Source organism: Lathamus discolor, chromosome 3 (genome assembly GCF_037157495.1).
Source record: "Lathamus discolor isolate bLatDis1 chromosome 3, bLatDis1.hap1, whole genome shotgun sequence".
Classification (NCBI taxonomy): Eukaryota; Metazoa; Chordata; class Aves; order Psittaciformes; family Psittacidae; genus Lathamus; species Lathamus discolor.
In genome coordinates this window covers 145,453,977-145,526,065 of record NC_088886.1, presented here as the reverse complement: position 1 = coordinate 145,526,065, position 72,089 = coordinate 145,453,977, and the positions used below count along the sequence as shown (strand labels likewise).

Genomic DNA, 72,089 nt, shown 5'->3' with positions numbered 1-72,089 from the left:
AATCTGAACCACCCCTACATCAATCTGCTGCTGCTTTGTCCACTTATTAAACTGCTTTCTTTTTTTTAATATAAAAGAAAGCAGAAAACCAAAGTGCCAAAAACTTGAATAAACCAGATTAAAACTCATAAGCCCGATGTGCAACAGGTGTTAAATCTAGCTGCAATGTGCATTATGTTACCACCTGTGCTCATCTTATTCTGGCCAAAACAATATCCTCTGCAGGTGTGCAGAAGTAGGAACATAACAGTGCTTGAGAGTAAGGGGAGAAAGTGGCAGCTTTGGCTAAGGCTTTCGCATCAAGTCTGCAGTCAAAGAACATTTAGCTGCATGCCAGAGGATGACCAGGTCTGTCTGCAGAGATTTCTGGGAACCACCTGCAGGCACGGAGATTGAGAAATACCTTTTGCTAGCAAGATTCCTCTGATCCATCTGGAAGTGATGGCACATGCCAGTTATATTATTTCCTGGGATTAATAAAAGGATCAGTCAGACAAACAGTCTTTCATATTCGTCACATTTATGAGCTGATTCGGACGTTTCTTTTTCTTTCCACTTTTTGTCTCTCTGCTTCAGCAGTTGCTGAAGAATGCTGATGAGATACTAATTACAGTAATTCAACCCTTAGCTGCTCCCACGGGTAAAGCTCAAACCCAAATGAGAGGGGTTTGGATAGAGAAGCAATAAATTTCACTGGTGAGCCTGGTTTCTCAGCTTCTGTGGCGCACCAGCTCCATCAGAAAAAAGATCCTTCCTCCAAGAACACATAATATTCCTTCCTCAACAGTCCAGTGTTTATTAAGACTATGAGTGAGATCCTGGAAGACTTAAACTTGCTGCATTATTTCCTGCATAGGGAACATGCCATTTACATGCCTCTCATTCAGCTGAGATCGGTTCTAAACAACACTTCTCCACAGTGACCTGCATCAGCTACTTGGAAGGTAGGGCATCCAAGTCAGAGGGGAGAGATACACTTTGAGCATTTGCAAGACTTTGTTATTCAAAACACAGTTTGAAAATGGCTGTAGGAATTTAATTAGAAACTTCCATTAGGAGATTAGATGACTAGAACAAAGAAAACCAGTGAAAAGGCTTCTTATTAAAACCAGTAGCACTGCAGAATATTGATAATATAACAAAGGAATGAATGGATATGCATAGCAAATTATTAAAGGTTACAGATAAATGTCCGAAAGTTGCTTAGTTTCTGGTTTTCCCAGTATATACAGAAGCCAATGAGAGAAGATGACACAGAGTCCCTGCCCCTGCAGAATACAGTGGCTGAGGACTGTCAGAGGTGTTAGAGTGCAAAGCTCAGCAGTGCTGCACCTTTGCAGCCCTACTGCACAAATAAAACATGAACAAACGCATAGAAGTCCACAGGCTGCAGCACAGATTCTAGCCACAAAGATCAGCAAACATAAATTCCTCTGATAAATAATCATGCTTGGCAAAAGGGGAGATTATGCCTGTAAAAGGACCAGAGCAAGAAGAGTCTCAGGGTGCTGTGACACTGCAGAATCCCTAAATACCCTCCCTGGGCAATGTCAGCTCAGGTGAGCCCAAGTCCTAGAAAATTCTGCCCAGAAAACTGTCTTGATGGAGTCAGAAACTTTCACAGGGAATCAGTCAGTAAATGAGTTAAGAATAAACTTCGATGCCTTCCTGGAACTCACAGGAGCCGTTGCCAGTCATGATCAGATCTTAGCATCTACTTACTCAAAACAGTCCTACTGTTTCTATCCAAGACTGGTCCATATTCACAGCAGCCATCACAACCCAACTTCTTGTGGTTCTGCCCTCTACAACCCTCTGATTGGTGTCTAGTTTTATAGTTTATACAACCAGGAGCCCATTCATATTTAAATCATTCTTTCAGATACAGTCTGGTCAGATACAGTCTGGCCCACTCAACTTGGCCAAGAGGAGCCAATGGGTTAGTAGTATGTGTGGAACAAACAGCTGAGGCAAAGCATCTTCCTTTTCAAAACAGAAGTGCTAGATTTTACCAACCACCAAGATAAGACTGTTGGTTATGTCTACATGAGGTTGCCGTATTGAGCTAGCCCAGAGGTAACTAGGAAGCAAAGCAATTTATTGATGTAGGTATGTTGCTGTCGGTATTCGAGTTAGGTCGCGCAGACTTTGCTCACATATCTTTGCATGATACTTCATAAAATACAGAATGATGAATTTGAATTTTAAGAAATTCCTTGCTTACAAGGGATATACAGAGTCCATTTCTATGAATACAGATGAATATGCACTCTATTATTGCTCAAGACTTCTTAAGTAACCAAGACAAAACCAGTACATGATGAGGCATGGACTGCCTACCTCAGCCCTTAGCCTTCGCACAACCGAAGATCCTCCCATCCAAGGCCAGGTTAGATGGGGCTTTGAGAAACCTGGTCCAGGGGAAGGTGTCCCTGTCCATGGCAGGGGGGTTGGAACAAGACTTTAAGACCCCTTCCAACTCAAAACGTTCGAGGACTCTGTGATCTTTTTTACCATTCTAGTGGAGCTCAGTGAGGCATCACCAACGGCCTTGTGTCTCCTTGCACTGCTATAACAGGCTTGGGCAGCTAAACAATCTCACATTTGAATTCCAGACCCTTCTGAATGAGACTAATTTGATTTCAAACAAAGAGGCAATTTTGCTGCAGATTAATAGATCTACTGTTACCTCAATATTAACTATACTGTAAATCAGGTAATACCTACCATCCTGCCAATGTTGAAGCTAAGGCATCACAGCTAGAAACTGGCAGGGGTAATGGGTTAAAACTTAAACAGGGGAAGTTTAGATTGGATCTAAGGAGGAAATTCTTTCCTGTTAGGGTGGTGAGGCACTGGAATGGGTTGCCCAGGGAGGTTGTGAGTGCTCCATCCCTGGCGGTGTTCAAGGCCAGGTTGGACAGAGCCTTGGGTGGGATGGTTTAGCGTGAGGTGTCCTTGCCCATGGCAGGGGGGTTGGAACTGGATGATCTTAAGTTCTTTCCAACCCTAACTATTCTATGATTCTATAATGGTTACCAGTTACTAAAAGGTTAATAAATTTGAATATTTCCAAGAAAAAGTAAGGGTATTACAAGATGAATAGATAGCTAGATGGATGACTGTAAAATACTAGAAAATTGCTGATTGCTTTGCTAAAGGGCAGAGGCAAATTACAATCATTGTCTTTTGTTCTTGTGAACCCAAGGCGTTCTTTTTTTAGTCAAGTTATTTTAAAATGAACCATACAAGAAACTGTGATGTCCTAGGAAAAACTGAATATAACCCCGGACATTTAAATGGGTCATGAAGCCCCCCTGAAGCAATACTGAAATACCCCAATATATTTGTCCATTTCACAGGCTTTACAGAGTCTGAAAAGGGATAGAAGACATGCATCTTTTTAACACCATTACAATATCTTAAGGTCACTGTTATGGTAACATAAGCTTCCCCCCCTTTCATCACAGAAACAAAATTGTATGGCTCCTGCAAGATAAAATCCCATCCAGTTCAGCAGTACAAGAATTAAAAGATCTATTCTTCTCTACTCCTTGCTGATGAAACTAGATGGGGTTACCTACTCAGAAAAGCAAGTAATAGGGAGGAGAAGCATGTAATAGTGGCAGAACAGCTCCAAAACAGACCTTGATAATAAGTTCCTGCAATAATTTTTACTTTCCTGCTAAAACAAACGAATCCCCTCAAATCCAAACGACACAACTCCACCTCTGCAAAACCTGTGATGGTTCCTGAAAAAGACTTTTGATATTACTGTGACCACAGCCCTCAGAAACTTAGAAGAAGAAACAGATTTTCCCTCTGAAGAAAAATTAAGCCACCTCCAGTCTGTGAGCCTGTTACACAGAGTACAGCTGCCATAGCTGGATTCCTGCAGTAGCTATAAACTTCTCGTCCTAGTGGCAATCTGGACTAGAATGCCTTTTTATTTTATTACGCCCTCATTTTGTCATGAAGAAGTACAACAGTTTCATGGAAGAGTATAATAATTCCTGGGATCACTACCCCATTGTGACCATGGTTGAGAGCTCCCTCGATTTGAAGCTCAGCAAAGGAAGGCTTGTGTTGTTGTGTGGTCTCCTTAAATCCCCACTCTCAGCAGCCTAGTGACACTGAGGACAGCAAGGGAAGGCTCTCCTGGCACCATTCCTGATGGTGACAGTGAGGCTGAGAAGGAGCCTGGCAGCCTGGTCCAGAAGCAAGGAATCACTGTGGGGACAACCGAGATCTTTGGGAGCCAGCAGCTTTGGGGGTTCCTTGGTTCCCTTTCTTCTTTAGGGAAGTGTTCCTGGAAATTCCACTCAAAATAACTCTATATTCCCCCAACCACACAGTATCTGCTTTAAACCTATGTTTATATGGTAATATTTAAATAACAAAGCACCAGCCTTTCACCTTAGGTTCTTGACTGTATTCAGACCTTCCTCCTATGGGAAATAAGTTTGGTGGCCTAAGCTGAGTCCCGAGTAGACAAAAGTCCTTATCTCTAAACTCCAAACATAGTTCAGCCCAACACGGCATGATTGGAAGTCCCTGCTCAGGAAAAGACAAGGAATGAGCTTGTGTCAAAAGTAAATTACCTAAGTAATCAAATCAATACTGAATTCAAAGTGGAAATATCTAAATTATCAGGCAGTGCTGCGGAGGCTACAAAATTGCTGTTTAGTACAATGTTTTCCAGCTATATTCAAAATGAGAAATGTCATTTAGAGGAGATAAACTACAAAAAATGAGGTCAAAGCTGCAGAGAAGCATAAGCTGAGAACCTTAATAAGTTTAAAAATTTCCTTGAATAGCACCTTATCTCCCTTGGAAGAATGCATACAGTCTGGAACTGTGTATCTGCCCTCCTCCCAGGTACAAGGCAAAGAACGACCATGATCTGCATCTCAGATATATTTGAAGATGGCCAAGCATGTGGTAGAAATATCATTTAGAGATGGGTCCTGACACAAATTTGATGAGTTTAAAACTGGACATCGTACACTGTGGCAAAATACCTACAGAGGAATTAACATATCTTTAAGAGATTCAAGGAAATACAGAAAAGAACAGTTCTCCTTTAGGGTTGGAGGTGATAAAAAGACGTCACGGGCTGTGAACCTCTTTATCTAATGATGAAAAAGGCAAAAGAATGTGGCTTGCACCACAAAAATAGAATTGTTGTGTTGTGATCCTTAAACCATCTCCTGGTGAAGTTAATGTGACATTAGATACTCGCTTCTTCCCTGTCTGCTTGCTTTATAGTCTCTACCCTTTACTCACAACAAAATGGATGACAGTTTCATTACAGATTGGCATCACTTGTCAAACTTTGAATTACTGATCATAAAAAAATCAGTTATTCTTTGAAGGATCATTTGAGCACTCTGTTTTTTTATCAGCATTAGTGTTTAGTGCAACGTACACAAGGGGTTGAGGGGGGAAGTGATGGTGGAAAGAAATCAAACCTGGCTGAAGAGCTATGAGTTTGCAATACCCTACCCATACAAACAAGCCTCTATCGCAGTTATAGACAGCAGAAATAAAAGGGAGCTTTTTGGCTCACAGCTATAAAAAAAAAATTATCATAGTGATGAAGTTCCTCAGCCATCAACAGAGCTGTGATAACGCTGTTTGATGATGATTTTCCCATGAATGTTAAACAGCCGCCACTGCGGAGGAAAAGGAGCTTATCTGCACCTAATACTGATCTCTAATTCCTGCCCTTCTTGAACCATCCATTTTCTAACAGCATTAACTGGGAAATTTACATCCCATCTTAATGCTGCTAAAGAGGACAGGAGATGAAGAGTAAATGACAGCAGTGTAATGAGGATGGCTTTTTTCTCCTTTCTCTTTAATGGCTGAAGATTTACACAATTGTCTGTAAGCTTATATAGAGAGCTTACCTGAACCTTTTGCCAGCATGGATTCAACTTACAGGAGCTTTTGTTAACTAAATACACATAAATATTTTTAAGGAGGTTTAATATTGTGACTTCAAAGAAAGCTAAAAGACAGGATGAGAAAAAAATATTTTTTAGCATTTTGATTATGGATAAAATTTGCTAAGATTCCTTTCTTAAGCAGATGCAGTTGCATTTCCAAAATACACAAATCAGATTTTAATAAAGATTCTTTTTCTGCTACAAAATACTTTTTATCAGGTAGCAGAAGAATCTTTATTTCAAGTTACAGAATTTAGTGAAGAATTATCTCCAAAACTCAGAAATCAATGGTTATCCAAATACATTACGTAGAGCTGTATTTCACATGCCACCCACAATATGGATTGCTTTCTGATCATGTAGCTTCCATCCGAATACAAGGCGCTACACTGCATGGCCGAAAGGAGAGTAAGAATGGAATGTTGTAATATAGGAAACCACAGCATCAGTACGTGGCCAGATTCAGTCAAAGTATTTCTATACCTCCAGATGATAATTTCAATGGAAATTAGAACCATTTCAAGATGTGCTGTTGATATGTGCTTTTGGGCTGGTGCGGGCTTTGGCTCAGACTAAATTTAATTAGGAAGAATTTTTTTAAAGATGGCTTGCCTCAGTTGACATCATATATATATATTGTTTCTTCAGGCTGTGTAAGAAAGGCTGAAAGAGAAAATACAAAATACTGTTTAGAAATGCTAGGGTGGAGGCTTCAACTCCCATTCCGTAACTATAACCCAGGGCAGCATAGGTGCCTGAAAGAAATGCAAGACAGGGGATTTGCTGTTTTTCAGAGACTTCTGTTATAATCTATAAGTTTACTCTTCAGAAATGTCAGTGTTTGTTTAATACACATTGCCATTATTTCCATATCAGACAAGTCACAAGTAATTAATATATACAAGATAAATATGTATCTGTTCATGCACGCACACCTATACACATATGTAAGTATAATATTGTATTGTTTATGACAAACATAAACATCTAGCATAATAAAATATTTAAAATTCATTTTTATTCTTCTTCCAGCACCACTGCTGTACTCTTCCCCCCACTTTCTCAATGGGAAAACTGTACCTTGGGAAGAGCTTCTCAGCAGTGTACTGCATATCTGCTCATACACCTATCATTGCTCAGCTAATGAAGGTTCAAGAGCCCTGAATCCTTGTTGGTTTAGAAATGAGAGATGACATCAATCCCAGACCAACTACTATTGCTATGCCGACCATGGTGACATATATTCCTGGAAGCACATGTATCTCAGAATACAAACTTTCTTTATGATTAATATTTGGAATTTACATTTATAAACCATACTTGTTTAAGACTTCAGGACCTAGATTTTCAAAGATGTGTAGGTTTTTAAACTGCTTTACTACCTTTGATTATTCAGATTTATATCTGAGGACATTAGGACATGCCGTAGGTAGAACTCAAGACATCCAACACACAACGTACAGGATTGATTACTGATTGATATACTTTGCCACTGGGTAAAAATGAAAATTTGGGTGTCTGTCTTCTGTTCCTCTACGCCAATCTCTTGGTTCAAAGAGGCTGATAAAATAACCTACTTTGTAATCTGTCATTAGTGTCCATAAAACCATAAACAATTTGTGCTTCAATTCAACCTAGCCAGCCCTCAAGCCCAGCACATTGGCCATAACTTTCTTATAACCTTTTAAATACACCTCAATCACCTGCTACAATTAGATCTCAGAGAATAAAATACAAGTAATACCTATGTAGAATAACAAGAAGTTCATCTGACTGCTTTTGTTTATTGAGCGATTCTGACCATAAAACAGATCTTCTTCAAAAGTTAACCAGTTTTAAGTAGTATGTTGCCATGACCCAACACTGCTTAGATTCCAGAATCACTAGTGAAGTTGTCACATAGAAGTCTGCACAGAAGAAACAAGAGAAACATACACGTGATGCATAGATCAAACCAATTTCAGAGGCTGGGAAGGTCTGTGTAATCCTGCTTTGGGTTTGATTTTCCTTTGAGCATCATTCAAGCCTTCACTACCGCTGGCTTTTCGGCAGACAGACGGAAGTGTCCTGTCACAGACTGGTTTGCCTCTTCCAAACAGGTCCGAAATTGAATCACTTTGCCCACATGTACACAAATCCAGATATCTGCATGACATATTAGTACTCTCTAATCTAACTTTCATGGCAGTCTGTCCTTCTACATGGCATTCAACTTCCTGAAAGAACAAGGAAGCAATGGAGGTTGTGGAGTCTCCTACACTGGAGATATTCAAGGCCCGCCTGGACAAGTTCCTGTGTGATGTACTGTAGGTTACCCTGCTCTTGCAGGGGGGTTGGACTAGATGATCTTTTTAGGTCCCTTCCAACCCTTGGGATTCTGTGATTCTGTGAAGAGCTCAGAAGAATATGTGCAGCTCAATACACAGCAGGATATAGATGCAGACAACACTGGAAAAGAATCTAGGAAAAACAACTGGCATTCATGTCTCACTCTTTCTCCCAGGCTGTAATCCTGGAAGTATTGCAGTACAGCTACACAAGAATGTTTTACAAAATGCTATTTCCAGAGGGAAAAAAAGTCCCTTTTTCCTGAGAATCAAAACATTGCCATTTTCTTATAAAACCAGAATGAAACGTATCTATCAGGTGGAAAATCCCTTTGAAATAACTGGAAAAGGTTTGGGATTGTTGGGGTTTTTGTATTAATTTGAAACTGAATTACACTTATGAATCACTGCAGTATATTATGAAGTAAAGACCAGTCCAAACTACACCACAGAAAACACCTGTTTGGTCTAAAAAATGATTTTCTAATTGCTTCTGTAACACAATCAGTGTGATAAAATCAATCTAGAAGCATCAAAATTTCAGCACAGTAGATAGTTCTGGTTTTAGCCAATTCTTCCGCGCATGCACACAATCTTAGATCTAGTTTTAATATTGGCTTACAGTTGGCCGTACGGTGAGAAGGCAAAACCCAAGGTCAGCCTGGCAGTGCTCTCAATAGCCCTGCAATGAATACCTAGTTTTTGTTTTGCTGTTCACCATAAATAGAACAGTATGAACGAAAGAAAACTAGTGAAGCAACAGTAGAGGTCTGCCTGCATCGCACACTTGAAATGGAATTAATAGATGAAATACAATTAAAATGCCATCACAAAATTTCACTGTCTCCTATGCTGCAGCATATTGCTGTTTGCAATACAGAATGCCAAGTGCACCAGAACCATATCTTACTATAAGCTGCAGATTTTTTGTGTTCATCTAAAAAACGTTTTAGCATAACGGGATGTAGTAAAGATGCACCTTCAGCTACACTGCATAAACACCCTTAGAACAAACAAACAAACAAATGCCTTAAATGCCATCCAAATCGCTTGAATACATCATGATGCCCCAGATTCTGTTAACACTAAGCCTTACAAAGAGAGATGGGAAATATGATGTGGCATAACTCTGCATTTAATCAAGGTGAATCCCTCTTTGCTGATTATCAAGTGAGGATAGATTTCCTGCTCCACTCTCTATCCTTATACATGAAGATACTGCGATCGATAACATCTAAAACTGTAATAAGAAAAAGAGATTATGTTAACTGTTGCTTAAGAAGTTTCTTTGTACCAAAGAAACAAACAAATCGAAGGCTTTAAAAATCAAAGGGCAATTTAATGTTGCAGTTCTACATGAACACAGATGGACTAATAAAGAGCTGCCTCCTCTTGCTGCAGGTAGATCACAGAACTCTCACTGTTTCGAGCATGTCAGCAGTGGTTTCTTACCACCACCACCTTATACCAGCCCTGGGAATACTTGGCTGGTTAGCTTTATCTTCCAAACTGGATTATAGGCTGCCTGTGCTACCTTTATTATTGTACCTGAGACAAGTGAAATGCAAGGCAGCTATGCTTCTGGGAAGAAAGCATTCAACACACCTGAATATGCAAGGTCTGTTTTTCATATGTGATGTGACTCTTTGTGCCCCACCACCTATCTGGAATACCGAGCCAGAGCTCCCTCCCAGACTACAATGGTCCTAGATTGTATAATGGAAATGGATTTTATTTGGCAGAAAAATTTAGCTAAATACAGAATGAACAGTCTGCATCAGAGCCCCCTGAATCAGGACCCAGAACAATAAAACCCTAATACACTTGGCCAAACTGAAAATCACTTCTCACACAGAGGCTGCTTGGGGAAATGTCTGAAGCTGCAACACTGCATATGCCTGAGGAAGCCAATGATCAACCGGATCACACTGTGGCAAGAAATATTTCTGACTACAATGAAGCCAGAAAGTGATTTGCAGGTGAGAGGTAACAGTGACTGCCTTGCAGTCCCACAAGACACTGCAGGGGCATTGCAAGACTTCCCTGAGCAAAGTGTGCGGTTCACTTCAGGTGATCTCTCTGACCTTGTCCCTCTTTCCCTCCCCTCCCACACTGGCTCACAAACGAGGATGTGGATGTCCAGGAAGTTCAGTACCACCAACTTTACTGTTTGGCATTTGATACAGCCCTAGCTTGCCCTAGAATTCTTTATGATCCTTGTGTGGCCACCCTTATTTCTAGTGTGTTAAGATACATGCCTGGCCTTATTTATTTCAGTCAATGTGATTAGGAAATAAAAAAGGAGAAAGAGGGAGTCATGCCATGATTTTCTATCTAACCACTCAATACTGGGGATCCACACTTGATCAAATAGATGGAAGCTATACACAGTAAGCACAGCAAAAGATAGGAGCAAATATTAACAAGCCCCAGTTAACTTTTGACACAAAAACCAACAGTGTTTTGCTTGAGGTTGCAGACTTAATTCATTTTTGTGAATGTGTCAAATTAAGATGCTTATATGTAGCATTGTGAATGCAGCCTGTGCGAAACATCACCAATGGCATTTTTTAAGTGGTCCAGTTTGAAAACGTGACCCTTAGAGACTTGATGAATAAAATTAGTCAACTCTGTAACTTTAAAATAGCTCTTTTCTAATTAAAGTGTGATGAAGCCTATCTAGCTTGGGATGCAGAGTGCACAAGCAAACCAATTAGAGATAGTGGCAAAAACAAAATGGTGTCACAAAAAGATTTACCACATCAGTCCCTCCAGCAGCTGTACCATTTCTGCTGATAAAGGTGAAAACAACAGCTACTGCTGCAGCTAAGGATGAAGCTAATGTTAAGCTGACAAATCAACTTTTAGAGTCTTGGGAGATTCAGCAGAGCTATCAAGAGGCACAAAGGCTACTAATGCTTATGTCATACTTCTCAACTCTCACATTTTACCCAGGAGACGCCAGATTTTTTTGGCTTAAAAAATTCTTGATTTTTGTATTCTCCTGGGCAAAAAATCAAAGAGGCCCATTAATTCAATGAGAATTTCACATATCTTGCTGCTTGAGATTTTTTTTTTCCACAAGACTCACACTGTTTGAGGTTGGGAAGTATGCTCTACTTTGATAATGACACCCTGAAGGATAGCACTGGTAGAAAGATGAACATACAACAAAATCCCAACTGCTGTTACTCAGTTGAGACATTCACTACATGTCAATGCTTGAATTCAGGTGGAGAGACCACCATTTACCATTACAATGCCATTCAGGGAAGACTACATAATAAGATACAAAGCACAATTCAGCTGCTATTTGAACCTACATAGGACAGAGAAGAAAACAGATTGGTCTGACTCTTATAAGCAAGCATACAGCTAGTAATAATCTGTCAAACATTTGCACTCCTTGTGGTAATCTGGTTCGCCACTTCTTAGAGGACATGAATACATGCTTACTTGAACAAATCTCCCTGTCTGCCTAGTGGTGAGCATCAGTAGCAATGGGAAGAGACAAACAGATAATGATGCTACAATGAGAAAAAGCAACGATTTTTATGCCAGATTCTCCTCGCATTGTTCCAGTCTTTCATACCTCAAAAGGCTGTGAGGAAAAAAGAAAGAATTTTTTGCAAAACTTGAAGTTCTAGACAAAAGGTGAAAGTTAAGCAAATGCTAGAGGGTGGACCAAGGTCTTGTAAGTAAAGTATTTCTTATGCTACGTTCAAATTACCCCCAAAGAATACAGCTCCTTTGTGGTCAAAAGCACATGTGTTTGGGCACCTGAAGGCAGAATTACTAGATCTTGTGCATATTATATATTATCAAACCAACCAGTGTACTCTGTATATTCAATCATATTCCAAGTGACAGAATCTTAGAAGCATAAGATGAGTAGTAAAGACCCAGACTTTAAAAATCTACATCTAGCTTTAAACAAATCTATTCTCCTTTGCCTCAGTTGCAAATAATTCTCTAGAGAAACAATATGTGCCTAAATGCAGATATTGGTCAGAAATTCAGACGAGCTACAATATAGAAATACAGATGCAAAGTTTCAAGACCCAGTATCCTATTGTAGTTCATCTGCAAAGTTCAGATCTGAAACTTAATTCAAATTGTGTGTGGTTCTTCAAAGCCACAGATTTAATTCAAGCTTAGCTGCAACATTATTATTATGAAGAAATAATAATTAAAAGACTAAGTTAGCCAGAGAAATTGGGAAAAATGTAAGGCAAAGCATAATTTTAAGATTTAGGTAAACATGGAAGAATTATGTTTAGTTAATTACATGCAGGAGGATAGAAATAATACAAGTTAGGAGCATGACATTATTGAAGGTACTAACACCCAGTAATATATCATAGATTGTATGAGATAAGTTGAAGAAGAGTAGAATCTTTACAGGTACAATCAGAAAAGTCTACAGTTAAGTGACCACCATATAGTCTACCATCAATGGATGTGATATGAAAACTGGCTGTGCTTTAGAAAACAGTATTGGGATGGTAGTTGAAATCCTGTCTAATGGCCACTCAGTTTTTCAGGAAAGGCAGGACAAAAGCTGACAGAAGGTTTTCTGAATCACTGAAACAGCAATACTTGCGAAACATAGTGAAAACATTTGCATTTGATGTAAGATGATGCAATCATGGTGGAGGAAACTTTTGGAAACAGGGAACCATACTATGGACTTGGCGCTGGAAAGAGGAACTATAGGGGGAAGAGTTCCTAAACTCTTCAAAACTCAGAAAAAATTATAAATTCCCCAAGTTAAGATTTGATTTTCAGTCTGCAAATAACAAGAGGGAAGACATCAGAAGAACTATTATGAAACATCCAACAGAAACGCATTTCTAATTGACTGAGGCCATTCTGCCTTTATAATGCCGATACCTGCATTTCTGACTTCGTCTTACCAAAGACATTTTCTAAACCTCTCAGTTGAAGCAGCATACACAAAATACAATCTGGTTTTTCCTGGGGCCAGCGTTTTATTTTTTTTCTGGGCTCTGAAAGCATAGCTGTGATACAAATCTACATCTATGTGTGCCTGCTGCATTAGTGATCATACGCAATGGCCTGTCTGCTGTGTGAGATTATGGGGATACTGCAGGCAGGGGGCAAGAGATCAGCCAGGATGTGTACAAACTTCAAATTACTGGCTACACCCCTGACTGAAGTCTACATAAATTATGTCTACCACGTTCCCATCATTTATTTCTTTTGTCATTCCTTCAAAGAACTCGGTCGTATTCTGTCTGACAGGATTTATTCTTGGTAAAACCATTGCTGATCTTCTTTTAATAACCCTTTCTCCTATAAATACCCAGCGCTTTCATCCCTAATGATTGATTCTCATATCTTAACTTTCAGCAATATATCTGAGGATAGCTATTGAAAAGCAAGTTTCATCTGCCAAGGCAAGTATAAAGATGAACTCAGGTGGCTCTGTGCTTAAATGTCTATGTATCTATTTATCATCTGCTAAGGTACAAACAGCTCATCATTACAACAACAGCCACTGAAGACGAAAATGGTATCCTTCGCTCCGTCAGTTCTAAGGCAGGAATCCAGTGTCTGGAAATACCAGTTAAACTTATTTGAACATGAAAAGGAAAAAAAAAAAAAATGAAACCTTTATCACAGACATTTTTCTGTCAGAAAACCATTTTCCATCCTCTCCATCAATACGTGTCTACTACAGCTAACACGCATACTAAAAAATGCCACTAGCTTGTTCTAATACAGACTCCCAACCTTTACAGTTTCAAGAGCCAAAATATACTGGTTTCCCATACTTGATTGGTGAGATTTCATGATAAAATTGCAGGTAATAATTGAGGCTGCCATATACTCTAGTATTCAGTTAGTTACTGAGTGATTTCTTCCTGTTTTAAAACACAGAGAAAAAACACGGTTCTTGCTGATGCAAGTTTGCGTGCCTGTGTCCACTCCAGAACTAGCTAATGCAGTTCCATGTCAGTATTCTGTAGGTCTTACTATTGCACTGATGAAGAAACTTCAGTTAGTCTGGAACTCAGCTGCTGAAATTTTGACTGACACCATGCATGAAAATCACATTACCCTGGTTGTAAAAAACCTTCTCTGGCTACCTGTAAAGTACAGGATTATGTGTAAAGTCCTAGTTATTAACTTACAAGTCCTTAAATTGACTTGGGTTTGAATACCTCAGAGACATTCTGGAACCATACATCCCCAGTCGTTTTCTTTGGTCTCAGTCAATTGGATTAGTTCTTTTTGGCTGAAGACATTGAGCTACAGGGCATTTTTAGTGTTTGCTCGCTCCTCATGGAATTCATTAACCACGGAGGTCAGACTAGCTGACTCTCTAACACGCTCTAAATCTGAACTTAAGGTATGCATTTTCAGATTGCTCACTAGGATGTACAGAAGTTATATAATTGTCTCTATTGGGTGTATATAGTCTTTTCACATGCATGCATACCCATGAGTGCCAGTACGCCAGAGCTAGAATTAGTCTTGTCTCAGGGTAATTTTTTCTCTATGCACTTCAGGAAAAAAAGCACTCTGTATTATAGCAACTTTTCCCAATAACTTTGCAGGGATCCCCAGAGACTTGGCAGATGGAATCCAACGCTTAGACAAGACATTCCTATTTTTAAAGCACGTCTGACAACATGATCTAGATCAATATTTCCAGGAAGAACAGCAGGCAAAATGGAGAGCAATGCTCTTTTTAAGTTTTTTGAAGTCTTTCATTCAAATATGATGAGTATTTGCTTTTAAGATATTTATAACTGTCTTCCTTTTTCTCACCAGTACACACTCAAAGAAGCTCCCTTGGTTCCAGCTGGTCTGCACCACAGTAAACAAGCACTGAATTCAGACATTAGATCAAATTAAGCTCTGATCTAAATAATTAATGAGACTAGAAGAGACCATATTTTTTCTGTACTAAGGCATTCTTATGAACCCTTATGTGGTGTGACGATACTTACATTCCACAGTGGTGCTGGAGGTGGACATAGTCTGAATTATAAAGGCATAACAAAAGGTAGACTAATGAGATGCTCAGTCTAGCTGTAGTTGATTTGACCTCTCCCTGTGTCCTAGGGATATCTTAACTACCTATAGAGAGGATGGTGCAATCAAAGGAAGGAGGCATGGATGCACCTAATCCACAAACGTGCTCCTTATACTGGTATATCACATAAAGAACAATCCTCTATCAGCAGCGTATGAGTAACTGTGTCTTGAGCTTGCATGCCAACAGTTACGGGTAGATGTCATCACTTTGAAAAATAAAAGCTGTTTCTACAGACATGCAAGACAGATTGGTGAATTTGCCTGCTTTAAATTAGGCTGAGTGGTTCATGATGGTGGAAGGAGGGGAAAGATATTTTAATAAAACCAGCCAAATCAAACCTTCCCTGACCAATTGACTTCTCACAGAACAGGTTGACAGGGTATTAAAAGCTGTTCCATTGCATTCTGCATGTGAAAAGGGTGCCTAGCATCTAGATTTAATAGAGCCCTAAATAGCTATAGATAATTTATTCTAGTTATAGCTTTAAGTTCTGTTTCTCAGAGAATATGAGTCCTACAGAAACGGTTTCCATGCAAATCAAAACCAGCTGAAAGCTTGCCAAGGCCAAGATGTAATTTAAGATGGCATTTAAGCTGCTCTGTCTTTTCTGTCTCTGGAGATACCATCATAAAATAAAAGAATTCATCAGGTAATGTTTTCTTCATTATTCAACTGCACAATTCTGAAGTGAAAAAGATAATTAGACATACAGTGCTGTCGACACATAGTTTATGAAGAGATTCTGATTAATTAGCTATGGTAAAAGGTTTTTATATAGTCATAATTAATTTATATTTCAAGAAAAAAGGCAAACAGACAGTACACAGATTTTAATATTTCTTTCCTCTGATAGATTTATCAAAGTAATTCTGAACTTCTGTTGAACCTACTGCACTTCATTGGTACTTTATAAAGTGGGAAGCAGACATCTAACAACACAACTAATATTGACTTTCCTTGGAGTCAGACAGCTTAACACTCTCACACCATTTTGAAAACTGCTCACCAAGACACACCTTGGTCTGGAATACACTGAATCAGCAAGGCAAAATATAGATCTAACACACAAGTTGCCTTCTAAGTTCTGTCATATTTCCTTCTACCAAATTGACCTGATTTATAGTAGGACTTAGGTCAAAAGGTGAGTATTCCATATTTCCTTTACTTTTGCACATTGAGCATTAGCTAAAAGAGTTAGACATATTGTCTTCATATATTGTCATGTTAGCTCTAGACTCCTGCTCACACTCAAATCCAAACTCCCCTAAGTGACCTCACAGGCTACACGTTGATTTATGCTTTGGTGAGCCAACCAGTGCAGCACACAGAGAGAAGGATGATGCAAACTCAAGAAAATTCAAGTGCATAGAAGAAATGCAAATTGTTCAAACCATCTGCTACAGAAAAAGTGAGCCTATCCTCAGGCACAGGTAACAAAGAGAAAGCCACAGAGACTAACTGGTGCATCTTTAGGAAATTACTAGCAGGGATTAATTTAACCCAAGCAAGAGAGATGAAAACCTCACTGTGTTTTCAGGTGTATTAGCCATGGCACCAATGCACTATGATACAAAGTTTCATTTTTTTCTGAAACAAACAGATTATGAATTCATGTTTGGATATGAGGCTAAAAGTATAAATATACAGATACCGATCACAGTTTGCTCATTTTAGTTTGTCTGAGAGAGACTCAGTCTCTTTGAAGTAAAGTTTCTTCTTGGGACCTTCATCAACAGCCATTGGAAAGAGTAGTTTATCCAACATAATTTGGCTGAGCCATTTGAAAATGCTCAGGTGGCACCTCAGCTATGGCCAGAATTAGGAAGACTGCCAAAAAAACCCTGTTTCTTCTCTTTTTTTTATCAAGAAACTTAGTGATAAAAAGTAGCTTAAAAATCTTAAACTGCAAGATCCCAAGTAATGTCCATTCAATTTCTGGCTAAGCTTATTTGATGCTCTATACTACTCAGAATGATTTAGAGCTATAAAAAAGGTTACAATAGTGAAGATTCCTGAATAAATAATTCTCAATTAAGTGTTAGCACCTAATTATATTAACTTATAGTAATTACTGATTCAATTACGAAATTGAAGATTAACCTGAAAATGTAGACTGGCTCATTTATTTTTATGATAGCTATACACTAATAGCACATGCAGTTGGGATTCTCTAGGCACAAGCAAGGTAAGGGTTATTTTAACACTTGTTTTGGTTATCTTGCAGCACTTGAAGAATATCTGACTAGAATACCTACTGAACTGTGTCTGACACAGTGTTGTATTTATTATTCTATAGTCTCATGTATCTTGCACAGAAATAGGCGAAGAAAGAGATCTCAGTATTTATCATCTCTGCTTATGGTTTGTATTTTTTCCAGCCAAGATTTGCATGGGGTGTTTCATGTCAGAATCTGACTTTTATAGTAAGTAAAAAAGCAAACATATTTCCCAATACACTCGTGTTTGGATTTTGTCTCAGTAACAAGAACGTTGGAGAATGCTTTCTGGTGCCAGTTTGGGTAGAAGGGAGAATAGGCTCAACTGTCAGTCCAAGTGATTTCAGTTTAGCATTTAGGGAAATCTTTTGACTATTAATGACAGTAAGAAGATACAGTAAAGTGAAGACATAGGTAAAGCGTCCTTTGCATCAAAGATGGACTAGATGAACTCCCGAAGTTCCTTCCACACTTCAGATTTTATAAAGGTGTGTAAAATAAGGCTTTTGGTGATTTGATCTCACATGTAATCTCATGATTCAAATTTTTCAAAAATGCAGTGAAATAAAAGAAATGGAAAGAAAATTATTATTTTCGTATGTTTAGCATAGCAGAGTAACTACTAATCTTCCATATTTTATGTGACTAAGGAAAGAGCTTCGCCACAGATTTGTACTTCAAAATCACATGACTAAAAATATAACAGCACGCCTTGGTATCTTAAACAGGTAGTTTTTTCCAAGTCAGGTTTTCAGTGATGATTTACTTACTGTGCTACTTACAGTAAACATCATGATTCTTAACTACAAGGATAACAAGCTGTATTTGCGCATGGTGCACGTCGCATATGTAAGAAGTAACAAAGCAGTAAAGATTACTTCACGTGTACAGATTATGTATTATTTGTCAGTGTGTCACTTCCAGTACTCTTTCTTTTCCAAGCAAAAGTATAAAAAACATGTGATTAGCTATGACACTTTCTGTGTTAGCTTTTACCCAGATAAATGTCAGATTTAGATAATCCTGTGGGATCTCTGCTTCAAATGCCTAGAAACATGACTCTGGAAGTTTAAGAAAATATATACATATGCATTATTGAGATTAGTATACCAAATAGTATGGTCCTGCAATAATAATGTACAGGGCAGGATTGAGTTTAACAACCATCTCCAAATATTTCCTATGTGAATTAGTGGAAACCAAGTATATGGTAAAGGGGAGTGGATTATTCAGTAAAGAGGACTGTTAAAGATATCATTTCTCCCTAATCCATCTTGGTTCTAGCATGTTTTTAAATATTTCAATCTCAAGTACATTTGTATCTTTCAGGAAGATAAAATATAGTATAGATGGCTTCCAAAAGTAACTACTGTGAATAAATCTTTTTATTCCAATGCATGGGCTTTTGCACAGGTAATTGTTTCTTCCTCTACCATTCCTTTTTGTTTATATTTTGCCCATTTTAAATATGAAATATCTATAGAGTGCTCAGATGAATAAATATCAGTACGAATACCACTGCTCTAAAAGCAAACCATTTTTCTGTTCTATGAGCTCCTACAACTGATCAACATTTATGGTTAATCATGGGTTAATAGTCTGCAAGCCCTATGAAGTATCCTATCTATTAGACACACCATTCTTGGGAACTGAACCTTGCAGGAAAATTTTGTCCTTATTCCTCAGGCATTCAAATCCCTTTCCAAAATTACTTCTGCTTTTGAATTTTGTCTTTTAAGACACAGGCAAAGTGACACTACCTTAAAGGGAGAATTTATGTCTTGCAGAGCATCTCAGACATACAAATAGTTTTAAGTGCATACTTACCAGGAGGGCTGCTGTATATCTAGATCTTACTTCTTCATCACATAGTATGTTGCTATACAACAAAGAGGAAAATTCTAGGCGCTGGCAATTTGTGCTTTTGATTTGCTTTACTCATCAGAGTCTCAAACTGGAAAAATAAAAGGAATTTAAAGCTCATAAAAAAAAAAAATCCCTAAAATTCTCTGTACAATCTCATTTGAGTTTTGGAGAAAGTCAGATTGAGTTATGTTTAAACAGAAACCTGTCACGACCCAACACAATTTAAACAAATTACATAGGAGTTCACTGTCTCAGCACCACTGTCATCTCACTATTTCCACTTTTGACTCATCTACTGCATGTTTCAGTTATAAAGACATACTGTATCCCTCTGCATTCTCATAAACATTGTTTCAAGAATTATTATGAAGAAGCTGGCAATTTGAGTGTATGGCAGGACCATAGGAGAGGCAATCCAGCTTTCCAACACGAAACAGAATTTGACACTGGATGTGTAGAAAAAGAAGTGTGAACCATACGGTTAACTTTATACTTGAATCCTCCCTATCCCATTGCTGCTAAAATCTATTTCTTGCTGATGGTTAACTCACAAATGCAAAAATTACACATTCACATATGCCAGCTACATACAGCTGCATAGATCTTGCTGCTTATCCAACCATCTGCAAAATGCAGCAGCCAGGTAATGAAGAAATCCATAGGACTCTCAGGAAATAATACTTCGTTTGCCAAGTACTGCCTGCAACTTAAAAGAGGCATCCATTCCTTGGGATTCTTATCTACAGCACTGGATTCAATTTGGGACCCCAAACGGACAGGCCAGCCAGTTTTAGTATTTCTGAGTTTCATCAAGAGCCTGATACAAACCAGACTGGTTTTGATTCATATACCAAAACAGTCAGGCTAGAAGAAACAATTTCACTGACAGTTATCCATAATAAAACAGTGGGCAGCAAGAAAGGTGCAAACCTTAAAAAAACCCCAAAACAAAACAGAAATCCACATCAAATAGACTTCTGCTGTGTACACACAGTCCAATATATAGAAAATATGTGACTGGGGTTTTCTGACACTTTGAAATATATGTAACTAGATATACTAAGAATGTAGAGAACACTAAATTTAGAATTCAGAGTACTCAGCACTGATTTACTGGGCCCTTATCAAAACATTCATTTCCTAGGCAAAAAAAAAAGAAGCAGACCAAAGCTGTGCAGTTTTGAAGAGGAAAGAAAAAAAGAAAAGATGAAGAAAATATATTGGGTACTTACAAATAATGAGCTGTTAAGAGATAAGGGATGATACAGATGATGTCTTCATCTCTTAAACTACACCCATCTATTTCAAACCAGCCCTCTGTAAACTAAAAATAGGCAACACAACACTTAATGAGAAAAGAATAGGATTCTGTGTACTGTAAATATCACACCTAATTTTTTTCAAACCGTCCCAAACCCAAAGCCTTTGGAAAATCAGTCTTGAAAAATAATGAGACACAATAAAACTATGGTTTAAATGAGCTAGATTATTATGATCTGCCTGACACTATCTATGCAGAATTAGGAAGACACATTGTCCAAAATGCTTGTTGATTTACAACCATTAATTCATCTTTTATTTAAACAAATAATTCCCCCTGAAGTGTTTATTTCGAATCAAAGGCTATTTGAGATATTTAAAAATAAAATAAATAGCACCCACTTAACAATGTGTGCTCAGTAGGCTCTCATCCTCCAAAATATACACACCAATTACCTTACCTTCTTTACAGATTATGCTATCGCAACATGGATCTATAGTTAACAACATGGCATGTCAACTTCCAGTGCTGATACGCAACCTCCGCTTCTGAAACCATCAGCACATGACAGTACTATGTAAGTGTTTAAAACAGAAGGGAAGAAAGGGTCATCTGTCTAGGGGGCAAGCAGAATCATTTAACTTGGAATTTGATTGGGATTAAGTACTGGGGTTTACAACCCAGCTTTTATTGCAGACCCTGGTATCTTGATGGTTAGCATCTTTCAGCTGTGCGATGGACGATAATGCTTGATTGGGTAGCAGCATGAGAATGGTGCTACAGAATGAGTAAGCCTGGTTTTTGGTTTGTTTTTTCTTAAGAAGAAAGATCAAGCCTTCTTCTCCAAAATACACATTTGGTATAGTTAACAGGACAGCAGTTTTGGGGTAGAGGTTGCTAAGCTGGTTGCAGCAACTATAGCATTTAGAAGCTGCTCACACTACATCCATTCAGGATGTCCCCCCTTTCAAGGCAGTATCAAGCAGCTAGCTGCAGGCAGTCCTCTGGGTGTCTGACATACTGCCTACAGTAAAACGAATTGATTATTGTAACTTACAGAGAAGTTGGAAGGATCTCAAGCTGGTCACTTAGGCTATCCATACAGCCTGACACCATGGTAGTCTAACAAAGACTATGACAGGATGCACTAATGCTCTTAAACACAGCACAAGGCATTGCTGCTAGAATACATAATGATTTTATGGTTCACAAACTTTGTTTTATGACAGAATAAATTGTGTTTATTTCCTTGGTTATAAAAGAGGATGTGAGAATTCCTGGGTTGCTCCAAAAATGTAAAGCAGGATCAGCAGTAAAAGATGTTGAAGCAGCAGCGTTTCCCTGAGAAGCAGCCAACTTAGAAGTGGAATATGGATTAGTGTCATCAGGAGCAGCAGCAAGAGCTGCACAGGCACTCTGATGGGGCACTTCCCTCGCACATCATTCTGCAGCTGTACAGCTGAGCCACTCTGAAAATCACAGCTGAAAAATTTTGTCCAGAACTATCAAGCAGATTTGCACCTTCTCTACACTCTGCATTTTACAGCTTACTGAATAAAGATGAATGAATATCTTATGCAGCAGGTGTAATTTTGATCTCTGGCAAAGGATAAAGTAGCTCCACTACTGCAAACAGTAATGGTAGGAGCTAGAGTTTGATGTGCCACACAGTATCTTTGCAGAAGTCTGTAATCTCTGGTTGGATGAAAAAGTAAAAAGCTCTTTTTAAACAATTCAGTCAAGCTCTTCCTCAATTCTGCTTTATCTGTGAAAACTGTAGCTGGAAACACGTTCTGATACGTCCAGCTGCAGATCAGTGATGAGTGGTGTCCCTCAGGGATCAGTGTTGGGACCGGTCTTGTTCAACATCTTTGTCGCTGACATGGACAGTGGGATTGAGTGTGCCCTCAGCAAGTTTGCCGATGACACCAAGCTGTGTGGTCCGGTTGATATGCTGGAGGGAAGGGATGCCATCCAGAGGGACCTCGACATGCTTGTGAGGTGGGCTGATGCCAACCTCATGAAGTTCAACCATGACAAGTGCAAGGTCCTACACCTGGGTCGGAGCAATCCCAGGCACAGCTACAGGCCGGGCAGAGAAGAGATTCAGAGCAGCCCAAGGAGAAGCACTTGGGGGTGTTGGTCGATGAGAAAATGAACATGAGCCGGCTGCAGTGTGCGCTCGCAGCCCAGAAACCAACCGTATCCTGGGCTGCATCAAAAGGAGCGTGACCAGCAGGTCGAAGGAGGTGATCCTGCCCCTCTACTCTGCTCTTGTGAGACCTCACCTGGAGCATTGTGCGCAGTTCTGGTGTCCTCAACATAAAAAGGACATGGAACTGTTGGAACAAGTCCAGAGGAGGGCCACGAGGATGATCAGGGGACTGGAGCACCTCCCGTATGAAGACAGGCTGAGGAAGTTGGGGCTGTTCAGCCTGAAGAAGAGAAGGCTGCGTGGAGACCTCAGAGCAGCCTTCCAGTATCTGAAGGGGGCCTATAGGGATGCTGGGGAGGGACTCTTCATTAGGGACTGTAATGATAGGACAAGGGGTAATGGGTTAAAACTGAAACAGGGGAGGTTCAGGTTGGACATAAGGAGGAAGTTCTTTACTGTAAAGGTGGTGAGGCACTGGAATGTGTTGCCCAGGGAGGTTGTGAGTGCTCCATCCCTGGCGGTGTTCAAGGCCAGGCTGGATGAAGCCTTGGGTGGGATGGTTTAGTGTGAGGTGTCCCTGCCCATGGCAGGGGGGGTGGATCTGGATGATCATAAGGTCCTTTCCAACCCTAACTATTCTATGATTCTATGATATTAGAGGGAGCAAGGTGAAGATGATAACACCCTACTCTTACCTACTTAGAGCAGCCTCCCCTTGTTATTCTATATAATAAGGAAACACTCAATGAATTTCCTTCTTTAACATGTCATTTTGAGATTACCTAAATACTCTCACTAATTGTAAACTAAAACAAAATAGTCTGGAAATCAGTCTTCCACATTGATTCAGTGGCAGTAGTAATTCAGTTTCAATCTTTAAGTGGCTATAGCAAACAAACCTACAGGGAGCCTGTCTATCTACTTTCCTTAGTTGAAACTGGCTGTCAAGCTCACAAATTATGAAGGCATTCCTTACTGAATCAAACACTATTTTTTTTTCAAGAAATACAGAAGACCAATCCATACTTATACTGTAAAGTTTTTCAAGTGGCAAAAGGTATTTAAATTTAAGCTGCACAATCTCAATAATGTGCTTTGTCAATCTTAAAACATTCTGAGTTACGGTTGGGCAAATTTATATCACTTTACTAGCTTCAGTTAAAAACAAATATTCTGCAAGTCTGGGTTTACCTTCTCAGAGGTCTCCAGGCAGGCACCTGAAATTGCAAGTACCAGAAGTGATAGCACAGGTTGGAAAACATAAGCTTCTATTTCCAAAGCACAGAATGCTACTATTCTTACTGACTTTCAGACACAAAAAAAGCTTTATTTATTCACCTCACATACTCAGAACCACATCTAGTATCTTTGCTCTTGTCTGGATTGAGTTAGTGCTCACAGCCTCTTTATTTCTGTCATTTGAGTTCGCTTTTATATGTTATTAATATTCTAAAAAAGTTGAAGAATTCAAAATAATGAGTTTTCCAATATGACTATCTATAGTATTTACCATTATAACATTAGCTTCAAAAGACTTTCATGCTATGTAAGGACTCAGTAATTCTTTGTTTTATAGACTTCTGAATATTGAAGATTTCCTTGTGTTCTCCTCCTGCTTAAAGTGAAATGGCTCTGACCACGAAGAACAACACAGCTTTGCAAGATTTTAAGGTAAAGGTACAATATGAAATACCTCCTTATCCACAGACTCTTCTTTCAATGGCATAACGCAATCCTGTATCTATTACTTCCCAGCACATCCTGAGAGTAGGAGCTCATAACTTCCAAAGCACTTCTTAGACTACTGGCCAGTAGCCTCAAACTGCGACCATTGGCCCTTGCAAATAGTCAAACTGACCATACAGGCATAATAACTATGAATTTAAATTAGCCAATTTGTTATTATAATTACAAGTGTAATCTGAATTCTGTCTGTAATAAAATTTAGAACTACCCCAAATATGTTTCTCATAGTAGATTGCAATTTTTAATTTCCTGACACTCAGCAGATGTCATAGAAGGGTTACTGTGATCCCTATGTCTTTTAATATGCCCTAAAGATAAGTGAATCAAGATGAAAAAAATCCATGAACCACAGGCAACCTCATTATCCATACTTTCTGTGCGGTTCATTTCCTAAGGACTGTTCTAGATGAGTGAAATTATCAATATTCTATGTATACTATAGCAGGACAGATCTATCTTCCATCTCCTGTGTTTCCCCCTCTCTAAACTGTACTCCCTCAAGAGTACAAGATGGCCAGTTGTCCTCAAAAAGTATAATAAACATCTAAATTCATACATTTTATCCCAACCCTTTAGAAAAACATACAAAAAAATCAACATAATTGTGATATACTCTTAAAAATGAATGAAGCCTTAACAGTTCAAAATTTCAACAAATTCATAGAAAATCTCTTTTTATACCATCTTTTGGATATGTCATTTGCCATTTATATTTGATGGCCTTAAGGAAAAAAAAAGTTACAAAAAGGTATTAATGCAAGTAGATAATAAAGCTGCATTCTATAAATCTATAGCAGCTTACAGTAATCATTAAAGCATGCAAAACTCTTTCATCTATTCAAAAATATGCAGTGCACAGAATGCCTGCTAAGGTGCATGACAAGTCAGAGTTAAATATATATTAATAAATGAATTAGCTTCATAAATAATAGCCATAATGACATTTTAGGAGACAATAAGTCTGAGGATTGTCAGAAAATGGTTGATGTATGAGCTTCACGTCTCAGTGATTCTTCAAAATGAATAGGCTTTGCGAGATAGTTCAGACCCACGACCAGCCTATTTCCTTGAATAATTTACTTGTTGTCAATTTGTACAGCCACATTACACATGCAAATTGTGCTGCCTGTGCAAACACCACTTGGAGATGATAAAAACAAATTTACGAAGGCTATAGAGGAAGGATTTATTTCACTTTCTCGCCCAGGTCAAGCAATACATGTATCTGACGATTGTGTGTACCCAATTTTGTTGTAATTATATCAGCAAATTATTCTTTATAATCTTATTATTTTTAGCAGTCTCCTTGTGCTTGGGATAATTAGCTTTCTTCACTCAGTGTAAAAACAATTCAACTTGCCAGCTAGGCAGGGCACAGCTCCATTATCTGTTTTGGGTTTAAATTTATTCCCTATATTCTTGGACACTTTGTGTAAATTAAAAATTTCATAGTCCCTAATACTGTACACGCTGTTCATTCAGTGATGAATTAAGGTCCCTAAACCTCTACGTTTGCTATTAGATATCTCACCCACTTTATATGTTAATCTGTGCTAATGAATTCCACAACCCCTAGCCACAGCGAGATGACTAAAATTATTACCACTTACAGAGATATGCCTTTTTCATTTAAAGTTCAATTCAAATTGCTCCCATAAACAGTCTGCCACACAAAGATACCTCCTTTAAAGAAGAGTTACTTACCTGTAAGTAGAGTTCTCTGAAGGTAGCACTATCTTTGGATACACATTCCTCAGCCACATGACCTCTGGTTTGTGGCAGGGGGGAGCGGATTCATCCCTTGATAGTTCAGACTGTTTTCTCAAGGCACTTCATTACCTCTGCGGCTCCTGTGCCTCAAGGGTTATTTATGCCACAGCCTGTCAATACAACTGCCCCTTGCCTTCTAAGGTAGGGCCTGGACCAAGCTGAAGAGCAGAGAGGCTCCTTAGAGAGATGGATTGTGTTGGGTGAACATCTACACAGCAGCTTTGTACTGAACGAGTCCCAGGTAAGAGTATTCTTCCCTCTCAAAATAGCTACCTATGAGCCTGTCATTCACGGCAAGAATAGCAAACCCGGAGAAACAAAAACACGCAGAAGGCAACAAAAAAGCTGGCATGGTACTGTAGATGCAGCACAACACCACTCCCCCGGATGTCAGCTTGCCCTTAGTGCAGCTATTTGCACTTCACGGACAGCCTGGACACCAACCAAAATCCCACCACTCTCAAAGGAAAAAATATTTAAACATTAGTTTCCTCCATACAGGAAAACAGCAGTACCCACTGTTGAGCAATTGTGTTTCAAACCAGTAGAGGGCATTGGTACACACAGAGACTAAATAGGTTCATTACAGTATCTTGAAACATCAGCTGTTCTTTATATATAAATGAAACAATAGCACATATCAAATACAGTATGCAATATCAAAACTTCAAAGTTAAATCAACACAAAATAAAGCTAAAAAGATCGAGATTCTTATAAGACTTTCCAATTACCTAAACCTGTATTGCAGCACAAACACTAATTAATTTTACCTAATAACCTTGAAAAGTAGTTGAAACAGTGTTATTTCTTTCACAAACTAAACGGAGGAGAGGTTAAATGACTTGCCCTAGCTCCATATCCAAGTGCCAAAGAAGAAACTCCTAGCTGCAAGGCTCACTATTGCGCTTCTAAATAGCACCGATTAGTACAAAAGCCTGAGAGGTTGAGAAAACGGCTTTCTGACTCTTGTGAAAAACAGGCAGATGGTATTTCATTGAGTGATATGGCAGAAAGGTCTATTGCTAGAGCAGAGGAAATGTATCCAAGAGCCCAATCTAGTATATGGACTTTGTGTTCAACACGACGAAATTGAGATTGATACGTTTGAATTACTGAAATTTGTCCTATACTAGGTGAAGAAGCTCAGATAGGGGTGATGTCTACATTGCAATGAACTATATGGCTGCAGGTTCCCTAAAATATATGTCATACTTAAAGTAACAAATGTAGTTGTAGCAACACGGGGCAGGCTGGCAAGCACAAGTAGCTGAGTAAGTTCTATGGCACTTAATGAGAAGTGAACTTCACTCCCTTGTTGCCCTACCATTGCTGGAATCCAAGAAAGTTAGGTTAAGGTTGGTATGGGTATGCACAGAATTAATTAGTGCATTTGTTATTTGCTGCTTGGATAGAAATAATATCTAAGATATGTCACAGTCCTTCAGTGGCAATTTAAAAGTAGTTAGCTGAAACTTCTCTGTGTTCATTCCCCTCTTCCCTATCCATACCTGCAGTCTCACCACTCCCGAAGCAAAATCTGATCTGATTTTGAATCAGGTCCTAAACTGCTAAACTATTCAATGGTCATATTGAGAATTAACCCACACAATTTACACAACTGAAAGCTGTGGTGGTGTAATCATTAGACTGGACATCCCCAGATGGGTAACGTGTATGAAGGCTGACCCTTTGAAAGCTGGCTGGAGAGTTTCAGCCTTCTAATGCAGCACCTGCCAGTGTCTGTCAATACCCTGAACAGTCTAAGCAGGATCAAAACCTGAAGAGTTTATGCTTGCAGTAGACAAGGGCGATGAAAACTCTTTCTACCTGTGAGGTACTAAAGCTGTACTAAAGTATCTTGCTCATTCCTCACAGGAAGCCTGTGGTAAGGATGACAACTGAGTGCGGACCTCCCAAGTTTCAACCAGGAATCTTGAACAAAAGGTCTTACTTCTTCCCTGAATATTAACTGTGCGCTAATACTTCAGAGGTGCCTGTTTTGAAACAGTAGACAAAGCAACTTGCTCATGTGCTGATGATGCTTACAACCACAGACAGATGTTTTCTGTATCTATGGACAGAAGTTTCATCAAATGCAAACCTCAGAGGAACAACTACATGATGCTATAACAATACTTTCTGTAAAAGCTCAGGGCTTGATCCTACATTGCTCAGTTATGCAGTGATCCCAAACAAGCAAATTTAGAAGCATCTGAGCACACCTGCTTAGATCTTACCTGGAGGAAAAAACCCTCTGTAATCCTTTTAACTGACTTTAAATGCTCACCTGATTATAATTATTTTAAAGGATTAATAAAAAGTATTTAAGTTAGCAACAAATGGGAAGTTTAGGGAAAAAAATAGATGATATTTTATTGTCTTTACATCTCTCTTAAAATCATATTCATTTTCCTTTCCAACAGTATTTTATTGTATTAAAATATAATCATGCTGGAAAAATTTCTCATTGTGTTAGCAAAAACGAATACAAGGTAGATACCATACTAACACAATGACTGTAATCTGCTAATACAATACAGCCTCCCCATTATGTTTAAACAAGAATTCAGTTCTTGATGATTTCGACATATTTCCAAAATACTGTCTCAAAAGGATAAAATGTAGCATATTTCCATCCGTAAGAAGTACCTCATATCCTCATTTACTCCTAAACAAAAAGAAACAATAAATAATACATAATTTATGTTGCAGTAGACTCCATTTCTGTAGTAGGAAACTGTGTATATTGTTTGGAAATAAGCATGCACATGATTATTTAAGATTAGCTAAATGGCTTCAAGCACACCGCTGAATGTGTTGGTGGTACAGAGTCTATCCTAAACAGTACCAGAAGTAAAAACTGCATCAGAAGCACAGCCTGGTTACTCAAATGAATACAGGACATACCCTTCTAAAGAAAACTTGCATAAGACTACCTCAGGATAGCATGAACTAGAAGTACCACAGTGCTATACACTAATACTGTTACTCTACAGTAACATAGAAAGACCAAACGACCAAAGCTGCTCTTTTCAATTCCTGAGACCATATGCTTTGCTCTACAGGGATTCCCAAGTCAGGAGACTCATATTCCTATTGCTACCATATATCTGAATAGGCAAACTAACCGCTGGGCCTCATAGTGTCTGTAAATATCCAACACCAGATAGTATAGATAGGCAATAGAGATATAATCAACTAGAACCTGAAAACTCAGAGAGATCCTGAAATCCAAATTAAACTTGATTTTACATATAACTGCAATAGGCTTTCCTTCTAAAGTTCAAGTAGTTTTTAATAACAGCATCACAAATACCTAACCTGCAACTACAATGTTGCACTAGTTTGATGTTCCGTGGGAATCTCAGAGGTATGACTCAATTCATTCACAAGAGTCAGTGTTTGGCAGGCCTCCAGGAGAGGAGTTCAAGCGAGAAAGGAAGTTAGATCAGTTGACCAAAAGGAAATAAATCAGACTATTTGAATACGAGCTCAATGGGGAACAGAAAATTGGCATGAGAAGAATTTGACACTGAATCAAGTTTTGGAACAAAACTTTAGATGGACCACTCGGTGGATAAAGAATTGGCTGGACGGCCGCATGCAAAGGGTTGTGTTCAGTGGCTCAATGTCCAGGTGGAAAACAGTAATGAATGGTGTCCCTCAGGGATTGGTGTTGGGACCGGTCTTGTTCAACATCTGTTGCTGACATGGACAGTGGGATTGAGTGCGCCCTCAGCAAGTCTGCCGATGACACCAAGCTGTGTGGTTCGGTTGATACGCTGGAGGGAAGGGATGCCATCCAGAGGGACCTTGACACGCTTGTGAGGTGGGCTGATGCCACCCTCATGAAGTTCAACCATGACAAGTGCAAGGTCCTACACCTGGGTTGGAACAATTCCAGGCACAGCAACAGGCCAGGCAGAGAAGAGATTCAGAGCAGCATTAAGGAGAAGGACTTGGGGGTGTTGGTCAATGAGAAAATGAACATGAGCTGGCTGCATTGTGCGCTCGCAGCCCAGAAAGCCAACCGTATCCTGGGCTGCATCAAAAGGAGCGTGACCAGCAGGTCGAAGGAGGTGATCCTGCCCCTCTACTCTGCTCTCGTGAGACCTCACCTGGAGTATTGTGTGCAGTTCTGGTGTCCTCAACATAAAAAGGACATGGAACTGCTGGAACAAGTCCAGAGGAGGCCACGAGGATGATCAGGGGACTGGAGCACCTCCCGTATGAAGACAGGCTGAGAAAGTTGGGGCTGTTCAGCCTGGAGAAGAGAAGGCTGCGTGGAGACCTCATAGCAGCCTCCCACTATCTGAAGGAGGCCTATAAGGATGCTGGGGAGGGACTCTTCATTAGGGACTGTAATGATAGGACAAGGGGTAATGGGTTAAAACTTAAACAGGGGAAGTTTAGATTGGATATAAGGAGGAAGTTCTTTACTATGAGGGTGGTGAGGCACTGGAATGGTTTGCCCAAGGAAGTGGTGAATGCTCCATCCCTGGCAGTGTTCAAGGCCAGGTTGGATGAAGTCTTGGGTGACATGGTTTACTGTGAGGTGTCCCTGCTCATGGCAGGGGGACTGGAACTTGATGATCGTAAGGTCCTTTCCAACCCTAACTATTCTATGATTCTATGATTCTAACAATAGTAGCCCTTGCAAATTCGATGTAGGAGCATCAGTGTTGGTCACAAGGGTGTGCTGCCTTCTCTTTTTTTCTTCCCCAGATAAAAAGACTCTACAAATCATTTCAACAAAAAGCAGTAAGTAGCCAACAACCTCTTTTGTAGCTTCAGCAATCACTGATCTTTTGAATCCAAAATGCTTCTGGATTGTTTAAGCCAGGGAGAAGCTGTTTCCACCTTTTTTCTCACGGAAGACCCTGTGAGAAGTCAGAATTTGTTGCAGGAGAACCTGAGATTACCTTGAAATTTGGCTTTTTATATTACAAATGCAAGGAATTTGTAATTGTAAAATGAAATGCAGGTGAACATCTGAGTACTTCATTTGTGTGTGCTACCAGTGCTCGTGTGTGCCACAAATCATCTTGTAGATACTAAATAAGAAGCACAACGTTTGGATACACATTTTGTCATGAAATTAAACTTGCCTTCTGAAAATGTATCCCTACCAATCATATACTTTTACAGGCCACAAAGATGTCATGTATCTTTCAATATTCAGAGCATTCTCAGATTTGTTCACACTAAGAAAATATGCAGCCTAATGGTCTAACATCTTCCTAGAAGAAATGGCAATGAACATCTAATATCAATACATTTATCAATTGCCGCCTATCTGTATATCAAATGCAATCAATTATTAAATGTAAACAAAAACAGATCTCTTAAAAATCGATTTACCAGATGAGAGGAGACTGTAGTTAGCAAGCTGAGTGTGAAATTTATGTGTAGCTCATGAAGAAGTGATTACTTATGGAATTAATTGATTTTAGAAATGAATCTGAGGATGTTACATTATGGCATTAAAAGGAAATTAATCTGAAGATCTATGTTATGTCCACAAGAAACATGCTTGTTTTTCCCTTCCATGCCTGGCCAACCCCAGAAGCTGTGACCCAGCAAGAAGTCCGTACTCACAGCCGTAATATTCCACATATCCATCTCTGAAACGCTTAAACTCTTGCCCCTTGCTCATTCCCCTCACGGCTGCACTGTTTGTCCACACCTGGGTTGTGTCCTGATTTGGTGTCAGCAATTCCTTTGTCAGAAGTCTTGACACTGAGATTCAGTTTTCAACCTGCTCAATCATCACTCAAAAATGCATCTTCTCCCAAATTATTTCCACCACGAGACCTCCCACGTTTCAGACATGTTTCAGTGCTCATCTATTGTCAGCCTTATCCCTTCACCATCTTCTCGCAGTTTCTCTGTGCCTCCCTTCCTGTTGATGCTTATATGCAAGATGTTCTTGCTGAATCATATTCAGGCTGCTCCACAGTGCTTGTTTTGTCTGCCTCATCTGTGAAAGCTGAAAGGAAAATGTGTAAGAGAATCCCCAAATAAGCAAGTCCTTTACTACATACTCTGTGTTACTGTTGACCTTTGAAGCACCTTAGCACAGTGCTATCTGGCTCAGAATTCCCCATGAGTTTCTAAGAGCTTTCCCACATTCTTGGAGAACTTTAAGGAAAATGAGAGCTCTTATGCTGGAAGACAACCCACAGCAAACAGCTCCACAAGATGTGGGACCAGTGTTTTTGAAGTTTTCTCTTTACCACATTAATCCAAGGCACTAGTGGGTACTCTGATTTTTCCACCCTTGCAGAGTAAGGCTGCTGACCCTAGCCATTCTGTTCCTGCATAAACACTTAGGCATGGTACAGATTACAAGGTTTACTTTTGGAATAGACACCATGCTCCTTTATGGCAGACTGCAGTAAACCTGTCACCTGTCCTGCCAGAGCACTGCTTTTAATTCTGACAGAACCACCTCACTCACGCAAGTCAGAACCTTCTGCAGCACTCCTGGGAGCGAGTAAGCTGCTGTTTCCCCAGAGCGGCCTCACTGCGAGGGGTGGTGGTGTGTCTGTGCCCCCAGCGGAGACCCCGGTGCCCCAAGGGAGACCCCTTCCACCCTCCCGGGAAAGCAGCACCCCTTGCCCCCAGGGAAGACCCCCCCTTATCCAGGACAACCCCACCAAAGCCACGCTCCGCCATCCCGGCCGAGCCAACCCTTCCGCCTCGCAGCCGTCTGCCCTCCCTGGTTGCCATGACGCCCTGAGAGGCCCGGCCCACGGCAGCAACGCGCCCGTTGATTGGCTGCGGGGCAGAGTCCAACCGGCGGGTGTGGTGCTCGGCTGTGTCAAGATGGCGGCCAGGTAAACACGGTCGGGGGATGTTGGTGGTGCTGGGTGGCGGGGTCTGGAGGTGCTGTTTGTGCTCTGCTCTTGCTGTTCGCGTTGGTGTTTGTCTGTGTTTGCCGCTCTCGCCTCCTCCGCCCGCTGCCTTCCACAGCGGACTCTGCTCTTCGTCCTGCCCTCGGGGCCGGCGGAGCGCACCCGTGCCCGGCCAGCGAGGGGAGGCGGTGGGTATGTCCGGGGAAGGGTGGGACGTGCTCTCAGCCGGCCGTGGAGAGAGGCGGGAGGCGTTTGCTGCCGTAGCGCCCTGGAGCAGAAAGCAGCCGTGAGCAAGTGCGAGGTGGTAGAACTAAAGAGCAAGAGATCGCCCGCTTCTGTCTGAAATAGTAAGTATAGAAGCTTTATAGGCGTCTGTCTCAAGCGTCTGATGTGGGTTCTCTCAAGAGACGCTAAAATGTTTGATTATATGTTTTGCCGTTTCGTTATTCTACAGGCTGATGATGTTTCTGTCTAGGAATGGGTAACCTGATGTAACTCTAATGTCTTTGCAGTGACCTGAAGTGGCTTGGGCTTTTTTAAGCTGGGAGATGTGGAGTGGGCTGTTGCCTCCAGGACTGAATGAAAGCGATGTTGACTTAAGTTCTGATGATGGAGACGGTTCCTTCTCAAAGGAAGATGTGAAAGATGTTGAAGGAGTTCAGGTTCCTGAATTGCAGGAGGATGGACCTGAAAGTAATGCCACCAGGGAGCCCATTGTGATATCTGCAGTACCTGAAGAAAATGAATCTCAGCCATGCCCTTCGGGAATTTCTTTACATACATGGAACGTGGGTATTGTTACAGGTCACCAGTTATCCAGAGTGTGAATGCACCATGCTCAAAGATGAATGGCTAATTTTTAAATCCAAATAACTCCATGTTGAATATTCAATATCCAAGCCTGAGATGAAATAGAGGGTGATCAAAGTGCAGTTGCCATAATATATCTTAGATTGTTTCAAGCAAGGTGAGCAGGAATTTACATAGGAAGTGACTGTAACTTCTTTTTTTTCCCTCTCCTCGTGCAGTGGTGACTGGTGGCACAGCAGGAAGATGTTTGGATAACTGTGTAAAGACTTATGTTTTGGTAGCATATGGGCTCAGAGCTTCTTTGCAGCTGCTTTCTACATCAGTAGGAAGGATTTGGAGCTCAGTATGTCAGCCACTGCACCAGTGATATGTATCTGAAGTACAGATGTGTCCCCCTGCTTTCTGTAGGGGTTAGTTGCAGGCATTCAGACTCATAGTTGCTTATAATCCCTCGATTTTCCTGTTGCATGTAAAGACTGAAAAAAATAAGTATAAACAAAGTGATCTGTGTTTTAGGCTTTTTGAGTCAAAATGAGAATTGGGAAAAACTAGTTACGTTCCTCTGTCCTCCATGTAGGAGGAAATATGTACGTGGAATTTCAGTCCATGTAGATAGCTAGCTGTGCAAGGACTAGGCTGTCAGTAATTCTTGGAATCCAACTACCAGGTAGGCAATAACAGTGTATGGAATAGCTCAAGAGCATGCAACCAGCATAACTGTATTCAGTGTCATGTCCCAGGAGAAAGCTGTCGAGTTTGAATAGTCCTGGGATGTAGAAAGAGGTGAGGAAAGAGACAATTCTTGTTTAATGCCGTCAGAGTTGGATGTTCTCATTGATAAATTCATGCAATGGTATGATGTTATATACATGTATAGTGTGTATATATATAAATAGGTATGTAATATATATACATAGGCGTAACAGGGTCCTGTGGGTAAATAAGATACTAGGACAACATTTCTCAGCATATCATGTAATATTTTATTTTTTAAAAAAAGGAAAATAAATTAAAAAAATAGTTATTTGCCTTTCTTAATCTTGTAGAAATTTCTGGAGCTCCAGAAGAAAAGCCATGAAATGAAAACCCAATCGAAACAGGAAAGCAAAGGCCGGAAAAGAAAGCGCCACAGAAAAGGTGTTTTATATAATTGCAGAATATATTTCCTCACAGTGGAATTAGTAATAAATACTTCAGAAGTGGGATTCGCTGGCTTGAGGGGGGATGTTGCTTTTGTTTGGGTGCTCTGTTGTTGGGTTTTTGATGTGTTTGGCTTTTTCTTTGGTGGTGGGGGAGGGAAGAGATTTGGGGTTTTGGGTTTTTCTTGTATGGGGGTTTTTTTTTGAGTCTTAGCAAGATTTGAATGCTTGAATACATGTTTTATAGTTATTATCTGGGATTTTATTTTTCAGTTGTATAAATCACTTGTAGGACTAGGTTGTGAGTTGCTGCTTAAAGTTCAAGTCATGTACTTGTTCCCCTTCTTAACAAGGACATAAAACTTGCTCAGTTAATACTGATTTATAACGGTTAAGTGTATTTCAGTAATTCTATAGAACATACGTTGTGTATTCTGGTTAAAATGTCTTCACAGATACTGTAGGAATTTCTTTGTATGAAACGTCTTGCAGAAAGTGGTTTAAAACAATATGATCATTGGGTAAAAATCCTCATGTGTCAGTCTTTCAAATAAAATGTGACCGAGTTCTGTAAGTTGATTGGATGCTGTAGTATATTACTGTGTAATGCTGGATTTTATTCTTTCCCCTCCTAGGAAAACAGAAACAGAGTGATGAAGCAACTAAGAGGTAAAACTGGTCAGTGTGATTATTTGAGGTCTGGTTTTAATATTGGGCAAAGCTTGTTAAAAAAGCTTGTCCACATGCACAACCATAGCTTTGAACATGGTGTGAAATGCCAGCTGCAGTTGTTCACTGTCTTTGTTGGGCAGGCTGAATGTGATACCAGTGATTGCTTGGTTTGAAAAATCAACACAAATGTGCTGAATGTAACTTAAAATAGACTTAATGTTATTCCTAAATATGTTTTGCATGTAATAACATACAAGCTCCTCTTCAACCAGTTCCATCTCCTCTTTTTCCTCCTTGGCATGGTTAGGCTTATGGTTGGACTCAATTATCTTAAAGGTCTTTCCCAACCTAAATGATTCTTGAGTCTATAAGCTTGCTTTTAAGATTCTGGAGTTAAGAAGGGAAGGAATAATTAATTTCACTTCTGTTAGAAACTGTGAGCGGGTGAAAAGAGTGTGTCTGCCAAGTGGAAGAGTTTCTTTTAGCATTTAAAGGAATATTACAAATTGTGGCAAGGGACCTGATTATATTAATGACTTCTTGTGTCTTTGTTTTTAGTAGCCAACAGTTGGCAAATGAAGAGAAATGGAAAGAACTTACACAATACTTTGGAATCAATGATAGATTTGAATCACCTGTGGATAGCAGGGCTCCCCAAAAGGTGACTGTTGATACAAAAGCAATGTCAGCTTGTACTTCACAGTTAAAGAACTTGGCCTTAACAGAGTTAAAACTGAGCCTGTTTAAAAGTGAGTAAAAGATAAAGTTACTCTGTGGAAGGATAATTTTGTGCACATTTTAAAGTGAATTTCCTTTTAGATATTTCATGAATTGTACTAGAATAGAGTAGTTGGCTGTACTTTCTTTTGTGACAGTATCCACACTTACTTCCTGTCTGGTTCTGTTGTCTGTTATCATGCGACACAAAACACTTCACATGCTTCGTTTGAATTTTTGTTTTCTTTGGTTTTAATCATATTTTAACTTTAAAATGTGTCACCTAAATCCTTTAGTTGACAACATGGGCTATAGGAATTAGAGAGCCAGACCTACTGTACAATTTTACTGGATTTATGTTCCTGAATACTATTGCGTAACCAGTCATAATTTGAAATAACTGGTACAACACAATGAGCAAGTTAAGAAATGCATCACATTGTGAGTTCAGTGTAGCTCTGTTCTGTACTTCTAGTAAAGGCCTGTGTAAGTTCTATGACATGAAATGTTCAGTGAGTCTCCTTAATGGTAATTCTTCTATTTTTCATTTGCCTGAAGTAAGTTTCTGCGTGCAAGTCAGGAGACATTGTTTGCTTCTGCCCAAGTTCTTGCTCTTAGTGGGTATTTAGTTGTCTTTAAACTGCTCAGAATAGACCTAGAATGAGGCCTAAACTGTTAAAAAGCAGATGTTCTTCACTCAAGGCCAGAGATTTAATCACTAGTGGAGTGTATGTGTCATTAATTTCAGAAAAGATACCTAACGGAATTGGCTGTCACTGCAGGTTCCAGTTGGGCACTTTACCACCTGAGTAATTCAAGTGCAGTGTTTGCAGACCGCTTGTTTCTTAAAAATTGATTGCTTTTTTGCTTTCATCTTTTAAAAAAAGTGTATGTTACAAAACTGTCAAAAGTGTTTTCTTCAGCATCACTAAGATTTAAAACCAGTGAGGCTGTAAAGTCTGTTATGAGAGAGAGTTTTCTGTGACATTCTGAAGCTGGTGCCTCCTTCTATGCTACTCTTCTGTATTCAGAAGTTTCCAGCTATAATTTCCAGTAAATATTTACTTTTTATTGTTACATTACTTGTAAATGTTGTTGTAAAACAAGTTCTGTTGATCACAAAGGTTATTTTGTCATTTTCAGAGGTTAAATTCTGAAGCTTTTTCATTGTTTTCCATAGGACTGCTAGAATTCTTAATTTATTAGCACAGCAGAGTGGCACTGTGCCAGAACTCAGTTTTTGGATCAAGATAAGATCTGAGAACTGTAGCGATACAGTGGTAATTGCCATTCTTTGTGTTACCTGACACATATATTTCACATTATGTTTAGAAGGCTCCAGGGATGGAAGAGATAAGCCAGATCTTCAGATGAAATTTTATTGTGACAGGCGTAAACTAGTCTGTGTAATTTTTTTAACCTACAGTATTATCCTGCACATAAGGTGGAACTAATGCAATGATTTGTGCTCAGGCGGCCTTTCAGTGAATTCTTAATTATACTGTCCATTACAATACATAGACAAAGTGATTTGTGTTACATAGAAATTACAGGTTTCTGCAGTGTCTTAAAGAATCTTATGAAAGAAAGATGCTCCGTTTAAATGTGTTATTTCTTTTTGTCCTAAAAAGATTTACTTTTCTCTTTCTAGTCTGGCCTTGAACTTAGCATAGAGAAGTCTGTGGCTGAAGGTGACATTGATAAGGCTGAGGAGCTGAGTGATAGATTAGCTGCTCGTGAGGTAAGTGGGCTATTAACAAAAGCTCTGAGGAAACATTTAGTTTTGTGCAGAAAATGTCATAACTAAAATAGCATTGAAGATGGTTTGGGGCATCTTTCCTGTTTCTTAAGCAGATTTCTGTCTGATTGAAGGATTTTTCTGCTGATCTTGTAATGCTTGGATACCCTGTAGTTATGAATTAAAACTGAAAATACAACCATGAACAATCCCAAGTAACCTTGCTTTAAAGCCTTCATGCTGACTCTGTGAGTCAGAGGAGTCAGTCACTAGTCATCTATGTTGAACTTTAGATTTTTCTGCATGTTGCAAGCCAAGAAAATAGCCGTAGGATGTTCTCGTCCTGTCGGTTCATTGTGTTAGTTTTTTCTTCACATTCCCTCTTCAATAAGCTTGGAAAGCCTGAAGAAAGGTAGAGATGTAGCAAGCTTAGAGCAAGATGTGCCCAAATAAGGATGAATACACCCAAACTTGTACTCCACTGTTTTTTTCCATTGTGCTCGTGCGCTTGGGTGTTGATGTCTAGAATAATTCTGAAGAATGGGATTAGATGGATGTCAAGCATTGCTGTAGCCTTAGAATGATGCTTATAGAATGAATGGATATTTCTTCTCCTTGTCATCATTTTTAGTAATGTAAATGCCTATCTAAAAAAGAAACAAGTGAGAAACTCTTATTTTTTCACAATGTTGTCTTGTTGGTTGGTGTTCTGTGAAGGCTTTGCTGCTTGTTGCTGTTTATTTGTGCACAGGGGAGAAAATGCAAAGGAAGAAAATTAGGATAAAACAGTGGTTGGAATAGTTTTGAAGCCAGCTGAGAAAATAATAAGTAAGAGCTATTTGAGAGGAGTGGAGAGGCTATCATTTGTAAGTCATCTGATAGATATAATTTGAACCATAAATATTCTAGATTTATATTAGCAATTAATTATATAATACTTGCTTTCATTCCTGTATCTTGCATGTTCTTCCACACAGAGGTAATGGAATTTTTCTGTCCACTGTATATACTAGCAAAATTCAAAGGTGTTGGAGAAGGATTAAGAACGGAAAGACAAATTCTGTATACTTCTCATTATTGCACAAATACTTAACATGTTTCCTAATTACAGGGTTGTAAGCGAAGCTTTAATGTAAGATTGCAGATTGAAATCTTTTTAACACAATATAATACAATATTGTGATGGCTTTAGAAACAGATGTATTATGAAATGGGAAATACAGTTCTTAAGGTTCCCTAACTAAGGTTAGCTAAAACTAACAGTTCCTTGGTAGTGTTCTTTCACAATCGTTAAACTCCTGTATTTAGTCACTCTGGGCATTTTCTAATGACTAGACTTATCTGCCTTTCACCAATAGTCACAAAACTTCAATCCTCAAAGATAACAGCTATTGACAGTGATAGGAATGTGTCCTAATTTTCCCTTTAATTTGGACCAGCTTCTCACTGTGATACTGCTATATTACCTTTCATGCGTACAACATGAAAAACACTTGCAGTTCTCCTTCACAAATGTCATTATCCCATCTAAAGTGGTTAGAGTATCATAATCAATAAAACATACTGAGGTTCTAGTGCAAATTGTTTGACTATAAAAACAAATTAATGTAAGAAGTTTTAAGGTTTTGTAATATTTATGATAAACTGTTAATCTGGTTTTTGTAGCCATGGGATTGTACAACATCTAGCATATCCCAGGTGCCACTGCAGTGTATTATTATTTGTGGAACATTAGCTCCAAATTGTTGACTTTCAAATATTGGCATGTTGTAATTCTGAAAACAAAAGGCTTGAAACGTTATTAGTATTCACAGCCTTGACTTGGTTTTGGTTAAGTGGGTTTATCTGAATAAATAGTGTGTTGAAAGAAGGAAAACTCAAATGACTCTGGCTTGATTTCATGAGGATCTCTGCTGAGGCAGATTCCATGTGAATTCACTGGGGTTCTCTACTGTTGTAAAGATGTGCAGCGTTACCCACTGCAAGATTCATTTTCCTTTGTGTTTTTTGTGAAGCTGTATTTTCTTTTAACTGACCCTTTAAAATACTTTTTGTTCTAAGGAACTCATTCTAACAGTGGCTAGTTCTGGTTCAGTGCAGTGCTATAGAAAAAGATTTCATTATGGGAGATGTTGACTCGAAAATCACTGTATTTGTATACGAGTACAATTAATGAAATAACTCCTTTCATACTGAGAAGGAAAGTAGGGATTATATCAATACTACGCAAGTTAAATGTTGCTTTTAAAACTCATTTTATGCAATACTTCTAAGAAGTGAGTTTATTTTTAAAGTATGTGGCTATTTGTATGCTTCTAACTTCCAAATGCAACACAACGCTGAGAGCAGCTCAGGTGTGGAGCCGCACCATGACTATTGAAGGACCCCACTTCTGAAGTCTAGAGAAATAAGTGGATGAATTACTGTTCCTTTATCTCACCATCATCTTTTTATGTATAGTTTTCATTTTTCTTGAGCAGTGTTGCAGGGTTCGGGGGCAGGGAGCATGTGAGAAGGAGCTGCCTTCTGTTTGGGGTACAGCCCCCCTCGCAGCCATGTGAAGAATGTTCAGTGGGTAGGTGTTCTTTTTGAAATCAGGTGTATGGGGTTTTAATCGGCACCATTTTCTTTTGCAAGAAGCAGTGACTGGAACCTGCTGATAAAGCTTTTGCTTTGAGGCAGAGATCCCAGAGTTCTTAAAGCCGTTTCCTGTCTTAATAAGTGAAACTAATTTTTGATGTATAACATTTATAAGCCTGTGAAACTGATAGGGCAGCTTCAGTATTTAGAAAAAAAAAGAAAAGCCAAAAATAAACAGATGACGAGAACAGGCAGTAAAAACATGTCCTAAAAAGCAAAGGAATGCCAAAATGATGCTGTCAATGTGCTATCACTATGACACAGTGAGAAAAGGTTTTTAGAAATCAGATTCCTTGAAAATCAGTGATGATTTAGGCAATATGCATAATCTACCAGCTGTGAGTGGATGAGAAATTTACATCCTAAAAACCTAAATGGTACTGCCTCAGGGTCTGGGGAATTTTGGTTTCCATGTGGTACTTGTTGCAGGTTCTTTAAGGAAAATGTTGTTGTACTGCTGTAAATGAGGCTTTGGGCAATATATTATTTGTTGCTTGCTTCTGGTGTGGTGAATGTTAACAAATTTAGATCAATACTTAATCTAGTAGTGTTCAAGTTCTTAGACTGAGAGAAATTAGAACTTGGATACCTTATGCATGAGGGTCTTTATTTACTAGTGACTGCATGTGTGGTTTCATATGTAGCTTTTGAGACTAGCTAAAAATGTGTTAACCCCTCTTTTGTTGTCAGTTTCATTTCTGTTAAAATTAATTGTTCTTATGTGATGATGAAGAGTCTGATCTCTTGGCAGATCTCCCTGTGAAGCATTGGCTCTTCCTTGTCTCCTGTTGTCATCCTGGTTTCTGGGCTAGAAGAGTGATTGCAGCTGTTTGGGTGTTACCAGGGTAGCAGATCTCTAACTGTAGCATCCTTGGATATCCCCCTAGTCTGTTCTCTTGTGGGGTGTTCTGTTGCACTCGGAGTTCTAGTGATCCTGAAATTCTTGGTTGCATTACTTTATATATGGGTGAAATTCTTCCTGAAAGAATAGGGGCAGGTCTACATTATATTGTCTAGAGTAATTTAGGCCTTCAGTAGCATTGCTTCTGTAGCCAGACTGCTTCTAGAACTCAGTCTGTCTTGAGCATGTGGGTGCTGTGATACAGTTACAGTGTATGAGGCCAGCACTACTTTGAATTTGTGTGGAGCATCCACATAATGCAGATGGGTTATACTGCTTAATCTGAATTCACTGTGGGTTTTTAAACACACTTAGACTGAATTATTTCATTAATACCTACAACATAGTACTGGTAGTATTAAATAACTAGCAATTAATTGCAATGTGCATGTTATTATATGAACAGTTAAGGTTTATTATTGTAACTGAGTTACTTTCTTTGTTATAACAGTCCAGGGCCTTCAGCAAGGCAGTCTCCTTCATGTTTTAAAGTTCTGCTGTTCAAGTCCAGAATGGCATACATCAGGCTAGTGTTTGAACACTGTATTCATCTAATGATGACTTGTTTAACCTGAGAGATGCCAGTAGAAGTGTTGATATTAATGTAGGAGTTACAACAAGCATTGTTAAGAGAATAAAGTTTATGTGGACACTTAGCTGGGCTGAGATAAAATGGTTAATTTGGTCATGATCTACGGTGAGGTAGTTGATATTTAATGGCAGCAGGTACTTGGATATGTAGCTGGGAACAGACATTTGGAATTATATCAACTTTTCTAATGCTTTTGAAAAACCTTTTTTGGAATAACGTCTTGAAATGGACTTTTAATTTCTCCTGCTGTGCTTGCGGGAAACTGCCTAGACTTTTGGTGATAAACTAGAGCAATGTGTGCATAGTGGAAGTGTTTATCCTTTTGCATAAGGGCTGTATGAGGAGATAGTTGGTAATTTCACTTTGCTGTAACTGTGTTTCCATTTGGAGTGATACTTCTAAAAGTTCTTTTCCTAATCAATATTATTTTAAAGATCTGCCTCCCCAGTGTGTAAACCTATAACTATTTTCCAAGCTTTTCTTCCCCCTAGAGAAATAATCTTTCATAGTGCTTTTGTATTTGAATCGCTTTGTGGTGTCTCAAGAAGCAGAATGCAGATTTCTTATGTCTCTGATATTCTGAGAACTAATCTGGCTAAACCTCAAACTTTGCACTTACTCGTGGGTTGTGTGAACTGCCTGGTAGGTAGGTGCCACGTTGTCTAAGAGCACATTAGCCTGAGGACTGTAACTTGAACGTGATAAAATAATCTTGACCATATTAGACTTGCTGTCAAAAAGAACTTCTGAAATATTTTGTAATTTAGTGTGCTAAATTACTGGAGTAGTTGTCAGGCTCTAAATAGCACAGACTTCTTGACAGCACTGTTCCTAAGTGCTTAGCTTCATGGCTTCTGGCATTTTGGCGAAAGACTTCTTAAAAAGCTGCAATTTATGGAGAAATATTGGTATTGTGATCAAGTGTAAATGAAAGATCTGCATTGTAATTGATGGAATGAATTGGCTATTTACTAGGGTATCATTCTCATGTTACAGCAAGATCAGTCCTGCTGCTGTTTTCAAAATTTGTTTCATCAGTTTTGACCATTTTCTCATGATCGAATTAGTATCTGATATCTGTGAGTAACTTCCAGACATGTAATTTAGAATGGGAAGTACACGAGCAAGGTTGTGTGTCATGACCATTGAGAACCATTCTGGAAGCTGTTTTCCATTAGAAAATCTGGATAGGATATGGTAGATCATGAGGTTGTGCGCACGTTACTGTTTCAGATGGGCAGATTCTAGTGCTTGATGCTCTTCTGGTGGTAAAATGGAACTTCTGTGTTGTGTTCACAATTCATTGTAGTGCTTTAAGGTACCCGAAGAGATAGATGCAGTTTTATAGGAAATGTAACCAAGCACCCATGAACTTGGAAGTCTTGCCTCTTGAGGGACCTGGGGTAAAAAAAGAAGAGTTTCTTCTCCTTTTTATTTCTGAGGGATTTTCCTTCTAACATTTAGCGGAGGTGCTTCCAAATCTCTCTCTTCATTGAGGTGGTTTTCTTTTAACCTTTGGAACATGGCAGGGTTATCACCTAGAATTCCATTCTTCTGCTCCCTTAATTATGTATATCTTTCCCTTAACAAACCTTAAAAAAAGATTTCAGATGTTACAAGTCTAATTAAAGAGACAGACAAAGCACAGTTTATACTGTAGATTTTTTCTGCAGTTCAATTAATCAGCATGTTTTCTCTTTTAATTAAAACCATTTTAGTAAATTAAAGCCCACAGCAAAACACATATATAATTTGTTTGTAATTAGCTCTTAATTGGTGGTAGTTGAAGCTTAGCACCCTTGGTTTCTTTCTTCATGATTGCCATTTTATTAGCAGCCAGTCATTAATTAATCTTTTTTTCTAATTAGCTTATAAAACTGTTGATGGCACATTATTGTAAATGTGATTTTAAGTTCAAAGCTTGTTAATAAGCTTTCTTACTTAGAAGAACAGAGATAAAGAAATTGCTGAAAACAGTACTACAGTTCTTTTTTTAAAACTGCCTTTGTTATAAGGGGGCTGTGTAAAGCATCTAACAGCTTATAGTTAATTTTTTAATGCTGGGTTTTCTCATGAATGGAAGAAGTTACTTGCATTTAAATGTTTAAATCTAGCAAAGGGTTTACTATTAGAACAGTGCTCTGTCCTTGCTCCATTACTGTGTCATCCAAATATCATTTGGTGGTGTAATGCACAGCATAAAAATACAACAAAGATATTACAGAGTATTTTACAGTGGAAGTTGAACATGCCATTGAAAGGGGACAATTTTCACTGCAAAATCCACTCGGTATTCTTGTTTGCTTTATATATTTTATATACGTCAGCAATGGATAACATTCCATAACATAAAAGGAGAAAATCATTGCTAGAGGCAAGCCTGAAATAGCCAGATTCATATTTGATGAGAAACTGTAACACTGTATTAAAAGGCTGTTTGGCTTCTCTGGTGTGATCATAGGATATTTCAGGACCTGTTTCAATATAGATGTTTTGTTGGAGCTTCTGTAGGTTTAGCATTTTGTGCCTTTTACCGAAATATTTCTGGAGCAGTTCTTGAATCTGTTGTCTCATTACTTGTATCATTCAGCATTTACTTGCACGGTTTATCTTAATGAGAATTCCTTGCTTGATGCTATTTAGTGTGAAATGTCTTGATTTTCAAGGAAGTTTTCGGGAAGTTCCCGTACGTTCTGTAGCAACTTAATAAAAATGTTTACTCTTTTGCCTGAACTTTACATCCTATTTCAACTTCAGCCATTTCTTTGGTTGTTTTAAAAGTGTTTTATGATGCTGTGCAAGAAACACTAGAAAGGGATAGCTGACAAGGAAAAAATTAAAAATTGGATAAAAAGTAAATGAATAATGTCATATTACTAAAAAGATGAGAGGCTAATTTGTGCCGACTTTTTGCTAATTTTGTTCAAGCCTCAAAATGAGGAGCTGTCACCCGTTCTGTGTAGCACTGATGACAGTGCCAATGATCCATGAAATAAGCTGCCGCTGGCTTTGTTCTGATAAGAATGAACAAATCTGCACAATGTACGGCTCCCAGAATCTCATTTTCATACTTGCATGCAGGCTAAAAGAAATAAGCTGTTTGCAGGCTTGATTAATCAGACATTTGAGGGTTTTTTGTCTCTTTGATCTCTTTCGTCTCCTAGGTAACTTGCTTGACATTAATGTTGAGCTTGAGTAAAGACAATCAGGAATTGTAGACCAAACTGATATAAAAATTAAAGACCTTAACACTTTAAGTACTCCAGTAATGGTTCCGCTTTACTTCAGAAAACATCTGTTTTCATTTAATTAAAGAACAAAAGAGAATGGCATAAATATTTTTCATCGAGACCTGTTATTCCATAAAAAGTTAAAGTATGATAATTGGTATTTTTAAATAAATGCCTCGAAACTCTTCAAAAAGAAGCCAAGCTTCAGAAATGCGTTACAAGGTAACAATTTCAGATGAGTAGAAAATTCTCCTTTATGCTACATTAAACATCTAGAGGAAGATATTTGACATGATTATTGGTCAGCTTCAGAATGGAAGGGTCTTTGCCCTGTAGGAACTAAGTTGTTTTTGTTAAGTTTGTCTTAAAAATACATAGATGTACATATATATTGTGTTACAGGGATGAACCATTCTATCAGCTTTACTACCCAATATGATTTACACACTTTAAACCTGTAAAATTGAAAGGAATTTAGAGGAAAAAAAAAATGTCGCAGTGCGTTTGCTTGAGGTTATGCAGACGCTTTTACAAATCTTCCAAGTGGCTGTAAAGATGAATGCCTCAAGGGTCTAGCCAGGGCCCTGCTTTTCCAACCAGCTAAAGCCCTTATCTTAAATCCAAGCAAAGTACCATTAATCTTTTTGAAAGACCTTTTATGGCTTTTAATATATCCCAAATTAGAACATTTTACACCCTTGGTTCCTGAAATATGGTGATAAAAAGCCTTTAGAGCTTAATTTTCCTTACTGCGTGCTCTGACCAATTTGCAGTTCTTTGTGATAATGTTTAGACACCTTAATTAAAATGCAGCAAAATATTGGATGTTCTATATGGAAAATGCTGATACTTTGACTACACAAGAAATTGTTGTATATATTTTTATTCATGGTTTCATACTTCTTTTAAGATTGTATTTTATTGAGTTATCTGATGACCTGAAATGTTTGGGTTTTTTTTAATGTAAAACCCATTGACCAAGCTTTTATGGATTTCTTTGTGGAGAGGGAGGGAAGGCAGGATGTATGTCTGGGTGTGGGTGGGAGCAGAAGACGTTTAATCTGACTAGAATGCTTGTGTGTGTTTATATGCAACATATTTGACTCTATGTAGCCTAGAAATGACAATGTTAATGCTGCAAAATACTTCTCTTTTTACTTCCATATACACTACAGAGGATCTTATTATCCCTTTTTTTCCCCTTTTCAAAGACGGAAGAATTCATTCTGTCTTCCAAGAAATGCAGATCAAAATATTTTTCTGCAGCACTTGTGTACACCTTACATGTGTATTTGTGTGTTTCTAAGGTTCAGCAGGCCATTATTCATTATATAGTAAGAGTTAATATTCAGGTGTGTTAGGAGGTAAGATTCTGTTCAGAAATAGTCGTGGCTGTGCTGATTGACTGACTTCAGCCATTATATTGCTCTGTTTTTTAAGGCAATAATTGTACTGTTTCAATTAACAAGTAAGCATTTCTTGAATTTCATTTCTAGGCGAGTTTTCTTCAGCATTTTTATACCGCAAGCATTAAAGTTAATAGCTGCCCTTAAATATGAAGTGACAATGCAAATAGGAGAATGTTTTATCTTCTGGTCTCTTGACTTGAGATTTGCGGTTCAGATGTTGGCATTGAACTACTGATTATATAAAATGTATATAATTATATAATATATATGTATGTATATAATGTATATAATAATGTATATAATGCTCAGAGGACAACTGATGTAGCTAACAATATAAAAGTTTTGAAATGTCTGGTTACATGAATTATTTTGAGCATCGAGGTGATTCCATAGGTACATATTTATGATCTTATGTAGATGAAAACCTTCTTTAGCTTTACTTACTTTGCACATTTTGCTTTTAAATTTTTACTTACTTTGCACATTTTGCTTTTAAAATATCATGCCTGTGTTGAGGTTGTGAACCTCAAAACAACGGACAGACTGTTGTGCTTAGTGCCTATGCACATGTAGGCTCTCAAAGCCTTCTGCAGAAAGGCGACTTTGGACCATAAGGGCTGTAAGGTAGAATAGCTTATAGTGGTGCTGTTTGTTTTGCTTTGTTTACAAGATAGTCTCCTCCCTACATGGTAGGTGTTTGATGGGAGACTTGTAACAGATATGCCATCTACAAGCAAAAATGTGTTCTGAGTTCTCACTCGTCTTACCTGAATAAAATGCCTCTCAGTAAATAAGAATTGCTTGCATAGACGCCTACAGACTATTTGAAGTATATTACCATTAATAATGCAACTCTCACCAAAGTGTTAAGAAGTGTCCTTTCACTCTCCCATGCCTTTTTTGTTTGATGCTTCAGTGATGTTTTGGAGAAATTGAGAAGATCCAGTCAGAAGCTATTAGCTAACTCCAGGAGGCTTTGGAGTTGATAGAAAGAAAAACCTGTTTGTCCACATCAGTTCGTAGCACCTCTGGCTAAATGAATTGCTTGTTTGTCTTGGAGAAAAGCGGTCACTTTTGATACAAATTCTTCCGTAATTCATAATTTAGTGGCAGATAATGTTAAGTCATGGCAGCAATCACAAAACATAACAACAATGAGCAAGTTATGAATGCTGCTTAAGGAAAATGATCAGGTCACAGTTCACAGTATCTTCTTGATCTCTTTGCTTTATTATCTTTTTTCCTCCATGACATTCGCTTAAGTGAACTTAAATCTCACAGTGTAAGTTTATGAAAGCAAAGTAGTATTCATCTACAGCCTGTTAGGACCTTAATTGAAAAGCATGCATATTATCACACTAATAATCTGAAAGCTGGTAACATGAAGATGAAGTGCCAGATGGACTTTAAGGACACTGCTGCATTTACTTTCTGGACAGACCAATTAAAACATGACCACTGGCGCTACTGGAAAATGTATGGTAGCAGCAGTTCTTCTGTATAGAACTATCTTTTTGGGTGTTTTTCATATTGGTATGACCTGATGCTTTTGTTGTTGGCACAGCTGAGGTCACAGACTGGTCTTAATAATGGAGATTGTGTGTGTCTGTGTATATATTTATTTAAAAATAAACAAAAGGATCTAGTCAGCTATTGCCCTTTGCTTTTATTCTTGAAAATGAAGGATTTGATGAAAAGGATTGCTTGCTCCAGGATTCCTTTCCTTTGTATTTCTTTCCAGAAACATTCTTGCTCATCTGATCTAGTAGCACAGCATCAGCCTAATGTTTGAAAGATATTAAAATATCTATTGACTTTTGAGGAACAGTATCGGACCAAGTAATTTGTGAGGCTTAAATTTCACATGAGCCATTTGGATCTATTCAATTTTCCTTTGTTCCCTTTTTATGTCTTAGCTTGGTGTGAAAATTGCCAAAGCTGTTGCTTGCCGCAACTTTGTAAAAGCCAAGCAAGAAGCAGAGGCTGCCCAAGAAGCTCAAAAGAAAAAGAAGCTTGCTTGGGGGTAAGTCATTTGAGTATGGAATTAAACATGTGTGGTTTCATTGGCACTAAGTGTATACAATACAATCTCAGTTAAATGTTTTCTTAGTTGAAATAGGCTTGTGCTAATCTTATTTGTTTAGTTTAACCTTGCTGGGGGTTTTTATGTTGGGCTTGTGTTTTTTTTTAGCAGTATATCAGACTTAATTCTGGTAAAGCCCCTGTTCTTAATGTGTTGGTTATATGGCTACATTTGCCTTCATGTCTTTGTAATGGCATTAAAAATAAGGGTTTTTTTTTTTTGTTGTTGTTAGGATGAGTAGCCAAAATGTGCATAGTCAAGATTCCTAATGTGGGTTTTGTGCTCTATTTCAGATTTGAAGCCAAGAAAAGATGGGAGACAAAGAGCAACATGGGATACATGTAATCCATCCTGTTTTCCTCAGGACTTAAATACCTGTTTTTACTTGAAGAATCTTTGTGGGCAACTTCTCAAATCTAAACACAAAAGAAACCACAAAATGAACCCAAATGCATCAACCTTGTGTTTCTCTTAATGCTGTTAGACTGCAGCATCTTTTTTATTTTGCCTTATAATGCTGTAAAAATACTATCTAGACACCAATGCTATGTTAAATAAAGCATTTTTCTCCAAAATATGAACAGTTAAGATTAGGCATTGCAGAGTGCATTTGGAGTCTCATAGAGAACTCTGAAGATGGAGTAAAATACTTGGTCCAAGTATTTTATGTGGTCTGTGCTGCACTGCAGTTGTAGTGCTTGGGTGTAGGGAGTGGGATAAGCTTTCCTGCTGAGATTATACGAACTTAATGCAGTAAGTGCTACTTTTCTGATTGCTTGAAAGTGTGTGTTTGTGCTACTAAATATAGAAAAGCAAAACCACCCCACCTGTGTAAAACCATTATTATTTATGCATTTATAGGCATAGTAAATATCATGAGGAAAAAAAATGGCTGCATTAGTCCATCCTCTCTCCTGGAAAGATCTGCTACTATTTGTCATGCGCTGGTGCCATGTTCTTCAGTATATTTAAAATTCTCATTTTCCTTTCCTTCCCAAGAAATCAAGTTTTCAAAGTCCCAGTTTCTTTTAGCAGATAAATTACAAAAATACTTACCTTGAAAAATATCTGAAGTATGTTGTGCAGCTGACTGCACTCAAGAAACAAAGGCAGGTTTTACTCCAAGTCCAAATTTTACAGATCAATTAGGATTTGAATGTTTATGTTATAATCTTATAACAAGAATTGATGATGTTTCTTTCAAATTGTTCTGAGTGAATAGTAAGAACACATTCAGAACTAATAACTTTTCTCCCTGAAGCTCTTGCGTGTGTGTGTTTAGTCACCACAATGCCTGAATTGAATTGGTAATGTAAATGTCAGTTATTGTTAACCAAGATTAATATGTTTCAGGCCAAAGGTATGGTATTAGTGTAATGGTGATTTACTATGGAAGTACTTGAGGCTAAAACAACGTGCCAACAAATAGCAATTTGAAGTTTTACGGCACCAATTCGAAGAGTTTGGGTTTGCAGTGCAACATGGAATAGTGCATTTTTGTTCATTAGCCCTCAGGATGTTTGATTCTTTTCTCTTTTAGCAGAATGTCGTATTTCTTTCACAAAGATGAGAGTTTGCAATATGGTAATCTGCAGTTAGCTGTAATCAGTTACAGTGACAGAGTTGAATACAATTGCCAGGATTGTAAATCAAGGGCTAAACAGGTTTCTGCAATATAATGTCATAAATCTCGCTCTATGGTTTACAAACTACATTAGCCTTAGTAACTTTGGTGTGGAAGGAAGCAAGTGGTATCTCATAGTAGAATGATTATATATAAAGGCAAATTGCATGTTTGCTTGCAGAAACAGATTATACCATGAACTTCATCAGGATTTTTCTCAGTTCCAAATATTCCTGTCCAAAACTTCCAAGCACTCTGTCCATAATTCCTGTTACTTTAAGCATCTGTCAGGTGAATGTTACAGTTGACCTTTCTGCTTGTTACATACTGAAAAGCAGGATGGTGCTGATAATTTTGTGCTGAAAACAGCAGCAGTATTCCATTAAGCATTTAAAAGTAGTGTATATTAAAGAGATGCTATATGTTTTTCATAGTAGTTACACTTAATAGTAACTATTAGTCAAGTTGAAGATCTTATCCTTATTGTAAGGATCAGTGCTGTTTGGTATGAAAATGTGCTTTAAAAGAAATCCAGACCCTCAGAAAACACCTACTGCATGAGAACTTGCTGTGTTGTATTTGTCACAGCAGTGCCTACACAGCCACCTGTCATATTTTTCACTTAACCAATTAGTTTTATGTTAAGCCATTAATAATGCAACTGTTTAGAAATCATGCAGAACGTAGGGGGCCTACAAAAAAGCTGGAGAGGGGCATTTTGTAATAGTGAGTAGTGATAGGACAAGCAGGGAATGGGTTTAACCTGCTAGAGGGGAGACTGAGATGAGCTCTTAGGCAGAAGCTCTTCCCTGTGAGGGTGCTGAGGCGCTGGCACAGGGTGTCCAGAGAAGCTGTGGCTGCCCCATCCCTGGCAGTGCTCAAGGCCAGGTTGGACACAGGGGCTTGGAGCAAGCTGCTCCAGTGGAAGGGGTCCCTGCCCGTGGCAGGGGTTGGAACTGGATGAGCTTCAAGTTCCCCTCCAACCCAAACCAGTCCGGGATTCTATGCATAAGTTCCTGGATGTAGAAGTTGCAGGGAGGGGGTTGGAACTGGATGAGCTTTATGGTCCCTTCCAACCCAAACCAGTCTGGGATTGCACCAACTTACTTGATTGGTGAATTAAAAAAATAATCATATGTAAGTACTTTGATCGACCTTAAGTATTCACTTAGGATATTAGTAAATTGCTAGAATTATACTATATTTAAAAAACTTTATCAACAGGGAAAATACAAAAGCTTAATAAAGACATGAACACTTTAACAGATATCACAAGCTGCAGATCTAACACGTCTTGCATTCCTGACTCTTCTATTGTAGTTCTACTCTGCTATGAATTTTGCCAAGCAAGTAAAACTCTGCTCTGAGGCTTAACTTTTCCTGTTTAAGAGTGTTAAAACAATCCAAATGCTCGTTGCAGTTAACTGAAACCTTTTTAATCAGCTTAAATATATAATCTCTTACACTGAACTAAATTTGAGATCTAATAATAATTCTTTCAGCAAATGAAAGGTTTGCACTGTCTTCCTCGTCTGTCTGAAATTTATGTATCTAGAGGAATGTACTTGAATTATTAATTTCAGTACAAATCTGTTGTGAAGCCAAATATTTATTAGGAGTTCACTTGATGATATCTTGAGTTGGGCAACAGTTGAAAGGCAGCCTTACCTAAGCGGCTTCCTACCCTCAGAAGCCTTGGAAAACATAAATGCCTGCACTGGTTTTGCCCAGTTTTTCCTCCACAATTTCATACCTTTTCCAACTGTAGTCATGGTACTTTCTTGGATATCCTGAGTGGTCTTGGGTCATTTGAGGAAAAATCATGCAGCTTCCCAGTTGGGGTTCTTGGAGTAAACAGAGCTAACTTTGAAAAGGGGAATGTCTTTTCACAGCTACCTGTCATTCCTTGAACCAGTGCTGTATCTTGAGCTGCCTGGCCTGACCAAAGGTAGCTTGGTTATGTGCTGAATTTTGCCAGTGAGGGCTCTTAACTGAGTTAACAAACTTAGTTTGCTTGGGTACTGTAATGCAGTGAGGTGGTTAGATTGCTTTTGGTTTTACAGTTGATTTTGGTTGATGTCAAGTTACTGGCTCTGTGCACAGTTGCACTAAGCAGTGTGGGCTCTCCTCACTGTACACTTTTCACTCGCATGGGTGTTGTACTCTTCCATTTCCACTTCCATTTGGGGATAGTCTAGACTCCTGTTCTTGCAATTCTTTTGTGTTCTAAGGCCTACCTAGTCAAGAAATAGTTTATCAACTCCCAGGTAAAATACAGACAGGAGTTTTACAACAGCATACTAATACAATTACTAGTATTTCTTAATACCGCATTCCTGAGCTCCTAAACCAAAGAGTGGCTGCAGGGACAGTTTGACAGATAAAAACATATATAGTTGTTAGAGTTTTAATAGTTTTTTGCCTGCAACCATAATCTGTATCATTATTTTTTTTTAGTTTAATTCTGTTGGACAGGTTTCAAAGATAAATATGGTGTGTAATAAGCCTTTGCAACCTCTAATTTGTGAAGGAGTGTCTGTCCAGTTAATACTTGCTCATTGAAGCAAGGGGTTTTGAAATAGCTGAAGTACGAACTGTAATTACTGATGTCTGTTTCCTATTCACCTATGGCTTCTGGCTTTTGATCAAAAAATGTATTGCTTAATCTCGGAGCATTCCCCACTTTCAGAAATATTTACTTCAGGAGAATTGTACAGCAGCAAATGACCTCAGCAAAACCAGAGTAGATTTTGATTTGGTATTGATCATATGTAGCTAATCCACCACCAAGTCTTTTTCCTGTTATTTTTGGATGTTGGTAATTTAGGTATGTATTTATAATGTACCTCTAGTGCAAGCTCGAAGCATTTTAAGAAGTATTAAATATATTAATAATAGGGTGGGGTTTTTACTTCACAAATAGGGTGGCTAAAAAGAGTATAAAGGTTGAGCAATAAATGTGAGGGTAAATGCAAGTTGGCAGCGAAGTGGCAAATGGAATCTGCTGGCTTGTCTGCAGTTTGTCATAGCTGGAGATAACATGGAGAAAGTAGTCTTGAATGAATGTGGGGCAGGTGCCTGAATCTTTGAAAGCCATTGGGAATCGGGTATCTCATTACCATCCATCCTGCTGAGAGGGTAAAAAACTGGGATATTGAAAGTTGGCATCTTGTTGAGAAGTGCCTGCGTTGCTTTGATTTGCCTCCAGCTGTGTTTATTATGCCATCAAATCTTGTCTTCCCGGTTTCCTTGAGACTGTATAACAGAGTTGAGAGTTTTCTGTTTCTTTTCTTAGAATCAGATCTGCAAATAACATTTTCTCCTGGTGAGTTAAACAGATACTAAGAAACAGCCAACTTTGTGTCAAGTCTACGCATTTTGCAGGTGATAGTTCTTATTCTTTGGTTGTGTTCCTAAATATGATGGGCACCATCTGAGAAAGGAGAAAGCTGTTTGCAGAGCAAAGACAACGTCATGCCAAGATGTTGGTTGAGTTCCAGATCACAGAAGCATGTCAGTTACTGAATCATCGTCCTGACTTAAGTAATACGTTTATTTCTCTTGGAGTTTCCCAGTTACGCTGTCTGCTTGGCTAATACAGATGAAGAGACCAGGTCAACATAAAGTGCCCATAGACTGAAACGGGGATTTGTGTATCTATGTTACATATCTCAGTGAAATAGTCTTTCACAACTTTTTCTCTAACAGTGCAATTCATGTGATGTAAGAGAAAAGATAGGTATGGAAATAAGGATTCTTACCCAAATGAGAACCAACTGCTTTCTGATAGCCGAAGGGGGAGTTTTGTTCATCTCTTTTTGGCAGCCTATCTGAAATGGCCAATATACTCATATACCCCAAACAGAAAATCTAGGTATCGAGTACAGCGTAATGCTGCATGTGGAATCTCAGCTAGATAGTAGTTTAAGGCTTTCTATGTAAAGAGCTGGTTGCTGACTGTGCTGGATTTTCCTTAATACTGAAATGCTAGTTGGCCTCCTCTGGTAGAGACCATTAATTCCACACAGCCCCTGAATTTACCAGAACTGCTCAATGAGACGAGGAAGAATAATCCACATCTTCTGTGATCACTGTGATCGTTCTGTGAGAAATTGCCACCATCTTCTGCACCCGTGATGAAAAATCATCACATTCTTTTATGAACCAAAAAGATTCCCAGCATAACCAGGGGGTGTTGTCTTGTGTTTTGTCTTGTCTTGTTTTTACATTGGCTCCTTTTCTGTATAATTTGCAAAAGCACCTTTTCCACAATTATATTCCGAGTATGTCACCAGCTCTCCAAACTACACTCTGTGTAACAGCATAGGTTTCTAAGAAAGCCGTAAATAAAACCAGGTGTAATAGGCTAGTATAAACTGTAAACACCCAAAGAACATCGGAGGGTTGACGCATTGCATGATTCAGCTTCTAATTACCATCAAACAATGTAGAATGGAGCTTTTTCCCAGAGTTAATGAAGAGAATGTTGATAGCAGCCTCCTAGCAAGAGCTGTCTTCTCTGTTATCTGCTGAAGGAGTACACAAGCTGCAAAGGGGGAGAGTCAGCCAGACGGGCATTTCCAATTTGAATACTTCCCTCTGTTTGGAAATATGTTTATAAAATGCCCTTCACTCTCACCACAGCAATGCCAGGGGCCTTTCCCATAGAAATACAGACATCCCAGAATACTTTTTGTTAAGCATTATTTCCTTTGCTTCTCTTGCTGTGGTGTTTTTGGCTGTGTATTCTAACAAACAGGAATTTAAAGCAGGCTTTGCTTTATGTCACTTTAATTTTTAAAGAAGGGCTCAGGGAAGGGATTTGGGTGCACTTTGTCAAGCAGCAGCATTTTTCCAAGCTCTATGGGGCTGCCATTCCATGTCATACCTTTAGCAAGCTTTTTAAAGATCTGTGTCACATGCCAGGTGCTGGAGCGGACTGCGTGCCATCAGGGTCAGGACTTCAGGTTGCCCATCTCAAAGGGGTGTTTGAGCAGTTGCTCTTTCCAGTCTTTTCTTCTTAAAGGTAAGTGTCTTACTTTGAAAGCAGTTCCTTTCAGTGATCCAATTCAGAGTGTCATTCCACAAATAGTTGTATAAGGCTAGTTGGGGTGGGGAGGTGGGAGCAAAAGAAGGATGAAGTTCCAATAGAAGAGGAAGGAGGGAGGCAGGGAGGGAATAAACCTCTTACACTTGTGTTACCTCAGGTCATCCTGTACTCAAGGGCCCTGTGCTCAGTTTCATTCTGACTGGACTCCCACTGGAATCAACCCTCATTGATTTTGATGGCTGATGATAATGCTGGATGTTGTTGACGCTAAATAATGACAGAGTCAAAGCATAGAATTATTTGATGTAATTAATTTTCTTCCAAATTCATTCAAAAAGGCAATGCTTTAGGAATATATTGCCAGTCTCTTTCATCATGCAAGTGGCACAATTTAGCCACAGATCAATCTCTGGGGATCGTATTCTGATGTTGTCAGTCAAGAAGAGCCTTTACTCCAGAACTGGTCGTACTGTAACAAATAAGGGTGACAATGTTTGTATGAAAACCAACAACTGAAGATGTGGATCTGCATTTGTGAAGGGGAATGATTTCTATTTCAGTGCTGTGTAGGGAAGGGTGGGTAAGTCTTTAAACTCTGAAGGCAAGTGTTAGGTGGGGAATGAAGCAGGGGCTGCTGTGTTTGGTGCTGCTAAACATAATCTAGCACTTAAATACTGACACAGCCTGTACAGAAAGAGCTCTCCTGTATGTTAACTGCTTTGCAGGTGCCTGAGCTCTGTTCCGCATTAATATTCATTAGTGCCAGCACCTGCATGTTGCCAGAGTTCTATCAGATATTTACAGCTCCTCAGAATGTGAAAGCCAGTGGGTTTAATGGCCCCATCAAAACATCTGGGCCTTAGCCCTGAGGTTTCTGGAATACTGGCTTTCTCAGTCTTGAGTAAGATGAAGTGGAAAGGGTTGTGGAGGAGTTTTCAACTAATAGCCATAAAGGAAGTGTCGTGAGATGTGAAGGCTTCAGACCCTATTTCTTTGATGCAAGAAAAAGGTTATATTGAAGCTGGGAGGAAAAAAAAAAAAAGAAACCTTAGAAAATGAATTGAGAGCAAAAAGGCTGGAGGACTGGAGATAAAAGGAAGGCAGATGGTGGGTGGAATCTCTTCCAGCTTCGCTGATGTCAATGGTGAGATAGTTTCTGTCTATTAAAAAGCAGCTGCTTGGTTTACGCAAGTTGAGAGTGCATCACTTGCTGTTATTAAGGTACAGGGAGGCACTAAACAACTCGCTCAAGGCTGTTGGGGTGTTATTTATATTTCAGCATGTGAGCTCTGTAAAACTCAACACTGCTGTAACAACAAAAACCATCTTCCCAGAAGTGTTTCTGTATTGTTCAATGAGAGCTTATCCCAGCTGGCATGTCTCTTTCATTATAATCACATAACCAGATAACTGCTACTGGAGGTGTACCAATCACCATTACTAATGCTGTTGTAGACAGACTTGTAAGTGGAAAAAACTATCAAATAGACAATGGATACCACATTCTTGGTGCCAGCTGGGAGCATGCACACCATTAACAGAGTTCCTTAGTTTAGTAGGAGGAAGTTAGTGGATTCTGCAAACAGATCAGGTCATCAATTAGTATAATCTGGGGAGAATGGTTCTGTAATCCTGAATGCCTTCTGAAAACATCTCCCTGTTCATGCAATGTGGAAAATACAGCTAGAGCATAACCTCTGCTTGTCGTGTCTGAGCTCCCTCTGGTGTAGACTGAACACATACTGCTTGCACAGTTGTGGGCAAAGTACTACTTGACTTCTATTGCCCCTTAGTCAAATTCTGTTCATTCCTATCGCACTGGGCATGCACACAGCTTGGAGTTAGAACTGCTGACTCACAAGGGCCCAAGGATTAGGGTTTAAATACACTTATTTCTTTCCCCAGTAAGAGCACAAGCAGGTTGGGAAAGTTGGCCAAGGCCATGGAGAATATGACTCACAGGATACAGAGACCTGATCTGACGTTAATCACTACCAAGCACAGGCAACCTGACGTTTGACTTTCATACAGTGAGAACCTGGCAGCAACCCGTGTGATCCACAAGTAATCTGTTACAAGCACCTATTTTCCACCTCTCATAACCCTCAGGTCTTGCATATTTTGCCTTTCTCCCAGATTGAATATTTTCAATTGACTTAATTGTCATAAGTAAATGTTAACTACAAATTTATGAATCATAATCATATCTAGGATACAAATTTTTGTTGAAATTAATTTGGGCGAATAATCATTAGGAAGTCACAATTCTTCCTGCATTATTTATTTGTTGTGAAATTCATCCATTTTGATGATATTTCAAGAGCTGTGTAATCTTTGTTACACAAATTTGCTGGTGTGATAGGCCACAGACGAAATATTTGCTCTACCAAGACTGAACAGAAGCTTTGACGTTTCTTACATAGCCCAGTATTTCAGATTGAACATAATGGCATTGCAGGTGTTATTGTACCTCAGCTGATACTTGCAGCAGTGCTCAGCAATGCAGTTCATGATATAAGCATGGAATATAAGAAGTGGGAGTGCTTAGATCACATAGACTCCATTAGAAATAGGATGTCTGTTTAATAATGAAGAAATACATGTGAATTCATCCTGAGGGTAAATGGGTACAGATCTATTGAAGCAAGCAGTCTTTTTCTGTAAGTAGAGTTGCACATGTTTTCTCCAGGGATCCGTCCAGTCCACTTTGCCTTTGTAGTCTGTGCTGAAATTCTTCAAGATAGGAAAAACTTGCAGAGTATTTGCATGTACTAAGTGCCTGGCATAGATCAGAGTCTTTACTTTTCACTCTTGCTAGCAGTACAATCATTGAAAATTAAAGAAAAAATAAAACAAGTAATTAATCCTGTATGAACGTTCAAACATTCTCTTACTAAGAGTTATTTTCTCCCTCTAGACCTTGGACTTCCTCTGTGTATGATCCAAGAAGGCAAGAAAAAGTCCTTTCCAGGAAAATACAATTTTCAAGTACCCTGATTGTGTTATGATACTTGCTCTACCTGAATCTTTTTAGATAACAGGCATCATGCTGTCTTTGGTTTATTTATCTCTGATTGGAGAGCATAGGAGCATAGAAGTGGCAGTCAAGGAACATACTAGGGGTGTATACAGAGTTTGTGATGGTAAGATCAAGCAGAACTTGTGAGAGGGAGAATTGTCTTGATCTAGCAATTTATAGAATCATAGAATAGTTAGGGTTGGAAAGGACCTTAAGATCATGCAGTTCCAATCCCCCTGCCATGGGCAGGGACACCTCGCACTAAACCATGCCACCCAAGGCTCTGTCCAGCCTGGCCTTCAACACTGCCAGGAATGGAGCATTCACAACTTCCTTGGGCAACCCATTCCAGTGCCTCACCACCCTAACAGGAAAGAATTTCCTCCTTATATCCAGTCTAAACTTCCCCTGTTTAAGTTTTAACCCATTACCCCTTGTCCTGTCATTACAGTCCCTAGTGAAGAGTCCCTCCCCATCACCCTTGTAGGCCCCCTTCAGGAAGGCTGCTCTGAGGTCTCCACGCAGCCTTCTCTTCTCCAGGCTGAACAGCCCCAACTTCCTCAGCCTGTCTGTACAGGAGGTGCTCCAGTCCCCTGATCATCCTTGTGCCCTCCTCTGGATTTGTTCCAACAGCTATGCTCATAATAAGATCCACTCTCATAATGGAAAAGAAACAATCTGGAAAAACCCTTTCTCTTTCCCCTACCCCCAAGCCCTCGAAAGGACAGTCTGATCTTGTTTTTAAGGCATGGGCTGGGACTCTGGATATTTTTCCTTGGTGTTTTTGCAGGCCAGATGAAGATCATGTTGTCCTCAATCCAAGCTGGCTAGCAACCAGTCAGCTCCAATCGCAAATCTGTGCAGCTCTAGTAGTGTGGTGCTGTGTCAACTCCGTTAAACCTTCAGGGAGTCCCTAAGCCTTGTTTGCAAAAATCTGGACAGAAATTCCTCAGAAGAGAGCAGTTCAGTATCCAGCACTGGCACCATTTCACTGTGAGACCCTGGAAAAATGCTCCCAGCCAGATTTTTAAACATGCAGAACCATCCCAGAGCCCACTGTTAAAATGCTGCTGATCTTTTAAAACATGCTGCTCAGTTGCGGCCTCTGGTTTTGCCAGAGAGTGTATATAAAGCCACTTAAAACTTTGACAGTGCCTCAAAGGGAGGCTCTGAATGAACTTATGCATTTGCCTCTCAGTACAGCCACTCGCTTTTTGATCCAGTGGAAAATTAATTATTTATACAAACCAACACGACACTTTAAGGGAGGATCACTCAATGCTGGGCTACCCAGTGCCTCAATGGCTGGGACATTTCCTCAGCTGTGTCCTCCAGATCTATAACAAATTTGATTGATAGAAAAAACTCAAGTTAAGATCTTTAACTACTCTGGTGAAAAAAACAGTCCCTGGTGAGAGGCTGGCTGCTTTCTGTCTGTTTTATCACAGATGGGATGTGCAAAATTCAACTGCTACCTCTAGAGAGAACCCCAATGAGGAAGGATCTCCATCTGGTCTAAGGAAAGCACCTGTTTTTAGGCTTATATGTATAATCTGAAGATGCTGTCTCCATAATTCCGCTGTGCAAGTCCTTCTTCAGCCATGGTGCAGTAGGCAGGTAGGCACTACAGCAGGGAGGTGGTGTTCTTGTGCAGAGCAGCCTCACGCTTCCAGGCTCACACTCTTTGCATTGCAATTCCTGAATTCTTTAGTGGATACAGCCATGATGTTCTCACGCTTGTTTTCTAATCAGGGGCAAACTGGGTTTTTTTTCTGTTGATGCTTGCTACTGCTTTCTTTTCCCAGGACAGTAATTATTCTTCATTTACTTTCTTCCAGGTTCCTCAAATGGTGGGTCAGCCTCACTTACATTTAGCATTCTGAAAGCAACTATAAGGGGTTATAAGGCCAAAAGGATTAAGCAAACATGGTGAATTCTGCCATGGTTTATATAAGAATCCATATAAGAAGCAAGGACTGAGTCTGTTTTACATAGGGAGGTAAGTAATGGTACGTGGAAATCCCAACTTCCAAATCCTTTTTAAATGAGCTCTAAGAAGACTACTTTAAAAAAATATAAAGTCTGCCTTTTTTTACCGTAACTTTTTAATTAGGGTGAATTAAATTTGGGCTTTCCTCATGTGGGAAGGATGAAGGTAAAGGTACAAGAGCAATTCAGTTAACCTGCATATCATCACGCACCAAGTACCTCTGAAGAGAGCTGCAGTCAGTTCAAAAGAGGCATACACCTGGGAGCTCATAGGGCATACTTCCAAACTGCATTACAAGCTGGGTTTAATTTTGTCCCAATTCTAAGGCAGGAAGACCAACAAGACATAGTCATTTGCAGAAGATACTGGACATAGAATTTCATTTAGAAATATTGAGCTGACCTCTTTATACCTCTTTAACAATAGATATGCATGGGGCTCATAGAATCATACATTGGGTTGGGTTGGAAAGGAGCTTAAGATCATTGGGATTTGTCAGAGGGACCTTGACACGCTTGTGAGGTGGGCTGATGCCAACCTTATGAAGTTCAACCATGACAAGTGCAAGGTCCTACACCTGGGTCGGAGCAATCCCAGGCACAGCTACAGGCCGGGCAGAGAAGAGATTCAGAGCGGCCCTGCGGAGAAGGACTTCGGGGTGCTGGGCGATGAGAAAATGAACATGAGCCGGCTGCAGTGTGCGCTCGCAGCCCAGAAAGCCAACCGCATCCTGGGCTGCATCAAAAGGAGCGTGACCAGCAGGTCGAAGGAGGTGATCCTGCCCCTCTACTCAGCTCTCGTGAGACCTCACCTGGAGCATTGTGTGCAGTTCTGGTGTCCTCAACATAAAAAGGACATGGAACTGTTGGAACAAGTCCAGAGGAGGCCACAAGGATGATCAGGGGACTGGAGCACCTCCCGTATGAAGACAGGCTGAGGAAGTTGGGGCTGTTCAGCCCGGAGAAGAGAAGGCTGCGTGGAGACCTCATAGCAGCCTTCCAGTATCTGGAGGGGGCCAATAGGGATGCTGGGGAGGGGCTCTTCATCAGGCACTGTAGTGACAGGACAAGGGGTAATGGGTTAAAACTTAAACAGGGGAAGTTTAGATTGGATATAAGGAGGAAATTCTTTCCTGTTAGGGTGGTGAGGCACTGCAATGGGTTGCCCAGGGAGGCTATGAGTGCTCCATCCCTGGCAGTGTTCAAGGCCAGGTTGGACGAAGCCTTGTGTGGGATGGTTTAGTGTGAGGTGTCCCTGCCCATGGCAGGGGGGGTTGGAACTGGATGATCTTGAGGTCCTTTCCAACCCTAACTATTCTATGATTCTATGATCTTGAGGTAATTTCCAACCCTATTCTATTCTATTCTATTCTATCATCCAGTCCAACCCTCCTGCCATGGGTAGGGATGCCTCACACTAGATGGAACAACACTTGAGGAATTGAAGAAGCTTTTGACATGACTTGGGTTTGTGGGAGAAAGGAAATGCTATACTTTGGGTTTTCCTCCCTAGGGAGGCTGTTGTCCTTTCTGAAGAACTCAGTGTCACACAGTGAATGGCATAGATGTGCATCTGTTACATGGAGGGTGGTTGGCATGCAGAGGCAGCTAAATTTTTGCTTCAGCATAGCCTGGAAAGCAGCTATGAAATGAGAAACAAAGGCTGTGACTGACCACACCTTGAAAGCATGGCAGCACCCTCAGAAGCTGTGGCAAGCTCCAGCTTTCCCTCCTCTCTGCCCTTGTACCAGTGCACAGAACCGCCTGCCTGGCTTCCGCCGGTATTGTAATTCTGCTGCAGTCGTGCATGCCATCTGAATTCATTTGTCATATTCTATGAACTAGAATCCATCAAAGCATATTCACTGGCCTTTTAATTAGTGTTAGATTAGCATTTTAAGATATGGGTAAATTCCCAAGTCTAACTTTGTTTAAAGGTGCATATTCAACACAGTAGCCAGGAAATCATGTATTCTCATGTACTTATTACCTTAGTAATGTAATGCTGTGAGGGAAAAAAGGTAGATAATACTTCCAACAAATATTAAATGTTATTTGTATAGCGACTGTCTGTGAATTTAAACAGAAAATCATTCCTCATGCCTTGCCATGAAACACACACAAATTTCTTTTGTGGCTTTCATGTTTCATTAAAGCTTTGTATGTGGAGGAGAAGAAAAATCTAAATTGCTACTTAATTAAAGGGATACTGTCAGATTAAATGTATTTTGAAGAAATGAACTTTGCTTTTTACCTGGGTTGTCAGTAACACGTTGGATTATTAAAAATGAATTTTTTTTTTCACATCTAATATAATTCTCACCATCTATCAAACTGTGTCTTTTCTTCTCCTTGGCTGGTGAAACTAAAACAGTCTCTTGCTTTTCCGTGTAGTCAGCTTCATTGTTGTGGATCCTGTTAACTAACCCAGTATCGGAGGGCTTTAGGTTGTAAATACCAGGAGGTGAAGCTTACATCTAAACGAAAAAAACACGAAAGTGTATGGCTCTTTATTCCATTAAAATATTTCTCTAAAGCTGGATATAATGTAATATATGTTCCTTTAATCATGTTTTCATTGCCACACAGCATGTGCAATGTGGGTTAAATCCTGCAAAGTGCTGAGCAGTGTTGTGTGTGCACCTTTCTCTCACTTTTGGAAGGCTTGCTTAATAGCATGGGAAGGGGTCAGACAGCTATGCGGTAGTGCATGGAAACCAGAGCCCAGTCCCACCCAGCAATCTCCTTTCTGTTACCCTTAAAGGGAGCAGTAAAGATTTAAGTGAGGACCAGGGCAGAGTTTGAAAGTATGTGGGTACATCCAACAAGTGAAAATGTGAATTGGTTTGGAGCCCCTCCATCACTTCCACTTCCCACAGTAGCTGTGTGGTCCTGTCTAGAAGGGTGGACAGAATCTTACTGTGGCAGGAGCCACATGCAGTTGTAGAGAAGACTGGATTCTGCATGAGTGGTTGTGTTGTTGATTTTATAGGAGCTGCAGAAGGTGTGTAGAGAGGGTGTGTATTATGGGCTAATATTATTATACTTGGGAATAATAATGTATTCAGCAACCCCAGAACTCTGCAGTATTAGAAGGAAATGCTTGCTGAATGGCGCTATGTACCCCAGTGCAAGCTGGTTTTGGAGTTTCATATTAATGTACATTAGTATCCTCATGAACCTATCTGATAATATTTACACGTGGAGACTTAAGCTCCTTAAGCAATGTTCACACCTCCATGAAAAATAATACAGTTACGTTCTTCCTTTAAATAAACTTTCTAAGCAAGTCTATTAACAGTTATCTGCTATCTGCCACAAGGGGAAACATGTAGACAGTTTTGTAGTGTCTTATAAATCTTGGGCTGCTGAGTATTAGGTAGTAAATTAAATGAGAAGTGAGAGCTCCTTTCACTGGATCCTCCTACTTCATTTTACCACATGGGAATGTTTAAGTTGAGTCCTAAGGAAACAATCTGCAACCCCAAGGGATATGTTCCTCTGTTCTGAAAAAGAAGCCTGCTACGTTAAATGCGTTTTAGAATGCTTTTGTGGTAAAGATTTACCATGGTCTGGAAGCATAAAAGGCTGCTTTGGTGTCATACAGTGCTGTATCATTTTAACATGGGTATGTGCATAGCAAGACCACTCATAAAATCTGACTTCAAATATCTGGAGATGTCCACAGGCTTCAATAGCAAACAATAGCCTGTGGTTTGGCTCCTGCTAGAGAGTTGAGCAACTGGAACTCAATTCCCAGGTCGGCTGTTTCCTCTGCCTGTGAGCAATTCACTTCATCATTCCCTGCTCTACAGTCCCCTCATAACGGTTGACAAGGGGAGTGAAAGAATACATTCCCATCCTCACGATAGCTGTGGTGGGCAGTGATTTCCACGGGGAAAACCCTTTGAGTCACTTAGTGGACAGAGGTTCTGAACAGCACTGTGAAAGCTGATGGGAAGTTCTGTCTCCTATGAAATGCTATCAGGTCATTAAAAAGCAAACTCTAAAGAAGGGATGTCATTGAAAATTAAATTCCATAGACAACTTTTTTTGTGTTGAATGCATTTGTATGAAATCTTACTGTTTTCATCCCATTTGCTGCTGCATGAATTTTCCACAATGGCAGTGACATTTCATTTGAATAAAAAAACACCTTCAAAAACTGGAGGATTTGGCTTCTAACCATAAAAGTTAAGCTAGATGGATTTATAATATGCCATAATCAAGTAAAAATACATAGACAGGGAATTAGACGTGTACAGGCAACACAGAACATACATAATTCCTTTTAGGATTAAGCATATGGCCAGCAGCTGGCAGATGTCTGCAGATCTCTGTGAAACTAAATGATAACATAGACATCCTTTGCTGCATGTTCCTGGGTGACAGTAACTTGTAGGAAGGAAAAGACTGGCCATTCATAATCTTTATTTTATTTAGTGAGACTTTTATTTCTGTTTTGAAAAGGAGAAGGAAGACATGTAAAGGCAGAAGCTTCCTGGAAAGTATAAGCCTGTCTAAATGGCAGCAATGGGAAAAAGAGGCTTTTATTTTCTTTCAAAGACATAAAATTAAACAGAACTTTCCAGCATATGTTAGTAGTCATAGCTCTTGCAGACCATGCATCAGAAAAGAAGACTTGTGATGATTATTCAGTCTTTGTGTTGCGGTAGGTCCTAGAGATCAGGGTGCTATTATGCTAGTTGTTCATAATTAGAGATTGTGTACTCCCTGGAGTAGTGACTATCTCAATAAACAAGACAAAGGATGAGAAAAAGGAAGTGGTATTGTTCTCATTGCATAAACAGCACTGAGAAACTGGCACATTAAATGATTTGCCCAAGTTCATACAAGAAATCTTTGGTAGACAAAGCATCTTGCTTTGTTTGCCTTCTAGGAAAATGACTACAGGTACTTAGTGGATTGATCCCCTTCCACAAAAGAAAAACAACATTGTTTTAAATGTCAAAATAATTTCAGATTTAAAAATAATTTATGGGGGTTTTTACCTTCTAAAGATTTTATAGGCACATGGATGTCAATTTCTTGGTTTTGAAAATGTGGGTTTTCATTTCATTTTCTATTTATTTCCATCCATCTTTCTATTTAAAAAGAGGCTAGTAGGAAAAGTGGAAGAGGAAAGAGTTGAGAGACATGGTGAGAAAAAATAATAAGCCAGAATTATGACAAAATCAACACAATCTCCTCAAAGTTCTGTTTCGTTAGAAAACTCTGAAAATTTGTCAATATGGAAAAAAAGACCCCTTTTCACGAGAGGCACAATTCATTTACTCTGTCATTTTTACCTCTTTTTAACATACGCATTTAAGCTCCCAAACTGAGATGAAGCCAGCAGTGATATCTGGCTGTATACCCACAAGGCTGCCTGTTGACATCAGCCAAAGTCACTGCTCATTTCCATAGCTGACTGTTCCTACTCATTTCGATTGAGCTCCAGTGCACCCCTACCCAATATGGCAAGGTGCAACAAGCACTGGATTCAGGATGAAGCTGTAGCTCACTGTGCATTTGGAGATGGGAGAGGCTGCACCATAAAGTAAGATCAGGGTTAGGGAACCAAGGGTCTTCAGATACGGAACTTGCAGTACTGGGGACCGTTCAAGGAGGGCTGTTGCAAATGGCTTGTGGCAATCTGTGACCCTGAGCTCTCTATTATGTTTTTTTAAGACCATAATTCTGTCTTTTCCCTACCTGTAGCACAGGACCTAAAATTGCTTTTTGCAACAATTTCCTGCCATGTCTGCATCAGTCAAAACCTGCGCTGTGGTTGCAGAGCTCTCAGGAGTTTATTTCACTCCTCCAGTTCTTGTGGTGTCAAGAGTCCAGAATACCAAATAGGAAGTTACTGTTTATGCTTTTCAATGTGAACACATGAAAATGAGATGCTGGATGCACAACAGAAAGATCCCGTCCTCCATCCCTTGTTCCACCCTGTTTCTCCTTTATTGCATTGGAGGCAAATATGTAGTTTGTTTCTTTTTATGCCTGTTTCTTAGTGCTAGGAACACTATGGAATGACTCCTGTGCTCATTGTGAGGTCGGGGGTTCCCCTTAGAGGCAGTGATGGGAGTCTTTGGACACCATCCTGGAATGTCTTGCAGGGTAAACAAGTTTTAAATACATTCTGAGACCTCCCATCATTCGAATGATAACAACGTAACATTTTTATAACACCCAACAACTTCAAAACCCAATGAAAGGCATCCAAGCTAACAAAACAAAACCCTTTGCTAAAACTTAATACTTTTTAGAACACTAAGTTGCCATAACAACTTGATGCAAAAGTCTTTGGTGGCAACTTTGTACTTGGTCCTATTGAGACTAAAATAACCTTACTCTTGTGTTAATACTTAGCCAGCATAGTAAATACTATTGGTTACAGAAAATTAAAACTTTTAAATAGTGAAACTACTTTTGCTGAAGTAAAAGAAACCTCTTAAATCTAAGTGTTTTTCTTCTTTTAAAAAAGCATAATTTGTCAGACATTAAAATAACAAAAGGTCTTTGAAAAAGGATTATGGTTTCTGATGTTTCACTACGAGAATGGATTTACTTTATATCCTACTGATGTTGTAATCTTGAATTCTGAGGTAATGTTTTAGCCCTTTCTTTTCACATAAATAAAGATTTCAATGATAGCACTTCATTTCTTCTGTAGAACTTTCCTTTATTTTTCAAACTACTCATTTTCTCTCGCTTAAACCATTTCATCAGAATAACATACAAATTGGATGCAGCGCTTATTAGGAGGGGAACAGTTAGAAAGGCAAGGAATTTCAAATCAACACGCTGCTGACTGAGAGGTAGATGTTAAATGGAGAATTTCCATAGTGCTTGTATGTTTTCCTCCACAATGTACTTTTCCAAAAAGTCTTATTTTTAAGATTTCCCTGTAAAAAATGTGGGGTTTTAGGTTATTGTGGGATTTTTTTCATATTTTAGTCACTTGAAACTTCGTTGTTATACGGTGCACAAACGATTGTTTTCCATTAGTCCTAAACACTGAATTTTAAGAAAGAAAAAGCATATTTTAACATGGTAATAAACTATTTCTAATCATACTGACTTCATCCCTTTTTGGAATACAGTGCCATATATCTCTTTGGGTTGCACAGATTTTAATTAAGGCCAAGTGTCTACAAAAAGTCACAAATTCCCACTCTCTCTGAAATTAAATGCGCTCTTTACACTTAACTGGCCTGCTTTTGGGGTTGTTTTTTTTTTATATCTTATAGGAGAGTGACTGGTGGGGACAGTAGAGTATATCTTTAAAGATACACGCAGCGAGCTGCTGCATAGTTCTGAGTTACCGGCTGGTCTTAAACCACGACAGTTCTTTGCACTCACTCCCCCCCACCTTCCTCCTCCTGCTCCCGGAGGGAGGGGCAGGAGAATCGAAAGAATGCAACTCCCACAGGTTGAGATAAGAGCAGTCCAGTAACTAAGGTATAACACAAACCACTGCTGCTACCACCAACAATAATAATGATAAGGGAAGAGAATACAACCACTCACCACCCGCCAACCAATACCCAGCCCGACCGAGCAGTGATCTCGCCCTTGCGGGTAACTGCCCCCAGTTTATATAGTGGGCATGACGTGCTGTGGTATGGAATACCTCTTTGGCTAGCTTGGGTCAGGTGTCCTGTCTCTGCTTCCTCCCGGCTTCCCCTCCTCCCTGGCAGAGCATGAGACTCAGAAAGTCCTTGGTCAGAGTAAACATTACTGAGCAGCAACTAAAAACATCGGTGTTATCAGCGCTGTTCCCAGGCTGAAAGTCAAAACCACAGCACTGCACCGGCTACTAAGAAGGAGAGAAATGACTGCTACTGCTGAACCCACAACAGGATTATTATTTACTACCAAAGGAACAAAGAGTGCTCTGCATCCTTCCAGCTCGGGGAGACTCGACAAGAAGTTTCCCTCCAGCAATTTCATCGTTTATTAGCTTGCTTGCCAAATAGGGACCATTCTCCCTATTCTCACCCTACAACCTGCCTTTGAAAGTATAGATAAAGTGGGGGGTTTATAAATGGCTTTTTTCCCCTTATTATACATAGCAAAGAGAAGGCCAAGGCCTTTTCCGCTTCAGCAGAACCAGTGGGGAGGAAACACATGTAGTAATTACCTTAAACAAGCAGGCAATAAAGCTGCCACCTCTCAAGCCACGTGGTTTTAAGGACACGATGAAAGGTGGAGGTGTCATCACTCATAGCCCAGAACAACTGGGTGGAAATCTGGTATTCCAGCGCTCCTCCAGCCTCCTCCTGTGTGCAGCAATCCTGGCGGGCTGGGATCGGTGGATCGGGAAGCAGAGTCGGTCTCAGAGCTGGGATGGGGATGGCTGTGTTCAGGCGAACAGTTCCACTGATGGAAAGCATCCTCATGTGAGGGAAACTGCTTGTAAGTGACAGAGACACCCAGAGCATCCAGGCAGTGTCCATTTGAAAGCCAACGACAGAGAAGACAGAGCTTGGTTCAATCCTGTTAGAATTCTCCTCTAGAGAAGTTTTCAATCACCTCATCTTTGGTGTTTTTCTCTGAATTTTGTCTCTAATTTGGAGAGATATCAATTTGATGGGTGGACCACTCGGTGGATAAAGAACTGGCTGGATGGCCGCACACGGAGTTGTGGTCAATGGCTCAATGTCCAGCTAGAGCCCAGTAACAAGTGGTGTCCCTCAGGGATCAGTGTTGGGACCGGTCTTGTTCAACATCTTCATCGCTGACATAGACAGTGGGATTGAGTGCGCCCTCAGCAAGTTTGCCGATGACACCAAGCTGTGTGGTGCGGTTGATATGCTGGAGGGAAGGGATGCCATCCAGAGGGACCTTGACACGCTTGTGAGGTGGGCTGATGCCAGCCTTAGGAAGTTCAACCATGACAAGTGCAAGGTCCTACAACTGGGTCGGAGCAATCCCAGGCACAGCTACAGATTGGGCAAAGAAGAGATTCAGAGCGGCCCTGTGGAGAAGGGAGAAAATTAACATGAGCCGGCTGCAGTGTGCACTCGCAGCCCAGAAAGCCAACCGCATCCTGGGCTGCATCAAAAGGAGCGTGACCAGCAGGTCGAAGGAGGTGATCCTGCCCCTCTACTCAGCTCTCGTGAGACCTCACCTGGAGCATTGTGTGCAGTTCTGGTGTCCTCAACATAAAAAGGACATGGAACTGTTGGAACAAGTCCAGAGGAGGCCACGAGGATGATCAGGGGACTGGAGCACCTCCCATATGAAGACAGGCTGAGGAAGTTGGGGCTGTTCAGCCTGGAGAAGAGAAGGCTGCGTGGAGACCTCATAGCAGCCTTCCACTATCTGAAGGGGGCCTACAGGGATGCTGGGGAGGGACTCTTCATCAGGGACTGCAGTGACAGGACAAGGGGTAATGGGTTAAAACTTAAACAGGGGAAGTTTAGATTGGATATAAGGAGGAAATTCTTTCCTGTTATGGTGGTGAGACACTGGAATGGGTTGCCCAGGGAGGTTGTGAGTGCTCCATCTCTGGCAGTGTTCAAGGCCAGGTTGGATGAAGCCTTGTGTGGGATGGTTTAGTGTGAGGTGTCCCTGCCCATGGCAGGGGGGTTGGAACTGGATGATCTTGAGGTCCTTTCCAACCCTAACTATTCTATGATTCTATGATTCTATGAATAAGGATCAAACTGACTTCTGCTTTATATTTTAGCACAGAATAGTCTTTTGCTGTTGTTGTTTGTTTTTGTTTTTTCCCTGTGTCCCCAAAGCCAGCTTCTCCATTATGGTAAACCAGGGCAACTATTCTGACCATAGCAAAGCCACCACAGAGGACCAGGGCATGCCGTACAACATGGAGCACATCGAGCTTGTAGAATTACTGCAGGACATCAGAGTGCCTTGAAAAAGGGTGATGAAACCAGCCGGGCCCCACTCATGGCCGTGCATGCCTCCCGCAGCCCCACCACCACGGCTCCTTTCGGCGTCTCTTGAGGACCCGCAGGGACGCCGTGCTGAGGTGAGAAGGGGCGGGAGGCCGCTATGCCCGCAAGACGGGGCTGTTAGCGGTGGCCGTTGGAGCGGCCATTGCGATTCCAGCCACAGGCCGGAGGGGGCACTCGGCCGCTGAGGAGGCGGTGCCGGTAATGGCGGCCCTACCGCGGGGCCCTGCTTCCAAGCAGCGCCGGGGCTCCGGGCCCGGCCCGGCCCGGTGCCCGCTCCTGAGGCAGGGCTGTCCGGGAGCGGGATTCAGTTTCGGGCTCCAGCCCGCACAGCCAGATCTTCGTTGCCCTCTTGAGATGTGTGGCAGATTTATTTCGACTTAATTTTTTAAGTACTGAGTGTATCTAGTGTACTTATTACTCCTAATTAATGTGAGAATAAAGAATCAAAGAGGGTATTCCTCCAATGAGTTGTTTTTGAAGAGTGACAAATTAATCCCCTTGGATATGGCTGAAGCCAGGGAAGATCTTTTTGTTCCTCTAACAAACTGCAGCAATTAGACGTTCAAAACTCTGCTCGTGATAAATAGGTTTTAATACCTATTTATTCTCTTTGTGTATGCCAAAATCCTAGGGCTTGCGTCCTTCAGCCAAATGCTCTCGCAGGTAACTGGAGGTGCAGGAATGTGTTTCCAGACGTCGGGACCTGTGTGCGTGAGGGCACAATCCCGGTTTCCAGGCATCCATTTACATAGAATCATAGAAAGGTTTGGGTTGGAAAGGACCTTCAGGTCATCCGGGTCCTGTCCCCTGCCTTGTCCATGTATTAGATACATAATCATTAGACTTTTTCTTGCACTCTTGTGTGCTTCAGACCGAATCCTCAACAGCTCAATTTGCTTGGCCGATTACTTGCATTCACTTGCCTCGCAAGTGTATTTTGAACACGATAAAGAAATGTTTTATGGCTGATTTTCTTTGTATAGTTTTCCTGTAAATGCATCATGATGTTTCCAGGGGATCCTTGTAACCTGCTTGTGGAGTGGTCAGCCTTCATGGGTACAACTTTAAATCTTCACCTGCCTGCACACTCAGAGGGCTCTGACAGCACCTGCGGGTGACAAGTGAGAGATGAGATTCCAGCCGCCCCTTTTCTGATGGGATCTGGAGATAAGCAACTGGGAGATTTGAATTGCTCCTCCAGGTCCTGACGCTGAGCAAGGAGGGCGATGGGGAAGGCGTGGAAACCACCTTTGTGCTGAAGTGATCAAAGGATGGGGCTGAAGTCTGCTTCAATGCTATCAGCCTCTAACAGGCCCCCGTGG

General features: G+C 39.9%; 1 protein-coding gene and 1 long non-coding RNA gene across 4 annotated transcripts; one reads left to right on the top strand and one right to left on the bottom strand.

Moving 5' to 3' along the window:
* Nucleotides 1–28,709: 28,709 nt before the first annotated feature.
* Nucleotides 28,710–33,129, bottom strand: LOC136010729 (uncharacterized). The gene is made up of 3 exons (XR_010610981.1): nt 33,022–33,129; nt 31,961–32,351; nt 28,710–29,030 (listed from the first exon to the last, which is right to left on the bottom strand). It is a non-coding gene; the product is annotated as an uncharacterized LOC136010729 (long non-coding RNA).
* On the top strand, nt 33,096–49,725 carry FAM204A (family with sequence similarity 204 member A). Of its 3 annotated transcripts, none has more exons than XM_065672364.1 (8): nt 33,096–33,201; nt 33,732–34,007; nt 35,076–35,166; nt 35,804–35,837; nt 36,402–36,501; nt 38,209–38,298; nt 48,984–49,090; nt 49,444–49,725. In XM_065672364.1, exons 2-8 carry the CDS (start codon nt 33,768–33,770, stop codon nt 49,493–49,495), a joined length of 714 nt encoding a protein of 237 aa, XP_065528436.1. In that variant the 5' UTR covers nt 33,096–33,201; nt 33,732–33,767; the 3' UTR covers nt 49,496–49,725. The 3 variants fall into 3 exon arrangements, with proteins under 3 accessions (XP_065528436.1, XP_065528434.1, XP_065528435.1); XM_065672362.1 differs by having other exon boundaries at nt 33,097–33,201; nt 36,399–36,501; XM_065672363.1 differs by lacking the exon at nt 33,096–33,201 and adding an exon at nt 33,235–33,566 and having other exon boundaries at nt 36,399–36,501.
* Nucleotides 49,726–72,089: the final 22,364 nt, after the last annotated feature.

Excerpts from the sequence above, each read along its gene's own strand:
- FAM204A (XM_065672362.1), top strand. The coding sequence starts at position 33,768 with ATGTGGAGTGGGCTGTTGCCTCCAGGACTGAATGAAAGCGATGTTGAC. Across the intron at positions 36,502-38,208 it reads ATAGCAGGGCTCCCCAAAAG|TCTGGCCTTGAACTTAGCAT; the intron begins GTGACTGTTGAT and ends TTCTCTTTCTAG. Across the intron at positions 38,299-48,983 it reads ATAGATTAGCTGCTCGTGAG|CTTGGTGTGAAAATTGCCAA; the intron begins GTAAGTGGGCTA and ends TTTATGTCTTAG.